Here is a 68,291-nt window from a genome sequence, read left to right on the forward strand (position 1 = left end):
TTAAATAATACATAAAATGTATGTGCAAGTACAGATGTATTTTACATACATACATATATTAAACAACAATAAAGTTGGGTTAGCCAGCAGCTAAGTTAAATTGTCCAATACTAACAATGCGCTAATTTAATGCGGCAGCTTTCGAATAAGTGGAAAATAATTGGAAGAGCGCCTCAGCCAAAGCCAAATCAAGCTATATTCTTTTTACCATTTTTATTTTTTCATTTGTGTATTTTTTGTTTTGAGGAGCGGCTAAGGGTCCAGCAGAAAAACACACTGAAATGGAAAATGAAAAACAAACGGCACTTGAGAAGCTGGAAAATCACACAATCGATTTAGGCAAATTGTGTGCATGCATGATGCCACACCGTCAACAAAAGACCAACTGCCAACAGTTTACAAGAAGAACAGCAACAACAATAGCGATGTAAATGAAATCAAGTAAAGCCATGTAAGCCCCACACCACGACTTGCTCTGGGGCGCGATGTCAGTTGGTTAGTGTTAGTGCTGGCTCTCCACACTGTAAAAACGGCCGAATGCAGCACAGCAAATCGAATTGTCAGACACGGCGAATTTCCTTGCGCCTGTGCACCCACCCACACCCTAGCACTTAAGGCATCAGCGCGCAAGTATTTCGGCTATTTGACTATCACGCTGGCGTCTCATAAGCGTTGTGTTTGGGTGTTTGTTACTGTTTTGTTTTCTTATTTTCTCTTTTTTGGAAGAGGTGATTTTTCCGTGAACCTACTTAAAGGGTTCCCAGCTGTTGCCGCGTTGTCTAATTTTGGTGTGTCATACCGCACCGCCAACGCTTGCCTAGCCCATTTGAGTTTTTTTTTTGCAAGTATTTCTCATGAGTTGCTTTTTATTGGTAGGACAGATTTGATTTGGCACCAATGACTTATTTTCGCAAATTTTCACATTTAATTGAGATATGGGTTTGTGCATTTCGAACCATTGTCATTGGATTGATTGTACCATACAGGTATTGTCTTCCCAAAGAACAAATATTCCAATCTGACTTATTTGAGTGATTGCATGTCAAGTGCCAAGTATTGACACTGTCGAGGAGGTTTACTTCTGGCTTGAGTATAATCTTCTATTCTAAAAAGGTGAATGTCTGTACGTTGTCCGCGCATCACTACGAAACGACAACACCAAATGACGTAAAAATTTTTATACATTCATATTTTCACCCAATGAAGGTTATAGGCATGTTTTTATGATGGAACTCCCTTCCCACAGCCCCCAGGCCGCGCCACCACTCTCATTCGTCACTAATAATCGAATATTTGCTTAAATGAAATCTAAAAAATCTTAGTTTTTCCTATTTCCCACTATTAATAGCACACTCTAGACTTCATAATCCGCATAAGCTGTCCAACTATGACCCAAATGCAAAGTTCAAAAACGGTTTGAAATAGAAAATTAATAAAAATAATTTTACTTGAAATTTCTCTGATTGATTGTTTTGATTTTATTCAACGAGGCATATCAACGGATGCCGGGTATTGTAATATTATGGTTATTAATAAAAAATTATTTTCTATGAAATTATTGTTTGTAATTCTTTTATATATATATATATGTATAATTGGTGCGTAACCCTTTTTGGGTGTTTGGCCGCGCTCCTCCTTCTATTTGTGGTGTGCGTCTTGATGTTGTTCCACAAATGGAGGGACCTACAGTTTCAAGCCGACTCCGAACGGCAGATATTTTTATGAGGAGCTTTTTCATGGCAGAAGCACAGTCGGAGGTTTGCCATTGCCTGCCGAGGGGCGACCCCTATTAGAAGAATGTTTTTTTTTATTAATTTTGATTTCACCGAGATTCGAACTAACGACCTCTCTGTGAATTCCGAATGGTAATCACGCACCAACCCATTCGGCTACGGCGGCCGTCTTTTATATACATATCCTAAATCCCTCAAAACTACTCCTACGCGAGCGGGGCCGCGGGTTAAAGCTAGTAAGAAATAAGTTGAAAAAATTTGTATTCAATTTTTGTATGGTTTTTAAAGTGAAATATTTTCGATTCGTATGTTAAAATTTTTATAATTTTTTTTTTTATTTTTTTGGGATTTGGGAAAATATTTCTGAGCATTTTTGGAATTTGTTTTTTAATTTTTAATTTGCTATAGATGAATATATTTATGAAAGTTATTTTTTTTTTTTTGGTTCTTTTTTTATTGTTTACACTATCAACTAATACTTTTCTATTAAATGGGAAAGTACATGGAATGCATATATAACTTTAAGACAGCTGACAGAAGTTTACATTTATTTGCCAGCCCTGAGAATTTCTGGAACAAGACCATTAGGTTTTTTCAATTAAGTCTCCGGCATTGCTCATCTGGATTGGCAAGTTGCCGAGCCTCTGGGTTGGTATGTTTTTCGAGCCTTTCGGCATGAATTTCAATTCCGCTAGTTTTATTTTAAACTGCTCTTTCCAACAGAGTTTGGGATCAAACCTCAGCGTAAAAGCTATGGGAATCCCATTGTGAAAACAATAAGAACTTAACCTTAAATAATGTGGTTTTATGTGATTTGAAAAGGCTCTTATGCGCCAATGGTTAATTTTAGATATAAAATGTAAAACTACGAGGTGGAACTGATCCTGCTACACGAGAAACACGAATGCAATAGTATTCAGGGGCAGCCAGCTTTCATTCGCACTAGACTTAATGTATTTTTGTTTTTTGTATATTATTTGTAGATATTTTAAGAGTAACGGCATCACAAAGGAATTGTAATGAAATTTCAAAGTGGTACCGAAATTGAACCTGAAGATTTACTACCTTCACGTTTTTGCTGATTTCTTTTAATGAATAAGAATAAGCCAACGCAGATTGCGGGAAACCAGTCATCGGCGACTAGAAGCTACTAGCCAAGCACACTTTCCAAGTATTAATCGCCGGATTTTAAGCCATGCTATTTTCTATCTGTTATCCAAGGAATCTACATTAAAGGGAATCAAGTTTGAATACGTAAAAGAAAAAGCGGCACGCATCAGACAGAAGAAGACTTCCAGCACTCCTTCAATGGGACATTCGCATGACCCCTTATAGGGGTAGAGGGGGACATTATTGTAACTTATAACAAGTACAAGGTGCGTAAAACTCATCATCCTATCTGAAGTAAACAGATGCAAAAAAAATAAGAAATAAATAAATGGTGCGTTCTTCCACAAGTGGAGGGACCTACAGCTTTAGGCCGATTGTGAACGACAAATGGTTTTTATGATGAGGTTTTACATGGCAGAAATACACTCGGAGGTTTGCCATTACCTGCCGAGGGGTGACCGCTATTAGACAATTTTGTTTCTATTATTTAATGTTCATGCGCGGGGATTCGAACCTACGCACTCCCGAATGGTAGTCACGCACCGACCCATTCGGCTACGGCGGCCACCAATAAGACATAGTCCACTATTCATCTCAAGAAAATGAAGTAATTGTTTCGATTTTTTTGCAGAATAAATTGTTGGTGGAGTTTGCGCTGCGCGAATTTCATTGCCCAAGGCAAACGCTAGAACGGTAGCCCACTACAGTTAACTACAGAGCCACGCTCAACGACTTTTTCCGTCCTTAACTAGATGAATTGGAGCTGCACTTCCGGGTTACGTAATCTCTCGTTTTTGCGATTCGCAAATGCCGGCAAGATCCCAAAATTTAACCGTTCCAGACTTATTTGTATGTCAACAAGCCTCACACTCTTGAAGCCTTCAAACAAAATATCCGTCACGAATACCAGAACTTGTCGCCAGAAATTCGTAAATTCTAACGCGGACCACTTGACCAAAATGATATTCTCGTCTTAATGAAACAAACATCTGATAAAGACAAAAGCCTAACCAAACTGTTTCATTAAAAACAAATAACAGCCAAAGAACATCAGGTAACAACTTTTGCACCACCTTGTGTATGAGAAAACAAAATAAAGTATTGCAGATTACCAACTTCGTTACTGAAAAGCCACATTTCGCATACTTATAACTCATTTCTCATTCATAATGCATTCCTAAAGTGGCAATATTGCGCCCTAATATATGCAACATCAGCATTTCGACTCGAATAAGCTGTTAATATAGGGTGGGCCATGTAAAGTTTGCTTTTTGAATCGGCTATAAAAAAAAAACTAATCAATATTTTTTCAAACTTTTGTTTATTATTTATTTTTCAAATTATCGTTCAAATGACTGCCACGACTGGCTTTACCGTAGGCCATTCGATCAACTCAATTTTTAAGTACATTTTCGATTGTTTGGGCTCCAATTTCATGAATGGCAACTTCGATTTCGTGTTTTAAAGCATCAATCGTCTCTGGATGGTTCGCATAGCATTTGTCCTTAACGGCTCCCCACAAAAAATAGTCCAACGGGCTTAAATCACAGCTCCGAGACGGCCCATTGATATCGGAATTCAAAAACGGTAGCCAAAAGTTCGAGTGTAACTTTGGCAGTCTGACAAGTTGCACCGTCCTGTTGAAACCAAATGTCGTCCATGTCATCCTCTTCAATTTTTGGAAACAAAAACTCGTTGAGCATGTCACGGTAACGCTCGCCACTTACTGTAACCGCGGAAGAAGAAGAAGACTCACCACTTTGGAAATATTGGAGGTTGAATTAGTTTTAAAGGTGACACACAGATGGCTCTATTTATCACTTTATCGCGTTGGCAATACTGAATATATATTCATGACAAAGACTCATCCCTAGGCTTTGTTTATCAGTATCTGTAATTTCGCTGAAGTATAAACAACGCAGTGTTTTCGTGCTCCGAGTATGTCAACTTTCGTGCCGTCGAAACGCAATTTGCGGGAAGCTTTGCTTTTCTGCTTCAATTTGAAAAAAAATACAGCCCAAGCCCGTGAATTGCTGCAGGAGGCCTACCCAGACCATACTCCGTCGATTTCAACATGTGAATACTGGTTTCGACGATTCAAAAGTGGTGATTTTCACACCGAAGACAAGGAGCGTCTTGGCCAGCCCAAAAAGTTCCAGGACGCGGAATTGGGGGAATTGGTAAACGAGGACTCGTGCCAAACCCAAGAAGAGCTTGCTGAATCATTGGGCGTTGATAAATCAACCCGTTTGCAAGCGTCTAAAAGCGATGGGAATGATCCAAAAGCAAGGACATTGGGTCCCGTACGAGTTGAAGCTGCGTGACGTCGAACGGCGACTTTTTACGTGCGAATTGCTGATCGACCGACAAAATCGGAAGGGTTTTCTGCATCGGGTAGTGACTGGCGACGAAAAATGGATCCACTACGATAACCCAAAACGCAAAAAATCATGGGGTTTGCCCGGCCACGCATCAACGTCGACGGCCAAGCAGAATATTCACGGCAAGAAAATCATGCTCTGCATTTGGTGGGATCAGGTCGGCGTCGTATATTTTGAGCTGCTCCAACCGGGCGAAACAATCACGGGGGATCGTTACCGATTGCAATTGATGCGTTTAAGCCGGGCATTGAAAGAAAAACGGCCGGAAACGGTAAAAAGGCACGACAAGGTTATTTTGCAACATAACAACGCTCGGCCGCATGTTGCTCAACCTGTCAAAAAATACCTTGGAACGCTTGGCTGGGAAGTGTTACCCCACCCGCCGTATAGTCCAGACATAGCTCCCTCCGATTATCATTTGTTCCGGCATATGAGTCTCGATTTGGCGGACCAGCGGTTCTCCTCGTACGAGGCTACCAAAATATGGGTTGAGTCATGATGAGATGGGCGAAAGTTGTAGCTAGCGATGGCCAATACTTCAAATAAAATATTTTGTACCGTTTTTTCACAATAAAGCCCCAAATCTTCGAAAAAAACCTTTAAAACTAATTCAACCTCCCTAGGTTTTCAATATTTCCCATTTTTGTTCAAGCGTATAGCGTGCCATTTCGTAAATGTCAAACCTTTAAGTAAATTATGAACACATTTGACATGTCATTTGTGTTACCATTCTCAAAACAATAGGTGGTTCAAAAAGCAAACGCTATATGGCCCACCCTGTACATAAAGAAACATTGCCACTACGCACCGTTGTGATAACAATTTTAGGTAATAAACAAAAACATAATATATAATTTACCAATTACAAAGTTGTTGGTAATGTGCAGCGTCATTTTGCATGCAAAAATGATTCAACTTTGGAAATAATACAATAAATAAAAAGTGCAGTACTAAAATGGTCATATTTTTAGTTTACAGTCACCAGGGAGTGCTATGTCCATTTATTCTTAGGTACGAGTTGTTATGCAACCGTTAAAATCATTCATAAATTTTAAACTTCAAATCAAACGCTCGTTCTCTGTGTTCTACACTTCTGCTCACGTGTGCACGTCCCTGCAGGAAAAATTGAAGCTAGTGAAAAAATTCTGGTTAAAATCAGTTTATTTTGTTAATTACAAGTAATTTTGCTCAGATTATTGTAGATTTAGATATAAAAAGTCAGGGCATTATTCATAAAAATAAAACAGAGAAAATTTGCTTTGCCGTAAAATTGAACCTTGATTCAAATTTACACCTTCCATAATTTGTCTCAATCTCAAAAAACTCAACGATTCATTTGCTTGGCGGCGTTTTGAAAATGAAATGAAACACTTGCTGTCTTCACATAAAACTGTCAAAGTTAAGACAAATTACATATATTAAGAAGAAATGAAAAATCAGTTTCTTTTTATTTTTCGAAGAAGTTTTCATTTTTAGGATTTTTACAGTTAATTTACTATAAACATTTAAAGATTTTACTTTGTTTTGTACTTAAGGGACGAAAATAATTGACTTTAATAAAAGGTTCACATTATAATAATTTTATCTATTTTTTTGAGCTTAACTCCCAATCCGTAATTAAAAAGTGAGATTACCCATACAAAATTTCTCTCCTGAAATACGAGATTATAAAATAATCTGTGTTTTCTGTGCTATCGATAATTATTAAAACGAATGTAAGGAAAAACGTCAAAGTAAAAACTAAATTTAATGGGCATCGGCAAAGAAAACAGGTTTGTAAACATAATTCTTATAAAACTTTTGTAAGATATTATAAATTATCCTTTCATATTAAAGAAAAAAAGGTGTGTCCATGGACGCTTTGACCTGTCAGTGCTTATTGAAATGTAATATCGAATTGCCCATGCGCATTGTTGCCATAATTTTTTACAACCTCAGCAAACGAGGTTTATGGAATTCCTCCAACTGTCAATTACTAGCGGAATGTGCTATTAAAGTAACTATTGCTTTATACAGAAATTTTGTTATTAAAGTAACTAACCCCTTCTTTATATCGTTAATAATAATTAAACCAACCAAAAATACTAAAATATTCCACCAAACTAATTTCTATGAAGAAAAACAATCCTGGCAGGTGATTGTCAATTTTGCAGCTAATCTGCCATCTGTGAACGGGTAGATTAATTTTTGTGGATTTATTGCTAATCACTGCATATGTAAAAGTACTTTAGGGAGGTTGAACAATTAGAATTAATCCATTTTGAAATCAATAATTTTCTTGATTTGGTTTTGAAAGAGGGACAAATTTCACTTTTTTTCAAACTTCGATTAATTGTCGAAATTTGAATATTTGAAGGAAATGAAAGTATATGAAACAATATGTACGTAAATTTTTTCAAATTCATATTACAAATATTTAATATTTATATTTAAACTTGTTATTCCATTTTATGAAAAAACGCCACCTATAATTTAATAATTAAAGGTTGTATAAAGTTTGACAACTGATTTCGGATGCTACTTTATCCATTGATGCAATTTGGAAGTAAGGGGAAAAGGGGCAAAAATGGTGGTAAAAATTGAAAAGTCGATGTAAAGCATAAAACAGTTTTGTGTTATTTTATGAATCGAATTTAATTATTTATATTTTTAACATAACCGTTCCTATGGATTTATCACATTATATAACAGTCCTATGCAAAAAAATCGGACAGCTAATTTACCCTATTTAAATTTCTATAGCTTGAGTATAAAGCTTCTTGGCGGTAAGTAGCTTTTTTTGTGTATAAAAAGAACAGTTTTGAATTAATTTGTATCATAATTTAACCAATAAGTGAAATAGTTGATACGTGGCAAGTGTTATTGTAATATCAAAAATATGCCAAGATCGAAGCAAATGGGAGCTGTCGTTAAGGGACTTATTGCACTATCACAGCAAAAATTGTCCGTACGTCAAATTGCTGCTAAAGTAGGCTTCAGCAAATCATCTGTTGCCGATTTTTTAAAGAAATTTGCAGAAACGGCTTCAACGGAGCGAAAGAAAGGATCTGGACGACGAAAAGAGACGTCGCCTGCTGAAGACCGGATGATTAAGCGGATGTGTATCCAGGACCGTTTCAAATCTTCGGCAGACATCAGGAAGGAGTTCTTGGATGCAACTGGCGTCGAAATAGATTCATCTACTGTACGTAGGAGATTGATAAATGCCGGTTTTGTAGGAAGACATCCCCCAAAAAAGCCCTTTTTGAACGAAAAAATGCGTCAAAAACGATACCGATGGGCCAAAACTCATGAAAACTGGACTGTCGAGCACTGGAAGAATGTGATTTTTTCGGATGAATCCAGATTTAACCTCTTTTGATCGGATGGTATCCACCATGTGAGGCGCAGATCTGGCGAAAGATATAAAGCTGGTTGCATACAGCCTACTGTAAGACAGTCAGTTGGTAGAATGGTATGGGGCTGCTTCAGCTATGACGGAACGAAAGCACTGACTCTTATTGATGGTCGGGTGAACGGAGATGCTTACATTTCAATTTTAAATAGGCATTTAATATCTGTCATTGAGGAGCAGTACTCTCTAAGAACGGACGTTATATTTCAGGATGATTCTGCGCCATGCCACCGATCTCACAAAGTAAGTTATGATTTTTGTTAAATTTCCCCGAGTGCTTTGTTTAAATGTCGAATCAAAAAACCAATGCTTTATTCCTTATTTGTTGCAGGTAAAAGAATTTATGGGAAAAAATGGAATTGTCCAATTTTAATGGCCGGCTAACAGTCCCGACCTAAACCCAATTGAGAACCTCTGGGCCATTGTAACGAAGCAGGCAGCTGAAAAAAAGCCGAAGAACAAAACTGACCTGGATAACATTATAATGGACACTTGGCACAACGATATTTCGGAGGAATTGTTGCAAACCCTGGTTACATCAATGCCGAGACGTATTAAAGCGGTAATTAAGGCGAAAGGTATTAAAACTTCAAATTATAACATTTATAATGAAATAATTAATTTTGTTTTGAATTAATTAGCTGTAAGATTATATAATAAGGATAAACTAATAATAAAACATTCGTTATTGACTATGCTAAAACAAATAAGGTATGAAAATATTAAAAACACGTATGAAATTTATTGATTTTATTTCATACTTTTGTATTAAAAACACAATGGAATATAACCACATTCAAACATATTTGATAAAATCCGTACTACTTCAAAAAATGGAGTTTTCAGACTGTCCGGTTTTTTTTGTACAGGACTGTATCTTGACAATGTATGTGATGGGCGCCTATTTTAACCATTTCTGCAACTTAAGGTATATTTCACAAAAACTTTGACAACCTACACCTTAAAAACTATAAGTTTCCCACAAAATGATATTTTTCCCATTCTCAGAAGACCTATTTGAATCCATGTAAAAGTTTTGGATATTGACTGACATTGGATTGGAATTTACCTAGTTTCATAATTCGTTCCTTAAGATGGAACCTTCTTTACCTATGTGAAACACACGACAATCAGTATATGATCTAAATCAAAATTCGTTTAAATAAAACTACACACTTTAATAAAAAAAAAAAGATTTATTATAATTGCGTAATAACGTCAAGCAAAGGATGTGCTGTCTCGGGCTGACTCTACCAACGCGAAATTTCGATAGGCATCGGAAGAGCATCACTAGACAACTTCGCCATCTTCCGATTTGGCCCGATCTGGAAATCCGTTGCCGAAAAGTGATACACGCCTGGTTAACAAACTTAACGGCCTTCTTTTGCCCACGTTTTGCGGCACAACAAAAACAATATTTCCTGATAACTTTTTTAGCAAACGTTTTCATTTATATGATTTCCAGTGCTTTCTCTTTACAATTTGCTGTTAAATAAAATCCAAATGGCAAAGTGTTTTTATGAGACGCTTTTTCTCGGCGGGAATACTCTCGGAGGCTTGGCATTGTTTGCGAAGGAGCGATCGCTATTAGGAAAAACTTGTCGTGTGCATTCGGCTACGGCAGCCTTTCAATTGGGCGGGACTGGTTCAAAAACCAAACATTTTATGTTTAGAAAAAATTTCAATTTAGAGAATGGGAAAATTATGCACAATCTTCAAAATTTTGGTGAATATCTATTAGCGAAAAGCCAAATTTTCAGATTAAATCAAAATAAAAGTGGTGTTTAAGTGTAGAATTCATTTCGTATTAATCCTTCGAACAATGGACTTAAATCCCAGCAGATACGTAAAACATGTTTACTAAATAAAGAAATGTAAATTGTTGCTAAAATGCTTTTTTAAGTTTTTATTGGATCTTATTGCTGCAATAGAAATTTCTATGTTAGGGTAATGTAAACCAGCCTTCGAAAAATTAGCTTTGACTTAATAAGTCTGCCGTGAGTACTAAACACACATTGATTCAGCCGCTATGGAGGGAACTTTGTGCCAAACGAAAACCATGGGTAAGAACAAGGTAAACATTTGTGATTTTTCTTTTGTTTCAATGAGTTTTATGAGCTGAATCGGGTCATCCATTTGACATCAATTCAAGGTGAATCACGCACAAAATTACTTTTAAAATAGTGAGAATAAACACATGGGAATCAAAAAACCGCTTCTCAGCAGTGATGCGTTTATTTATTTAATTCAAAATATCAGTATTGCAAAACGATATACAGGGTGGAAAGTATTCTACGTAATGCGTGAGCGAATGGTATGAGGTAAATGAGGAACATTAGCATGTTCTACTCTAATGGTTTTTGAGGAAGTGGCAACAAATGTTTTTTTCAGTTCCAACCATAATATATATACGACTGATTTCAAACTGTCAAAAATTTCTCCTGTCATATCCTCGAACCAATACGATACTTCCTAGAATATTTTGAGTGAATTTAAGCAGTTGCTTATAAAGAAAGGGTAAGAGGAATGCGATCTGCTCATGACTCAAACTCCACATAAAGCACTAATCGAATTTTTCCTTACGGGGCTAGCTTACACATAAGTGCCGCCACGGTAATTCGTCGTGTTGTATGTGCCAAATAAATTTTTAACAAAATTTATTGCGTTTTATAGCCAACAAAGTGATTTCACAATGATGAGATGCCAGGCTGTAGCGGGCAAGCGATAGCATTTAAGTCAAAGAATAATTGAATGTTGCATCGAAAGAAAGAAATAAAGGGAATCGAAAATGTAAAACATAAGAAGCGGCAATAACAACAATAATAGCAAGAGCAAATGAATGTTGTCGCCAACTATTTATAACAATCAAAGAGGATGCATATGTGCATTGCTGAGGTAGATATAAAAATAATAAGATAAAGTAAGCAGCAACAAAGATATACCTAGATGCTTACGTAGTAGCTGATTAACATGCAAATAAATTGACTCTAATGCAAGATGGCAATAATAAAAAATAAAATAACACAAAATACCACATTTAACAAATAAACAGTTATTTTCGACAAAAAAAGTACCGTGAAGCCACTAAAACTACTGTTAAGTCAGAAAAATTAACCCTATGCTGAACTCTGTACAATATTTCGTTAAAAAACATATTTATACTTTTTTTTCGAAAAGAAGTTATGCGTTTTTCTAAACTATTAACCAAACCGAATATCTGTAAGAAAAATAAATCTTCGCAACTCCAATTGAATAATTTTCATTTTCTCTGAAGAGAAAAATTTATTTTAATAAATTTTTACAGTAAACCCCGAACACAGTTTCAAGCAATTTTATTAAATTAATATGCATCATTCAGAGAGGGGATACACACATATATGCATCACATATTTTTTAAATGAAGAAATGACCCTGACCAGTTAATACATAATAACTCGCAGATAGAAGAAGATATATTATCTGAGCAAACTTTTGGATTGACCCCAAAACCGGACATTAAATGGATGTGAATGAAATCTAATGCAACTTATTTTCACTTTACAACCAATACAAACTTATTGGCTGCCCAAAATAAAGTATCGCAAAACGGAGTGTCTGTTCGCGACAGCAAAACAGGTTATACGATATTTAAGAACTCAGGATAACCCAAGTCTAATATTTATTCACAACTGTTTCCTAAATTATCACAAATATGTTAACTAATATCCCTATTATACATATTTTTTATATGTATGCTCAACAAACTTTCACAAAATTTTCCTAAAATTAACTGAAAATATTATATTAGACCGCCATTTGATGGGGTCTCTTAAATTTTTCCAAGGCCTTTGACAAGGTTGGTCACAAAATACATATATCTATAGGCCGGGTCGAACTTTTTAGTTTCTTTTCTCATTTAAAGGCCAAAAATGGTGATATTTTGAAATGATTGTATGGGGAACCCCCCGGGGAGTTCCAGGGGGTGTGCCACTGGCATGGGTGGATCGGCCGTCCAAAGTTAGGGGGGCTCGGTAATACATTTGGGCTCGATTGCAGCATTCTAAATGGGTCAAAGTGGGATTTTTCGTTCGACCCAAATTGGAGGACACCAGAATTCGTTTTAGAGGTATGGTTCCTTCGGCAAAGTTTCTTATTTTGATACCTAGAATACGATTTTCACAGAGCAATGAGCGATTTTTAAATCGACCCGCCCTAATGTATATATTATATATATATACAGTAGATTCTGTTTTTATGCGGTAGATACGTTCCGCAAGAAACAGCATAAAAAAAACAGCATAAAAAAAGTATAAAAAGTATAAAAAGCTACCAGTTCTATAGTAAAACTATAGATACGTTTCAAAAGTGCTGAGAACCGCATGAATCTCAAATAATTAAATAAAATCGCATACAAAAAATATTGTAGTTTTGAAAATTATATCTTTATTTAAGAAACGTCAGAATCGAAAAATAAATTTATGTCAGAAATAGAATCAGACAATACCCACATGTTGCGCATTCGTTTAGGATTTGGCATAAAATCACTTTCGTCACTTGAGGAAATGTACACGTCTGATCTAGATGGTTATGCAGGCGGTTCCATACTTGTAGGGTTAGCATTTCTGATGTAATCTGTGATGAGTTTTTGCTTAGCTGGTTTAGAATCTTGTTTATACAATTCCCGATAGGTCGACATGCATTTTTTAATTAAAAAAAAAACCGCACTATTTGAAAACCGCATAAAAAAAAGCCGCATAAAAACAGAACCTATTGTAATTGGCGCGTACACTCTTTTTGGGTGTTTGGCCGAGCTCCACCTCCTATTTGTGGTGTGCGTCTTGATGTTGTTCCACAAATAGAGGGACCTACAGTGTCAAGCTTACTCCGAACGGCAGATATTTTTATGAGAAGCTTTTTCATGGCAGAAATACACTCGGAGGTTTGCCATTGCCTGCCGAGGGGCGACCGCTATTTGAAAAATGTTTTTCTTAATTTGGTGTTTCACCGAGATTCGAACCTACTCTCTCTGTGAATTCCGAATGGTGGTCACGCACCAACCCATTCGGCTAGGGCGAATTAAATTTATTATTCAAACTTATTTAAAAAATTAATCAAAAATTGAACTGATCCGATGAATTGATACTCGTAGCCGCAGCGGGCATACATATGCCAGAATTCATATTAAAAAAATGACATTAAATTTTCTAGCAGATTATAAAAAAAAAAAAAATGCACTCGAACGATATTTGTGTGTCGTATTATCAAGTTTTTCAATACTTTGCTAACTCTTAGTTTTTTTTTTTTTTGTTTCAAACTGTTCCCCAAACTGTGCAACTAATAACTTGAATTAAAAATAAATAATAAATTAAAAAACGAGTTAATTTTTTTTCTTCCACCTATGTGTGTATATGGAAAATGAAAACAAAGGGTTAATGCAATATTTTTTGTTATGGTTATTGCTGTTGATTGTTGTTGTCTTGTTGTACCACTAAAATCCATCTCGAAGGCGCTACAAGAACCGGCAAGATACGAATAGCTGCGGATATGAAGAAGGTATAAATGCTCATTTAGGTTTATACACACACATTTACACATGTAGAATAGATAAGTATGTATATGTATATGTACATATAATTATGGTACATACATACGTTCCTATATTTTACAACAATTGCCACAATAATCAATGCAATGAGCTTCATTTATTTAAAAGCAATTGGCCAAAATGGCAGCACAGTGCAAAAAGGTCAAAATGAATTTGAAATCAGAATTTGCGATACGACCGGTTAAAAAGCTAAGCCAAGTACCAGTGAACCAGGTAAACTGAGCTATGTTGCATTCAGCCGATCTATGTTGCAGCATTGGAGCAAGTGTAGCTGTAGTTTAGAGCAGTACTTGCACCTTCTTAAGCTCCATTGCGGATCAGTAACACTCCTCAAAACTTGACAGGCGCAAGTGCCGGGTTGAGAAGAAGCCAAACGAAGACGGAGGAAAAGCAAAAACATGAACTCAAAACAAATATAATCAAAAATGAAAACAACCAACAAAACAGAAACCTGTTGCAGCCGGCACTGGCATTGTCGGGTACCAACGTTGAGTTTGCAAACAATTATTGCCTCTTCTTCGCCAGCAGTGGGAGCTTCTTTTAAGGCCAATATTGGTTGGCTGACTGCGTTTAGTTACACATTTACAGCGTATCACTTACCATATACCAGCATTCGCACATTCATACTTTCGTGTACGTATGTACATATTTATATACAAATATGTAAGTACACACAGCTCAAGCCTTCACGTCCATGCACGTGAGTTTTGATCGGCAGTCAGTCTTCGGCCCATTAGTGCCTTCATTTGCTGTGAGTGAATTACTTAATGTCTCATATATGCGCTTTGTATGAATTTTCCATGCAAATTTTCGTTGATTCTTATTTGTGTTTCTTTTGTCTTTAGGTTTTTTTGTTTGCATTGCTTCACTGTATGGAACCTTAATTTATTAGCAGTGATTTCTTTGGGAAAATTACAGGGTCCGGCACTCGAAGTGTAACCAACTTCAGATCGCTCGCGCAGCTGATGCACGGGCAGCAGCACGATACGTCATGGAGGTGAACATCAAAAGACTGCAACGTCACGGGAAATAGTTCAAAAACTAAAGAAGCCTTACAATATCCAAAAGGCGCATGATCTCACACCAAAGTAGCAACAAGTCAGACTTGAGAAAGCGAAGGAGCTACTTCGCTTGGCCGAAAGCGGTCAATTTCCAAACAATGTGTTTTCTGACGAGACAATTTTTCAAATTGAGCCCATTATTACGAGAATTTGATTCATGGATTGGCCACCAGGAGACAGCACCCGTCACAGGTAATGGTTTGGGCCGCTGTAACCGCAGATGGGTGCTCTCCAATCGTTTTCATTGAGCCTGGCATCAAGATAAATGCGAAATATTATCGGGAAAGTATTATGGAGGTTGCTTTGAAGCCGTGGGCAGACAAACATTTCGGTGGCAGACCATGGACGTTTGAACAGGATTCGGCACCGTGTCTCAAAGGTCGAGTAAACTAAGAATGGCTTAGAAACAAGGTTCCAAACTTCATAACGGCCGCACAATGTCTCTCAAATTCACCAGACGCGCATTCGATGGCCATTTTGGAGAGCAAGGTCCGAACTAAAAGATTCACCAGTATCCAGGCGCTGAAAAAAGCAATTGTCTTCGAGTGGGCCAAAATACCTGAATGTCACATTTGGGAAGCTTGCGATTCGTTTCTGGATCGTCTTAACGGGTAACACCACTGTAGAAATTTCAAAAAATTGATTTTTTTTATAAGCTTAAAAAATTCTTTGAACCTTTTAAAATACAGAACAAAAAGTTGTATACGTTACCGAAGTTTATTTCATAAATATTTTAAGCTATTAACCAAGCGTTAGTGACTGCTACCTAACGACTTCTCCAAATTTCCAAACTTTAAACGCGTTTTTCTCAAAACACGTTTTCTGAAATTGGCACGCAGCATAACTCAAACAATTTTTAATATTTTTAATCGGATTTTTCACTACGTCTGTATAATAACCTTCTTAAGAGAATAGCGTAGGGGTTTTTCGATAGATTAATTTAAACTATTGTTATAATTATTTAAATGCCGTTTTTTTAGTCAAAAATAGAGTTTTTTCCTTCAAATGCTTACTAATTCCACAAAAATAAATATTTTTTAAATCCCCTACGTGTTTCTCTAGCTATTCTTATCTAGATTAAGAAAAAAATGTTTCTTTTTGTTCCAGATTAAAATTTGCACCCTCTGTGCTGCGTGCCGCGGAGCTCCTTCAAGAGAAACCACATTACAAAAAAATCTCCAATGCCGCCATTTTGTAAAATTTTTCGATCAAACTTTGTAGTTTTGTATTTTAGTATATAAGTAATAACTTCCCAAATCAGAGTGACTGCTTTCCCTTTCCTTCTATACAAAAAAATTCTTTAAAAATCGTGTTTATTTTACGCGTGTACAGTGGTGTTACCCCTTAAGGCCATAGTCAAGGCAAAAGGTGGTGATATCGAGCAAAAGTAAATTGATTCTTAATATTGTATTATTTTCACACATTTTTTACTTTGAATTGAATAAAAGTAATTTCCCAAACTATAATTTATGGCCTTTTATTATTAATTAAATTGTAAATTGGCTTTATATGCGAAGGTGGCTCAATGAGTTACTGATTACACGTGTGACAGCCAATGTTACACACGAAAATCGATATACTTGCGAAACTAAGCAACCTATGTTTTTCTGAAGCATATATAATGATTTTTTCGCGTAAGGAAGCATCAATTCACAAAAATAATTATTTCCTTTTCATTGTACTCTTACCGTTTCCATTTAATTTGTGTCACTTAATTTACAGCCTATGAAAAATATGATATTTCGAGTCTCTCAAAGTTGGTGTCTTTTCATCGAAGAATACTTCATTCAATCCGAATCTCTTACCGCTGAGACATTTTTTCATAATTGTTAACAGGAGATAGTCGCAGGAAGCTAAATCAGGAGAAATCGCTGCAATAATTCATATAAATCAATAACTTTGATTCCTGCATCAGCTGGATCTTTTTGAGGTGCAGGCAAAAATCTTTCCTGAAAATCTTCTACGTGGGATGCAGTAGGCGGACAGAGTCCAGCTTGTTAAGATTATCCCTAAAATGACAAAAGTGGATCCTCGATCATTTTCTACAGCGGCGATGCCTTCTTCAGTAATATAATGCAATTGAAGTTCAATTTATAAAACTTATTTTGAACAAGCCTATCAGGTAGACAATTAAACGAAGAACTCGGTTAGTTTGAAGCAGAGAATATGAATTTTGGAAATAAATTTCGGAAATTTGGAAGTTTTCCCGAGGGATCATTGTAAAGGCTAATTCCGTTAATATCTACTGAATTTTTTTTCAGTATATCTAAGTTGCACTACACATTATCGGTTTTGACTTATTTCTATCTTTTAAGTTGCACTTTGAACTTTGGTGCATTTAGAGACTTATAGTAGAATTTTACTCCGCTATATCCCTCGGTTTTTGCCGGCATCAGAGGCAAGAAGAGGTTTTAATGTTCCACAAACATTTCTTTCGTAAACTGCTGAACTGCTGCATATATCCAGAATATATTGATTATATTGCTTTATTGACTTACGTAGCCATATTTGGAAGCATTTTTATAGAAATTGCTGGAATCAGAATCTATGCAATCTTTCCTCTGTCACTATCCGGCAGTTGAGGAATTCAGATTTCAAAATATTAGGACTCCTTAGAAACCTTAAGGAGAAAGGAGTCAGTAATAGCAAACTGCCTGCTGCATCACAAATGGTCACGAGCTTATGTGTGTCTCAAAAGAAGCTACCACCCAATTTAAGGCAACACAAATATCAATAAAATGTTTTTATTTGAACTGACATTCATATTGAAATTTCAAACATCTAAAAACACCCCCAGCAGTTTTTAAGAATTTTGGTTGTCTGAAAATTCAGAAAACTAGAATTTGTTTGAAAGGCAACTCCATGATAAAATGTACTTTTCGCGAAAAACCAGAAGTTGCAGGTCGTAACCGAAGACATTGCTGCAAACTATGTGTGTAAGTATATTGAATGGCCAACACGGCGACAAATATAAGCGAATACTCGTAGATTATGTATATTCGCATATGCATGTGGCATGCAACAGAATCATGTGGTGAACATACATATGTGTATGTTGCAATATTGAGTAAAAAAGCAACATATGTAAACACATATGTCAATATATTCATATATACATATATACTTACTATGCAAAAAAAGGAACAAATGCCATTTAAAATATTTCAGATGTTAAAAATAAATTTCAAGAGCCCTGGCAGCTCTGGGTGTAGCTGGTCAAAGTGTGAGAAGTTTTCTGAGCACGTTCATATGTGTTCAAGTGATTTACGTAGCTATGTAATAAAAAAACATTTAAATATCTTCGAATTAAGTTCTTATAATCTCAATAGAGGCTTGGGCTATAAAAGTTGTTCTCATGGAGAATAATAAAATATTTCAGCGTGACTGACAGATTTACACTTAGCACTTCATATTATGCCTACACATTTCAAAACATTTCCTTCAGCCAATGTAATATAAATGTAAGCGAAGTCTATGGACGCTTTTTATGGAAAAAACATAGACATTAATGGTTCAAATGTGATTCCAAATAATTAAATCGATGAGGTTAAAGTTGTATAGAAATTAAGATATATAAAAATTAAGGAAATAACTAAATTTATTTTTCCAGTGAATAAATTTTACTAATCAAGGAATATTTATTGCCTTAAGATAATGCTGCATATACCATAAATTATCAGTAAAACCCCACACAAATTCCTGCTGTGTGTAAACAGAAAGTTGCTTTTTGCACAAGTTTACCCTCTGTTACGTGCATTCTATTAGGTTGAGGAATAGGTTCGCAGCTTAGGCAGCAAAATTTTTATTTAAGCAAACAACAATAGTTATATCAATAAGTTAATCAATTATATGTATATTCTCCATTGCTGTTCACAAACTCTTCCCACCCTTCGACCAATTTGTTGATGCCGTTCCGCCAAAAAATGCCTGGTTTGGTGTCAAAGACCTTGTTGAGCCAGTTTTTGGGGCATCTTTGTTATAGAAGGTGACACCCTTTACATGGTTTGATAGGGAGCGGCATCCGCCGTATTCTCCAGACCTTGCACGATTCGGTACAAAAAGCACTGTTTATGACTGCGTGTTGCACAATGGCGGGCGAGATGCTGAGAAGCAATTTGAATGCGACTTTCTTTGTTTTCTTCACTGAGCTCGTGAGGCACCCAGGCTCCCAATTTTTCGATAAATCTCTTTGAATGAAGGTCATTGAGAATCGCTTTATAATCCCAGTTAGTTTTTTCCGCCGATTCCCGACTGGTTTGGCTACCGTTCTCTTTCAAAAGTAATTTGAGACCTTCTTCATCAAATTCAGAAGGCCTTCCGCTACAGGACGTGTCATCGACGACAAAGTCGCCATTTTTGAACTTTGCAAACCATTTCCGTGCTGTAGACTTACCTATGACAGCTTCTCCATACACGTCACAACTGTCCAGGCAGCTTCGGCAGCTTTTTGACCTTGTGATTTTTGCCTCCTGGGTATTCCATTTCTAAGCCTCAAAACAAGTAAAAAATTTAATAACTCAAAAGTACAATTAACATAGTTTTGTAGAGCAGAAAGAGTTCCATCGAACGAATACTTTTCCTTTACCAAGCAGCAAACAAATCGTTTTAAAATAAAAGAAGATATAAAAATGCTACGAACTAGTCCCCCAACCCAAATAATTTCCAAGGCACTAAAGAGTATACTTTCATTAGAACTGGAAACTTTTAGTAACCACAATGCATTATTTATGCATTATTTGTACTTTAGCTTAAAAGTCAAGAACGGATATACCCTCAACATTTCTTTTTTCAAAATGTATTAAATTGAGGCTTGAATAAAATCGGCATAATCAGCTCTTCAAACCTGCTTTTACCTCATCTACCCTTGTGAAACCCGAAGGTAATATATGCTTGAAATCTCAATAAAAATTATCGCAACACCACCTATGAACTGATCATTTTGCTGAATATCTCTGTTCTTCCAAAAAATACAACAAAATTTGGAGTACAGATTACAAAACTAGCGTTCATTGGAAATGTGGTATGTCTGGGTAAATGAAGGAGAACTTACCTGCATTTGCAAAAATTTTTCTTATTTACTAAACTCAGATATCGAATCAGATACCTTTGGCTTTATTTAAGAAAATTTGCATTACTTTTATAGGGACTCCGCAAACATACCCAACTTTACATAATAATAAAATTAAAATTAAAAAATGAATAATATTTATCTCGTTTGCTTTGAAAAGAGAAATTAAAGGAGGAAATCGAATAATATGGGCTTAGGAACATTTTATACCAAATTTACAAAAAAGTACATTTTTCCATGGAATTCATTGGTAAATTGACGGCACGAAAAAATTTTAAATGAAAAAATTCAAATAAAAAAAGGTACCTAATTTTTTTGGCCATCCATCATATCATATACAGGCAATATTTATTATTAATGCCGCCTTGGACCCTGGTCAGGAAGTGTTCATTGGGCAAAAGAGTAGTAGCTTTCGTTGCTGCGGGCGAGCGTCAGTCCGTCCGTGTTTTGCGGGATCGGTAAAGCGTAGGTCAGTCCTCAGAGAACTGGTGTAGGAGCATTGCCTCCGAGGGTGCACCCGCTCTTGACTATTTCGCCCCGCCCCCTGCACACGATGCGCTGGTTAAATAAAAAAGAATGGAAAAATTATGGAAAAAAGAAAAAAAGAAGACAAACAGCAGAAGGCCATTACTGATGGAGATCTAGAGCAGAGCCTTTTCGTAAGGAAACCTCGATTGCTTCGCTCGCCACCAGAAAAAACGAATTTGACTCTTACGAGTGGATCATTGCCAACTATAGGTAAATCAAAGACGGTCAATGAAGGAGCTGAAATGACGCCTCGAGAATTAGTCGTAAGAGTAATGTCAAAGAAGCTAAAAATACTACAAAGGACGCAAACACAGATCTGGGAAAAACTACATCTCCGCGACAAGAGTTTATTCTCAAAATGCGAGCTGAAGAAGAGGGAACCGTTGATAAATAAGAGCAGAGCTTGACGAACTATTCGACGTCATGAAAAACTGCAGAAGAGGTTGAATTCGAGCTGAGAAAACCGGTAAAGGTCGCCTCTTGCCGGACACCTCAACGAAAGAAATCGGAGGTGACACCCCGCAACAGCTCGAAAAACAGGTGCTGTCCAGCAGAGTACTCCTTTAACCGCAAAACGGAATGCACCAAGTCCTGCCGCACCCGACTCTTCGGAGAAACTAAGAGTTCGAGAGCCTGACAAATGGCAAGTGGTAGGCCGACAAAAATCTAGGTCCAATACCGTGCCAAAAGGAAGTGATGGAGCGCAGAACTATGGAGCAAGGAAGGCTAAAGCGAACCAGAAGAAGAATGAACGAATATCAAAACCAAAATCGGAGGCTGTGTTGGTAATGCCGGTAGAGGGACACAGTTATGCTGAAATCCTCAAAAAAACCCGAGTAAAGACCATGCCAGACGAAAGCACAATGGTGAAAGACATAAGAAGAACCAAGCCTGGCGCTCTTTTACTTGAATTAGAAAAGGGGAAAACAGTTAACGCTGATTTTTTGAAACAATTAGAGGAAACCTTAAAAGCGGTCGGTTCCATTACAACCCTCAGCTAAAGACTGGAGAGTCGTGGAAGATTAGAATGGGAGTGACCATCAATACATCACGTTTTGCATTGAAATGGAAAACCAACCAGTGCGGGAAAATCGAAATAAAAGTACACGCAAATGGAACATAACCAAGCTAAACCCAGCGACGCTCCTTGCAACTATTGACGAAAATAAAACGACGATCTGTACGAATATTACAGCAAAAACATTAGTAAAGACAACAATGCAATGCATTACGATAGGTTGCAACGCATCTATGCCTAAAATAGATAAGAACAAAAAAAGAAACGCTGTATACTGGTGGACACATGAGAAAGTATACTAGAAAGAAGAAAGAAAAGAATTGAGGAAACCTATAAGCCAAAGCAAAAAAGACAAATCGGAAGAGCAACGAAAAAGCCAGGAGCCAAATCCCCTGCTGCTGATATGGAAACCGAAGTGGTAAGCAAAATAGTCGACACACTCTTCCCAACACACTGTGCTGAGAGGGAAGAACTCGAGTATGAAGCAACGGAACCTGTCCCATTCACAGAAGAAGAACTTATGGATTCTGCAAAAGCAATGAAATGCAATAAAGCGCCAGGACCTGATGGCATAGTTGCGGAAATGTTGAAACTATTGGCAATTGAACGCCCTTTTTTGCTGCTAAACATGTACAACGCATGCCTAAAAGAAGAATTTTTTTCTAGAAATATGGAAAAAATAAAAACTAATATAGTACTAATCAGTAAGGGAAAGGGAGACCCAACATTAGCGTCAGCTTATAGACCGCTATCTATTATTAGATAGTAGTAGCTATCTAGATTATTAGTAGCTATCTAAGCAATCGTGTGCTCTTAAACGAAACGCGAGAAGGGTGTAAGACTAAACAAATAACAGCAGGTGCGGCCCAAGGATCAATACTCGGACCTGAACTTTGGAATATAAGCTACGATGAAATCCTTCGAATAGAGATGCCTGAGGATTTGCATTTAGTCTGATACGCAGATGGCATTGCAGCTGTAATAATCGCCCGAAACACTGACGAAGCCAAAGGAAGTTAAATCAGGTGATGATCCGAGTTCAGACATGGATTAAAGCTGGCCACAGAGAAAACAGAGCTTCTAACGAACTGACGTATCCCATTAGAAGTAGACATATAATATGAGTACTACTTGCCACTTTATCGACAAAAAGAGTGGTCAAATACCTAGGAATGCAATTATACACAAGGCTAACTTACTGGACGCACATAAACCATGCTGCCACAAGAGCTGCCAAAGTAAGCGGCATATCAAGTAAGCTCATGACAAACCTTGGAGATCCAACGCAGAACAAGCGAAAACTTTTAATGGACACGACTAGCTCGATTCTCTTATACGGATGCGAAATATGGGCAGATTCGCTAAGGGTGCAATGCCGGCGGAAAACTTTGCAATCTGTGCATCGCACCTGCGCTCCCAGAGTGGCTTCGTCATACAGAACAGTATCTCAAGCAGCGGTGTTAGTTATCAGCGGAACCATCCCTATAGATATTCTAGCACAAGAGCGCAAACGGAGATGGGAGGCAAAAAACACAGGAATCCCAGTACCACGCTTGTCCGATATTAGAGTTCAAATGCTCACACTTTGGCAGGCAAGATGGAACTCTGAACGGTGTGGTAGATGGACAGCGAGACTAATACCCGATCTAAAAAAGTGGGTAGAACGAAAGCACGATGAGATTAACTATTACCTCACACAGTTTTTGTCCGGACATGGGTCCTTTCCTATTTGTGGCGAATGGGAAAAGTGAGCCAACCAAACTGCATATATGGAGATACTGAGTATGATGATGCGGAGCACACCTTCTTTAAATCCGAGAGGTGGAACGTAGAGAGAACAGGTCTGCAACAAGCCATTGGTGTATTTACACCTGAAGAAATTATCGAAAAAATGTTGATAGACGAAGGAAAATGGAACGCCGTCGCAAATTTTGTGGAGAATATTATTCGAAAAAAGAAGCGTGAAATGGAAAGTTATGCTGAAGAGCATAGGTTTCTCAAAACAGGCGACCCTGGCCGCAGGGTGAGTAAGTGAATGTGCCCTTCTTAGGACGCCGTCTTGGCTCTCTACCTCGATGCAATGCGGAAGTAGTCCCGGGGTGGAGGGAAAAATCCAAGACAAGAGGAGGGATATTTTTAGTGGAATCACCACACACGTAGTAGCGACGGTTACTATATGGTGCGAGGGCATTTTTAACCCAACCTCACCGCCAAAAAAAAAGGTGCATGGGTAGTTTGGCACATACCATGTGGCAAGCTATATTTACGGAGGTTTCTCTTTAAATGCGTAAATAAATTATTAAAACGCGCCAAGTGGTATGGATTTCAGTGGCAGAAATTCATCTTAATAACTGCTCGTGATACTTAATAATTACTTCTATGCCGCAACTACGTTAATCTTTCGCAATTCTGTTGTGGACTGTGCGGTTTTTTACATTTGCTCGAATTGTGATTTTTAAAATTAAGATTTTGGCAAATTTACAATTGGAAGTCTGTGATAGTGACTTGTTACTAAAATATAAAAAGTAAAGTAGTCAAAGATTTCTACGGCAAAAGAAGTGGCTAAAGACGGAAATTTTTAAAAAGAGAGCAGTGACAAAACAATTTAGTTGTGTCAGGATATTTCAAAAGGCGTGCCGAGGTGTTGTTTTAAAATAAAACAGGTACAAATTTAGGTTCTTTCAACTTTCACTATTTTCATTCAAAATACGGCCCTTCACAGTTATACAGTTAGTAACAGAAGTAAGCATACACCGGATACGTTGTCAATTTTCTCCCAATCGTTTCTTCCAAACAACCTAAATTATAACAAAATTTTGTTTTATTTACATGAATGAAATACAAAAATTATATTTAGTCCACATAATGACAAAATTTTAAAAAGGAACAAAATTATGGCTTTTTATATTAAACTTTATAAAAATTCATGTCTCAAAAGTAAGTACACAGTTCATCATATTATTAATTTGTGAAATCAGAAATTAAAATCGAATCCTAGTATTTGGTAGGATAACCATTAGACTTTGCAATCGCTTTAAATCGTGCTGGCATTGATTTCACCAAGTTTTCAGTTACAGCTGGTGATATTTTATTCCAATCCTCTTGAAGGACGTTTTTCAGTTGCTCCTTATTTCTAATCGGATGTTTGAGTATTTGCCGCTTTAAATGTCATTATCCTGCTGGAAGATAAACGTTCCTCCAAGGCCCAATTTCGTAGCGCTTTCTTTTAAATTATTTTTCAAAATATTTAAATAACCATATCGGTCCATAATGTTTTCGATAAATACCAAGTTTCCAACCCCGTTCGTAGCCATACATCCCCAAACCATCATAGAGCCCCCTCCATGCTTCACAGTGCCCGTCATATTGTTTGGATCCAATTCCGCATTAACTTTTCTCCAAACTTTTTCACGGCCATCAGATCCACAGATACTGAACTTACGCTCATCAGAAAATATGACTTGATTCCATTATCTTTTGCGAATGAAATCCGTTTACTCCGATTGACACTACTCTCGAAGGGCTTTTTCCTCTCATTGCGCCCATGATAACTAGCACTATGCAAAACCCGGCGAATAGTTTGGGTGCTAAATTGTTTTCCAGTCTCATTTTAAACTTCAGATTTCAATTTGGGGGCACTTATTTTGGGGTTTGTCCTGATTTTCCGTACGACTAAGCTTTTTTCTCTGGGACTTAAGAGCGGTGGACGCCCACAACGCTCTTTATTAGTGGTGCTTCCCGCACTTTTATATTTATTCACAATCTTTTGAACTGTAGCAAAACCCCTATCTATCAAACGTTCGATTTCTCGCAATGATTTATGTTCCTTGTGATATTTTATAATCAGTTTTTTTAAATCATCAGAAAGCTCTTTTCCTCTTGGTGCCATTACTAAAAATGTCGCAAAATTGAATACAAAACTTAGTTCCCTAAATTTTTATACTCACTTTAATTATTTCCTTTTAATAGTTTTAACTTTTTTAATCAATGCGTAAAAATAAATGTTATGCTAACTGAACAATCGTTTGCTGTATACTAACTTTTGTGACTTAAATTTCGCTGGCATCAAAGACAAAGCAAAGCGTGAATAACGGTACCGAAAATTTACAGCTAAATTAAGGCTCATATGAAAGCTTATCCCAGTACACAATTACCATGTGTAAAATATTTTGATTACATATTAAGGAAAGCGTTGGCGTGAAACAATTCCATAAATCAGGCTCCTGTATACTTATTTATGTTACTAACTGTATGTAAAAAATTAGATCGCTTAAATGTCCATCATGAGCACGTGAACAGACTGTCAAACCAGGATTGGGATCATTGTTGACTTATTCGCATATACTTTACTTTTCAAAAAAGGCCAGTCTATCCTCGACAGAACCAATTTCTTGAAATTTGTTTACCAACCTCTAAGTTGTCAAGTCATTCAGACGATTATTTCTGCAAAAAAATCAAGAATTTTGCAATATGTTGTATTTAAAGATCGAACATTTTCATAATAAGTTTCAATAATTTTAACGCGCTGTATCATGTATGTAGGTATCCATGGTTAAAATTGTACATATGTCTACTTGGCCGCCTGAGAATTATTTACTGCTGACATTGGGGCTCACCTTTGAAAGGCCCTTTATGTTTCACACATTTTCGAATGCTGCAAAAAATTCAATGAAATCATTGCATTATGTATTAGTATCTGTATTTGAGCCCAAAAAAATATAGTAATTTGACATAAAATAAAATAAATAGCGATTTCGCTTACCCTTCTTCTTCCATCCCCATAAAAATCCGCCCAGTGGGAGCTTAATTAAATTACGAATGAACCCACAAATTACAGACTTTTATATTCTTCTATTCACCTTCTTGGTGCAAAAAACTCAATCGTCAATGTCAATGTCAATTTACTAATGAATTTCACTAACACTTATTGTTTATTTAACACTTAAAAAACTAATTAAAAAATATTTATCTATCCTAAAAATAACCTGCCGTATTATCGCGTATAGTTTGTGAACCGGTATTCGTGGCCAGAACATCAACCGATTGTGTGCGTTTCTCCAGGAAACTGAAATTGTACCAACGTTCGTTTTTTCCAAAATTTTCGCCATCTTCCAGCGAAGTGGGTAGAGTTCTAGAGCGAGAGAGAAAAAGAGAAGAGTAAATCAGAATACTAACTTATGAAGCAATGAACGAGCTGATGCTCTACGAAATTAAGGATTATTGGAATTTTATAGAGTAGTCATTTTTACTTTTTCACAAAGAACTTTACATACTCGCAATAAATATCAGGTCAGTCCATAAGCTCATGCGTATTTTACCCATAATTTCACTTTTGTACGATTTTTGCATACAAAAAATTATTCACGGAATATAACGAAACTATTTATATTTAAAAGTGATTTTAATCGCGGAAAGAAGCACGTGTTGTTAAAAAATAAAATGGAGTCTTCCAACGCATACAAGAGGCATATTTTGTATTTTTTTATAAAAGTGGTAAAAATGCAACAACTGCTGCTGCAGAAATAAACACTGTTTACGGAGAGGATACCGTGAGTGTGCGCAAAAGTGGTTTTCAAAATTCCGAAGTGGTAACTGCGACGTGGAGGATGCCCGTGCGCTGGTCGTCCTGAAGTCTTTAACTCCGACGCCTTGCTTGAAATCGTGGAAGCTGAACCAAATTTGACAGTCGATATGATAGCTCAGAGGGTAAATTCATCGCATGAAATAGTTCACAGGCAGCTGGTTTAGTTGGGAAAGGTTTCAAAGCTGGGGAAATGGGTTCCGCATAGACTTTCCGTCGCCAACCTTCAGCAGAGAGTGAATGTATGTTCTCAGCTGCTGCAACGGCTTGAAAATGAAAGTTTTCTGAACCGTATCGTTACTGGTGATGAAAAATGGGTCCTTTGCAATAATCCTGTTCGGAAAGTAAATGATTAGATAAAAATTAAACACCAGAACCGACCCCTAGAGATGCTCTTCATCCCAAGCAGATTCTCATGTCTATTTGGTGGGATATGGCCGGTATTGTGTATTAGGAAGTTCTGGAACCAGACCAGACGATAACTGTTGATTATTATTCGCATAGCTGAATGAGGCACTTAACAAAAATCGACCGTCTTTAGTGAATAGACGCAAAGTTTTGTTTCACCACGACAACGCAAGACCTCATACCGCAAGGCAAACATTAGGCAAGCTGAACGAGCTCGGATGGGAGCTAATGCCGCATCCACCATACTCTCCGTATATTGCACCTTGTGATCAACACCTTTTCCGTGGACTTCAATCCCATATGAGTAACAAAAACTACTCCTCAAAAGAAGCTATAAAAACGGATATCGAAGCGTATTTTGGCTCCAAGGACAAAAAAATGTTTGAACAGGGAATTAAAAATTTGCCTAACCGTTTGGAAGACATTGTAAATAATAATGGAAAATATATTATTGATTAATAAATACTTTAAATATCTTTTTTATTAATTTTAAAACCATCTTTAAAAAACGCACGAACTTATGGACTGGCCTGATATTTTCTCAGCTACTTTACTCACCTATTCAGTGTCTCAGGCAACAGCAGACACAATCCGGCGCCCAAAAGTGAAAGTATACCCAATATAATTTCCGGCATGGGTTGAAAGAAGGAGCGCGTGTACAATATGTACGAGCTGAAGAATGTAAAAGCATAGCCCATGACATGCACCACTGACACGCCTTGGCCGCGCACACAAGTCGGTATCAGCTCTGTGGCATATTGAGCACCAGAATTGTAGGCGACTGTGACGCCGAAGCGTCCTATAACCGACAGAATCACAACCAGTATTACATCTGCAATGAAAACAAAAATAGGAAACGGAATTTAGTTTTTACAGCTATTTCTTTTATTCACGTCACTTCACTAACGCTCACCTTTATCGCCCCTACTACGCTCCGTACAGAAGAGTATCGCTCCAGTGACCGATATAAAAATGCCACTTAACAGTAATGACATGGAAGCCATCGCTTTACGACCGATACGATCTTGCAACACGATCAACAGTATACAGGCCGGCAATATGGCCGTAGCGCTCAATGTGAACATGACAAATGGCGATATACCGAGACCTTGGACATTGCGCGACACCGCATCGTAACACAAAGTGATGACCATGCTGCGATAAACACACACACACACATATGTAAACGTATTGCTTGTTAATTAATATGTGTTTCAATGGTATAAAAATCCATGTGTATAAATCAATAAATTGACTTACGATTTAAAGAACAAAATGAGCGTGTTGCGTCGTAAGCGTGGCGTTGCAAATAGCCCAAAGAGATTTGGACTAGATTTCGTATGTACTTGACTGTGTTTGCATTCATCTATGAATTCCGTGTAGACAGATTCTTCAACCACGCGTCCATTGATCTTTGCTACACGTTTTAAGCATTTTACAGCTTTGTCGTATTTTTGCTTGGAGATCAGCCATTGTACGCTCTCGGGCACAATGAAGTAGAAGAGCGGCACAATAGCGAAGGGTGCCGAGGTGGCAAGTAGGAAGCCTCGCCAGGTCTGCAACAGTACAGCAATCCATGGCGCAGCCATTGAGCCGAGACAGTAAAATAAACCGATGCAGATGCTGAGACCGACGGTGCGCAGCGAGGGACGCAAGTACTCCATTACTGAGGAGAATTACGGACACATTATTACAATTAAAATGTTAGTTAGTGATTGAAAGCACGAGTATATGTACATTAGGGCGAACTAATTTTTTTTCGGCATCGTTTCCAACAGATTCGGATTCTACTTCAAATTCTAAAGAAATAAGTCCATTGATATAAAGATTAATATTGACCTATTACAATTACCGTACATTTGCAGTTATTTTAATTCTTTTCAACAAAAGATGTATTATTTCTATTTTCTATCTTAATTGCTGCACTTTTTTATAGAATTGCATGTGGAATCCAAGTCTGCTAGGGAATAATGCCGAGAAAAACCGTTCCATATAAATTGACCCACTTTAATGTACATATCTATAGTAAATCTGAATATATTTTCTTAAATTTTTTTAACTAAACGGAGTAACGAGATTAATTTTAATTTAAGGTGAAGCTTAATATTATACAATAAAGGGTGCCTTTTAGGTGTATAGGAATTTAAAATGAAATAAAATAACAAACATTGGATTTATTGAAAAGTATATTTTATCCATCGCCGCAAGTTCGTTAACCATTTTGAATGAAAGGGTGGTACATATATCGGCAAACCCGATAAATATTATAAAAATAAATGTTCTAATCAAAGAGCAAGTGTGCTCTTTATAGCCCCAATAAGGATAGCTACAATTTTGCCGCTTTCCGTTTTAAGCCATTTTACGAATTTCTGGACTAATCATGCGGCCCTATGGTGGTTAGTTCAGTTTAACAATCCAGAAAGAAAGATAGCGCCTTGGATAGAGCGACTGCAAAGTTATTATTTCGAGATTGAGCATCGTAAAGAAATGTCGATGCTCTGTCAACACATCCATGCAGACTGGAATGCAGCACTGCTCTCGAGTGGAAAGCAAAGACCATGTAATAGATTTGAGATTGATAGATGATCAGATCAAGAAGACCAGCGTAACGACGTGAGCACTGTGAAGGTCATAGAAAACAAAGAGGGTGGAACGCGCCTGGACTGGCAAAAGATGGATAATAAGAGCCCTCTGTCCCAGGCGTATTGGGTGCGGTCATTATTGTGTGTGGGAGAGTGAAGATAGTAAACCTAAAGATGAGCTGCTTTTGGTCCTAGAAATAGCTGAGATAGTTGGAACATTACGCAATGATTCTACTAGTGGACATTTGGGAATAACCAAAACTGTCGAAAATATTAGAAAATTAGAAAATTGTATTTCAAAGTGAACGGACGTATTTATAAATCGCTCTGCGAAATAGCTACCAAATTCCGGTAAAATATCCGCATATTTGATAAATTAACGAGATAGTGACTCTAAATATCAAAAGTGCCAAACTAATTCGCTAAGTTGCGCTTTGTGACATTCAACTACCAAAAAAAAAAAAAAAAAAAAAAACATAAATAACTAAACACAGTGTAAACAATTTGTTAAATAATCAACCGCTTGAGGTCCGACCAAATGCCGTACTCTCGCACGCAAATAAGCTTAACAAAGAAAGTGATCAAATCCACACTCCTCCTATAACTGAAAATGTTCTAGCTGCTCTACTAACATCTTCAACAAAGACCACCACTACAGCAACATCCTCCGCAACAACAGCTACTCTTGCTCTCGCAACACTCACAACAAACACCAGCACGACAACGACAGCCTCAGCAATAACAACCACGGTATCATCATCAGCGACTAACGCAAAGTCTATTATGTGCACGACACTAAAAACATCTATTGCTGAGCAACCCAACAACTCAAAGAAAAGGCAAACACCCAAGCGTTTACGCAGTTCTCCAGAAAAAGCAGAAATAAATGCAAACAAGAAAACAAGGAAATTGTCCTCAAAACAACAACAGCTCACATATTGGCTGAGTAAACCACCGTCAGAGAATATATTTGATATACTGGACCAAGAGAACGAATTAGAAGAGAATGAAAAAGAAGAGACGCAAACTCTTAATTCAATAACAACAAAGCCCAAATATGTACCAAAGCCACCACCGATCTATGTACAAAAAGTCCAAGTATTAGCCACTCTTATCAAAGCTCTTAATGAATGTATACAAAATAACTATGAACTAAAAGTACTTAAGAATAATGAAATAAAGATACAAACGAAGGAATCAACGCATTATTCAGCAACAATAAAACTACTTAAAGAACGAAATACTCAATACTATACATTCCGACCAAAGGAAGAAAAAGGGTTTAAAGTAATTCTGCGCAATATGCATCATTCTACAGACATAAATGACATTAAATCTGAACTCGCTGATTACGGTCATGAAGTAACAAATATTTTCAACATCCTCAAAAGCGACTCAAAACAACCTCTACCTTTATTCTCACTGGAAATCAAAACAAATAGCAACAACAAAGATATATACAATATTACAAATCTATTGCATTGTAAGGTAAAATTCGAGCCCCCACGTCAAATAAGGTCTCTTCCACAATGTCTCAACTGCCAAAAATATGGGCATACTAGAAACTATTGCACAAAAAATCCAATCTGTGTTAAGTGTGCAGGCCCGCATAAAACTGCGAACTGTTCAATCGATAAAAGTAGTAACAATATTAAATGCGCACTCTGTGGCGAAAAACACACAGCCAATTATAAAGGATGTATGGTATACAAATCACTGAGGGTGCAACGTTTTCCAGCTTTACGCAAAAAGGAACTCCAGACTCCGATACTGAACCCGCCGCAACAAGAAAACACAGTCGAACCCGCTAGAATCGGGTTATCAACCTATGCACAAGTAGCAGCACAAGCTACAAATAATAACACAGGTATGCCTAACCCTCAAAATGATGATATTCAAGAACTTAAAAAAATGATGAGCCAGCTCATTAATCAAATGACTAACATGATGAATATAATCACACTACTGGTCACCAAATTCGATGGACAAGCAAAGTAAAATGACAATAGCCTTATGGAATGCAAATGGACTAAATCAACATATTCTTGAAACTAAAACTTTTATAGACCAATACAACATTGACATACTATTGGTGTCAGAAACTCATTTTAATGACAAAAGCTACGTTAGTATTCCCGGCTACAAAATAATATGCACCAACCACCCTGACAACAGAGCACACGGCGGAACAGCTATTATACTGAGACAAAATATTATGTTTAACAAAATGGAAGAATATCAAATGGACCATCTGCAAGCAACGACGATACAAATAAATGACACTCTAGGCCAGCTTACCATATCAGTTGCTTACTGCCCTCCGAAACACAACAACAAAACAACACAATACGCTAACTACCTTGAAACACTTGGAAGTAGATTCATTGCCGGAGGAGATTATAACGCAAAAAATATGATGTGGGGCTCAAGATTAACAAACACGAAAGGAAAAGCATTACTTGACGCCATCAGAGCGCGTAATTGTAATTATATAAGTACCGGAGAACCCACTTATTGGCCCTCTGACATTAAGAAAGTACCTGACTTACTTGACTTTTTTATCATGAAATCAATTAATCCAAACGTACTGACAATTGAATCTTGTCTTGAGCTCTCTTCTGATCACTCGCGAATTATACTAAGAACCCAACAACCACCGCAACAAAACTTAAATCCACCACTTTACAATCATCGTACAGACTGGAATGCGTTTACTGAGCTTTTGGAATCATATTTAGACACAAAAGTATCTTTGAAAACAGGCGATGAAATTGAGACAGCTATAGCTCTTTTTAACGACAAAACTATTAAGGCAGTTAGTAAATCTACATACATACAATGACTACATACCTGATACGATAAAAAAGAAACTAAAACAAAAGAGAAAGCTAAGGAAGAAATGGCAGACAACAAGATTTCCAGACGACAAGAAAAAGCTAAACAAATTGGGAAAAGATATAAGAGACCTACTTCAAAAGGAAAAAGACAAACAACTTAGCAATTATCTCAAAAATATTGACGCAACAAAATCCTCAAACTACACACTTTGGAAGGCGACGAAAAAAGTGGTGGGCGCCACAATACATTTACCACCAATAAAAACAACTAAAGAGAAATGGGCCCGAACCTCTTCAGAAAAAGCAACGGTCTTAGCTCAACATTTTAAAGGTACTTTTGAAAATAATAATAACGACATAAATCTTACTTATGCAGCAAACGAGAATAAGCAGCAAATTAAAAAAATCACACTTACGGAGATAAAACAGTTAATAAAAACTCTAAAGAACAATAAATCGCCTGGATACGATCAAATTTCGGGAACAATTATAAAGCATATGCCTGACAAGGCAATAATTTATCTAAGAAATATTTTCAACGCTGCTATAAGTCTCAAATATTTCCCTAGTACCTGGAAAGTAGCTGAAATTATAGCGATCCCGAAACCTAACAAAAACGCTACACTAGCGACATCATATCGACCAATCAGCCTACTACCGACAATATCAAAAATTTTCGAGAAAATATTATTTGACCAGATAAATCCTATTATAACAAGCATGAATCTGATACCCCAACACCAATTTGGATTTAGGAAAAACCATTCAACAATCCAACAGATTCATAGAGTAGTTCACAAAATTAATGACGACCTGAATAAAAAAAGAGTGTGCATGTCCATATACCTCGACGTAGCTAAAGCTTTTGACAAAGTGTGGCACCCTGGGTTACTCCATAAATTAAAAACACAACTACCTAATGACTTTTACCTTATGCTTAAGAGTTACATCCAAGGCAGGAAATTCTATGTTAAATATAACGACGCATGTTCAGACATTCAACCTATGAACGCAGGCATTCCCCAAGGCAGTGTCTTAGGACCAACATTGTATCTATTGTACACGGCTGATCTACCGGAACCGAATTCAGAAAACAGCATGATTGCAACATTTGCAGATGACACAGTCCTCATGGTATCTCATAAAGATACAAAAGTCGCAAAACAAAATTTACAAAACGAATTAAATGTGACATTAAACTGGTTCAAAAAATGGAACATCGAAATTAACGCTGACAAAACAATACAAGTAAACTACACAAACCGAAGGACAACCATTGAACCAGTTAGCGTTGGTAATTCTGACGTGAATATTGACACCAAAGCGAAATACCTGGGTATTACGATCGACTCGAAATTAAACTGGCAGGAGCATATAAAGAAAAAGCGAAATGAAGTTAAAAATCGTTTTAAGAAATTGTACTGGCTACTTGGACCTCAGTCCAATCTATCATTGCAAAATAAAGTACTTATTTATCGAACGATAATTGCTCCAATCTGGAAATATGGAATTGAGATTTGGGGCACTGCTGCAAAAAGTAATCTAAGTATACTTCAACGAGTCCAGTCTAAAATACTTAGGACCTTAACTAATGCACCTTGGTACATACCTAACGCAGATATTCATCGCGACCTTGACATCGATACTATTTATGAAACAATACAAAGCGCTAGCAGAAGACACATAAATAGATTATTAACGCACACAAATCCTATGATGAGAAGACTACCAAATAAAGAAAAATCTACCCAAAGTCGGCTTAACCGTCAAACACCAACAGATCTTGCAAAATCCATGTAATCAATTGTCAACTAATCGTATATGTCATTGTTAACCACTTGCTTTTAAATAATATGTATATATTTCTTCTAAATGAGCTTGGGGGCATTGACCCTTCAATATCACTCTCATTCCATCTTTTTGTAAATCAAATTACTTATTGTCTAACGACAGGTGTAATATTTTATGGAAGAAATAATAAAAAAAAAAAAAAAAAAAAAATATTACGAGGTGCTACTATTGCACAGTGGTCCGACCAGAAGGCGTTGGCGGACAAAATTCAAAAACTCATTTAATAAAGCTGAAAATATATATTTAGGGGTTTTAAGGATCAGTGATGACGAATCTGACCTTAGTTTTAGCAAATTTTAAATTCATTGAATACTATAAATACATTTTTACTTCCGTAATTAGCCGGTGAATTCATTTTTACATTTTTTACGACCGCAGACAGTACCACGTGGAGGTTTACGGTAAGGTTATTCTCTCCTCATTTTTTTTGTTTTTAGATTTTTTTATTTTTTATTTTTTTTTTTAATTCTTTTTTTAATTTTAAAATTTTTTTTTATTTTTAATTTTTTTTTTTTATTTTTTTTTTTTAATTTTTTTTGTTTTAGTTTTTAAATTTTTTTTCGGATATTTAGTTGTTTTTTTGTTTTTCATTTTTAATTTTTTTTTATGATTCAGAATCCTCGGTTTCTGATGAGCTGTTTTCTGAGGCTGGATCATTTTTCAAATTTAAAAGCGCGAGAACCTTTTTCGAAAATGGTTTTGGCTTGTTTTTCGGAACCTTAGTTTTTGATATTATAACTACATCTGATGAACAAAGCAAAGCATTTATTAAATCTGTCAGTGACAGATAAAAATGTTATATTATTATATATAATTTTATTGTATATAGTGTTATATGTATATACATATGTACAATATATCATATTAATACTGTAATAATATTAAAAAAAAATTTTGTTTTTATAATAAAATTTTTTTTTTTTTAGTTGTCTCTTAATGCTGATGGGGTCTGTGATGTCTTTTTCTGTCTTTTACACAAAATTGCATAAGCCGTATGTAACGTTTTGCCTGTGGGTAAATGCACAAAAGCTACATTATTTTTAATTTGCGCAACTTTGCGCAACAGGTTTCAGCTTGAGATCATAGCTGAAATATGTGGCTACATCACTCATGTTGATTTCAAGTGGACCGGTGTGGACCACTCGAAAAAATGATCTTTAAAAAAAAAAATTTCGAAAAATTTTGAAATTTCAAAAAAAAAAATTGGATTTTGTACCACAACTTAAGAGAATTATTACTGTTTCCGTTAATATATTCAATTATCTTTTTTTTTTCAATATTTGGTTAACAATTAAATGGTAATATTTATTTGCAGACATGAAAATGAAACTCTTGTATGAAGTACGATTTGCATACAATTTCATGTTTAAAGTCAAAAACCTACAATGAAAAATTTTTAAAATTAAGTAATATTTTCAGGAAATCTGCCTTGAATATTGAAGAAAACATCTGCATTATCAAATTTTTATTTCAAAAATGTTGAAAAATTGAATTTTGCCCGGCCGCCGGACCACTGTGTATTGGGTTGGCTGTCAATAATCCGTGGCTAATTGGGTAAAGAAATGTGATCAACATGCAACAAGGTCGTATGCAACAGTACAAGTTAGGGAACCTATTCGAACGGATTGTTATGGATGTACGGGATGTAGGGGACTCTTTCCCACTAGCAATCAAGGAGACAAATGTGTGTTGATGGTAGTTGACTACTTTAGTGAATGGCCAGAAATGTATGCCATTTTAAATCAAGAAGCTACTACAATCGTGGAGATGTTTGCTTCCTTTAAAGTTGCATTCGAATCGTAGTAGGAATTTTCAGTCAATAGTAAATTATTTTAAGAGACATACATAATACGTTCACATATAAATACATATATATATATAATTGGCGCATACACCCTTTTTGGGTATTTGGTCGAGCTCCTCCTCCTATTTGTTGTTGTTGTTCCACTAATGGAGGGACCTACAGTTTCAAGCCGACTCCGAACGGCAGAAATTTTTATGAGGAGCTTTTTCATGGCAGAAATACACTCGGAGGTTTGCCATTGCCTGCCGAGGGGCGACCGCTATTAGAAAAATGTTTTCCTTAATTTTGGTGTTTCACCGAGATTCGAACCAACGTTCTCCCTGTGAATTCTGAATGGTAGTCACGCACCAACCCATTCGGCTACGGCGGCCGCCAATTGTTATAAGTAGATTATTTATTTCTTCGTGCTTAATTCCCAATTCGTAATTAAAAAGCGAGATTACCCATACAAAATTTCTCTCCCGAAATCTAAGAATATAAAATAATGCTAGATTATTGTCATACTTTTTTACATACAACCTGTGTGTTATAAATAATTATTTTTACGAATTTAAAGAAAAACGTCAAAGTAAACGCTAAATAAAATGGATACCGGCAAAGAAAACAGGTTTGTAGACATAATTCTAATAAAATATGTATTAGGTATTATTAATTATGAATTCATGTAACAGAAAAAAGCGTATCTTCTAATTACTTACTACAAAATGCAAACGTCATTTACAGATTTCCGCCAACTGTTTATTCTAGTAGCCAATTGCGCAATTAAATTTGCTATTCGTTCTCCTTGTCTTTTCTTCACATCGTTAATAATAATTAAACAAACCAAAAACTCCAAAATATTCCACCAAGACAAGCTATATGTCGAAAAGCCTTTAAAAACAGTATTGACAGCTGATTGTCAATTTTGCAGGTAATCTGCAATATTTGAAGGGGTAAATAGATTGCGAATTATTCGAACCTAATATTAAAGAAACTCAGAACTCAGAATGAGACAGTTGTACGTTTTGTTAAAGCGCACCGCAAAATATAGCTAGGTCATGTGATCCGTATGCCTGCTGCCTGTACCGTGAAGAAAGCCTTGACAGGAAAGCTAATGGGCGTGAAGGCCAAAGGCAGACCGAGGAACCGTTGGATAGACGCAGTGGAACACGATTTTAAGAAGTTGGAAATAAGTAACTACGTAGCAACAGCTCAAGATATACCGCTTTGGAGGAGCATTTTGAAGGAAGCTTTGGCGCACCCCGCGTTGTAATTCTATGAAAGAAGAAGAACAAGAATATTTAAGAAAAAATATACTTTGCTACGAAATGTCCGATTTCTTTCAACCAGAAAGGTTTTGTAACAGGTAAGTCCATTGTTTGCAACCTGGCTGACTGAACTGATTTCTACAAGGCCTTTGACACTATGTCACATAGATAGCAGACGACATAAAAATTTTGGCCTCAATAAGAAACTCAGAGGATATGCTTAAGCTCCAAGCTGCCCTTGATGAACTTGTGTCTTGGTGTGCATATTCATGTGCCTCTTTAAATTAAAAAAAAATGTGTTCAAATGACTTACTCTAAATCTCTATTATACAATCGCCTTATTACATCTCTATAATGTTTTCCAATTTGTGGATGACATCAAAATCTTGGAGTACTTTTTGACACTAATTTTTCATTCTCAAGTCATATCAATTACATTATTTCAAAATCATATTTGATCTTGGGCTTTGTTAGATGTAACAGTTCAAACTTCTCAGGCATTTACACAATGGAATATATTTATATATATATATATACAGGGTGGACCAAATAAGACCTACTACGACTATGCAGCAGGTCCATAGTTTGCCTGGCAGTATGCTCCATCTTGTTGAAACCACATTGACCGCAAAAAGTTTTCAATCAATGTTCTGTAAAAAGCTTCTGAAATCGATTCCGGCGTTTCATCCTCATTTTCGAAGAAATATGGATCGATAACTCTAGTGGCCATAACAACGCACCAAACAGTACATTTAGATGGGTGCAACTGATGTTGGTGTGTTGCCCTTGGATTTTCAGAGCCCCACAATCTACAGTTTTGTTTATTGACATAACCATTTAAATGGAAATGCGCTTCATCCGACATATGCCGATATTTACGCTGCGTTAAAACAATTGATCGTTGACAAGAATAGAAAAACTCGATAATTTTAACGCGTTGTGTTGTACTGTAGGGTTCTATAATAAATTTCCAACAATTCAATTCAATTCATGTTTAACATTAGTAGGATTTATTTGGCCCACCCTGTATACATATATATAAAGGGTTTCCCAAAAACAGGTGTTACAGGTGAATGGATTGCGCTATCGAGAGATGATTAACGATTTTTTATGGCCGGAACCTTTATTTTCAACAAGACGGCGGTACGTGACACACAAGCAACGAAACGATTGATAATTTACGGGAAAAGTTTCCGGACCGTGTTATCTCTCGAAGAGGTGATCACAATTGGCCACCCAAATCTTGTGATTTGACACCTTGTAACTTTTTTCTTTGGGGCCACGTGAAAGAGAAGGTCTACGCCAACAGCTCAGGGTCGATTCAAAACCTCAAAGATGGAATTCGTGAGGCTATGGAGGACATAGGGCAGCCACTTTGTAATTCGGTTATTCATGAAAAGGATATTGTCCTGTATACGCGGTCGTGGTGGTCATTTGCCTGATGTTATTTTCCTCTATTTACGGCATACGTTCCTCTTTATCATGAAATAAACATCTTATCATGTATTATATATTAAAAAATAGCATATTTCTTTGAATATCAAAATAGCACCTCTAATTAAAACCCCCATTATTTGTGGACTGGGTCTGGATGTTTTTCCACAAATGGTGGATGTTTCTTAAATATGCCCTAGGATCTCTGAAACAGTCTGTCCCATATCCCTCTTATAGCTCCCGCTTGATATTAATTGGATTCATTTAATTCAAGGTGACACTGATTGTACGTTTCGTTTGCAACGCACTAACTTTCTTATTTCGACGAGAACTTTACGAAGCTCTTACCCTTATTTCAAGGTATTCAAAACGAATTTCAAGTCCAAGGCACCTTTTGCTCGAACTCTACACGAATATAATGAGATCTCGAATTCCATATTGTTAGATTTTACAATAACTAAAAATCATTTATTTTCTATGTTGCACCATCTAGTTCGCTAATATTATATAATCGTATTCTTTTTAATCACTAAGTCCATAGTCAATAAGAACCTTTGCGCTTTTTGACAAAATTTAAATAAATAAATAAGGTGTTAGTGACTGTATATTCCTATGTGATACCTTTTCTATAAAACTTTCCTTTATGGTACCAAATAGGTATCAGGGGAGGTTGTTGAAAATTTTGAAAAAAGGGTATTGGTAATTGATAAAAGATAAAATTAAATGAAGCGCCCAAAATTTTAAAATCTTGTTAGGAATAGTTTTAACATTTTTAATGTCTTTTGTGACAATATTTCCTTTAAAACTTGAAATTGAGAAACCCGCCCACATATCTACGTTTGTTTGTCAGACAATTCATGCATCTATCACAAAAACTCAAAACAAACGGATTATTACTTACACGTATTATTGCTGCGACCTCGATTTAAGCTATTAGTTAGTGTACCAACAACCAACGTTAACAACGAAATAATCACTCACCTAAAATATACATCATGACGAAGTTGCTGTCCGTCGCCATGCCGGAAACGAAGCGAAATAGTGAAAATGTAGGTAACGTCGTGCCAAAAATTGTCAGAGTATTACCAATCATAGCCACCACATTTGCAGCAATCAAAATAGGAAGACGTCCTGTTGGGGCAAAGAAATGCATACAGTTAGATTATTATATCACCTTTATAAAGTAAACTTCATGCCATCTAAAACTTGCCCAAACTGTCCGCTAGAAAACCAAAAAGCAAGCTACCCACCACCGAGCCTACGAAAAACATCGATTGTCCCAGCGTTGCCTGCCAAGCGCGATCACAAATCCAATTCAGCTCACTTGTAAAGCTCTGATAACCCATATATAACTCAAAATCAAATTGCTGACATGCTTCTAAAAAATCTGTTGAGACGTTGGCATGTGCTGCATCATCAGCAGCTGCAAATCGATGGGGAAGACATGAAGAACCCGCCTGTTTACTGGCTTCCGCATAAGCATCCATAGGATTCGCATAACCATCGGTACACCTTGTAAAAGAGATTGAAAATACTTAGTAATAGAGAATAAAAAAATGTTGACGAGCAGTAATATTTTGAAATAATCCCACAAAAATATTTTCAAAGTGGGCTATCCCAAAATGAGAAATAAAGAAGGCCTCTACTCGATATGGTTTCGGAGCAATAAATGAGATTTGTTGCTTTTTTTGCTGCCTTGTTACTTGTTAAGAAACACAAAAGACTATTCGCAGTAGAACATACAAGAGACATCACTTCGAAAGAACCAACAGCTCGGCGGATATTCAAACAATTGTGTGAATCCATCTAGTAAGAGCAGGAATAATCCATTAAAAGGATTTTAATTTGGAGGCAAAAATAAGATTGAATACTAAGAACTTGAGCCGCTGCAGGAGGCAATGTTGGCGCACAAAGCATTTGCAGTTATTGTCATTGAAAAGATGATGGATACTGCTTTTTGAGATCTGTTATTAGTCAATGATAAAGAAACAGGTGTGAATAATACGGGATAAAATTGTGTCATACTATTAAGAGGTCTAATGATGCCATGGAGGAAAGAAATAGAGGGAGATGTACTCATGATGTGCTTCATAGCAAGAGTCATGTTTCCTTTGAAGGTTTTCCATCTTTAGTTTAACTTCTCAAGAGCGAATGACATGATGTGCGAGAAACAATTTTGAAAATTAGCAGAATCGGAACATAATCACGAATTATCTCGACTGCAGGCCCACCTGGCGAATCCGTTGCGCTGCTCTGCCGTTTAGGCAAAGTAAATATATGAGTAGTGAGCAACACAATAACAAATCAACAGATGTAGAAATCAGAGAGTGTACATTTATAATATACCCGCTTTCTTGTGCCCAAGCGTATTCTAATTTTTTTTGTTGTAATATATGTACCATCATAAAGGAATCGGAATAAGTACAGACAAATATATACCAACGTGACTAAAATAGATGTCAAAGAAGAGTCGAATTATATAATAATTCAGGAGCAGACGCTGACCAAGTAGCCGCAAACTCTCATCGTTCCTGGATATGGTATAGTTCACCAAATATGGTGAGGGGAACACATATTTAATAAGACAGTGTCGATTCGCCTATGACACAGAAACGTCTTCGGAATTGCTGGCTTTTATACCGCGTCCTACGTTCCTAACACTCATTGTCGGGGGTTGTTTATTTGTTTAAAACTTATTCACAACTAACCTGCTACTACAGGCTATCAGGCTATCACAACCTGCCGACCCCCACGGTACCTTAGAGCCCAGCTAAGTCACCCGATCCCGAAGGAACCATCGTATACATATATTGTATGTACGTATGTATGTATGTATTTGTGACTTACCAATATTTCGGCACGAAACTTATGATCGTTTGTGAGTAGTAATGAAGCGCCGATAGCAAATTGATGATGCAGAAGAGCAACAACATGAGCGCCTGCAAACGATGACAATCACCACATTTCTCCAAGATTTTATCCAGTTCCAACATTTTTGGTGAGACCGGTACAGCGTTTTGCATTCACTCCAACGGGAAGCGAGGTTGAGAAAATCTATCCCGTTCCAACTCTTTTGTTCGCTTCACTTCGGACTCAATTTGCACTGTGCACTTGTAAACGTATTTTAAGCTGGGAAAATTGCCTGCCTACAGATGCGTTTTCAATTTTGTTATCGCAATACAAAAGTTGTTGTGCTGCGCCACGAAATACTCGACAGTTGCTGCGCGGTGGCTTTTGCTCGTATCAATTAACGAAAAAAAAGGTTCGCGAGCGCTACACGGAGAACTTTTTTTGTTTATTTTGATATTTTACTTCATTATTTCCAATCGATGCTGACAGAATTTAATAAAATGTACACTTCAATTTTTGAGGTTGTTTGATTTTTTTATGAGTTCAAGGAACTCTTAATCATATGAAACCTTTGCTGTTGTTTTTTTAATGTCATCTTTATCTGCGGGAATACATACTCGTGCTTTTTTAACACACTTTTATTTAAAATGTAAATATTATGTTCATATTATTTTTTTATTTTTTGTTTTGTCTTTGGGAACTTTTTAAAACATATTCGTAAACTTTGCACTATCGATTTTCAACGCATTAAATATCTACTAAGTAGTTTTTGCACAACGTTTAACTTAATTTTTATTAACTCTTCGAGCGATATATGCGACCTGGTCTATGAAAAGGTACCTTACGTGTCAAAAAATCATTTTTCACTTTTTTGTTGATTCGAATAGTGTGTGAAAGGCTCTTTAAAATGGTGAAAACCAGAAAGTCATAATTTGTTTAAAAGTTTGTTAAAAATAAAAAAAAAATAAAAGTACAAATACGAAAAAGACTGATTTTTTTGTCATGATACAAATTAGAATAACGAAGACAATAATTTGTGCAAATTAAAAACTGAACCATTCCTGGACAGTCTGAGGTGTAATGAATACGATATTGAAGTCTGTTTTCAAAAAATTTGTTACAAAAAATGCATTCATAACTTTATAAATGATAGTTTTTAAGGATTTGTCAAAATTTTTGTCACGAATTGTGGCATTGTTTCAACATCAATAGTTAATTAAAATATTCAAAAACTGTTATTCGGGGGTTCGCGAGGTCGGCGGATCCAATATGTCGGACATGATTTTTTAAATTTAACGGATCCTCTTAAGATTCAATACACGGGGATTTTGGGCGTTGCTGATTACGAATCCGATATCAGATTTCAGAAATTCAATATGGCGGATCCAATATGTCGACCATATTTTTTCAAAATTCATCAGTTCCGCTTGAAACTTTTCACTCGGGGGTTTTGGACTCGTAATGTTGCACCGTGTATTCGAAAATGATTCACTAAGTTTTTGTAACGTCTTCTCCCACATGCATGCACAAAAACGAAAAACGAACGACAAACAGGTACGTTGTAAAAGGTAAATTCGATCTTATGTCTCCTTACTTCTACATCCTTTCTTTGACCATATTTCTTCCGTTGGGCAAGATTGGAATAAACACTTTCTAATTATTCATTACACATCATTCCGGCTTCGATATGACTTAGTATTAATAAATCGAGCTCATTTTTTGATAATTCTAAACAGTTGCTTCGCGTACTCTCGATCATTTTTCGTGGTACAATTGTTTGGCATTTGTTAGTACAACAATTGTTAGACAACTGTTCCTCTTCATCCACAGTAGATAAATCTATCTTAATGAAAGCTCTTTCCATATCATCTTCTGAATGAGTCAAATATATTATAGTTCACCATCATCATCGCTATTCGAACTAACATCATCGTCTTCATCGCTTTTAGGAAAATATTTACTGTAAACGGCACTAAACTCCTCGTCAACACTCATTTTTCACTATTTTGTGAATAAAAAACAGAAATGATTACATAAACGTAGTAACAGAAGATCCACGAAGTAGAATAAGGAGACGTAACGCAGCTGTCAACTGTAAAATTGTCAATTTGACATCATATTCGTAGTCAGTGGCTTTAAAAACCTTTACAAACATGTGTCACTTATTTATAGTTATTGTTACTATTTGGAAAACTTAAATTATTTTTTCTATGTTTGGAGCACCATCTTAGATATGCCATTTAAAATTTTTCAAATATGACACCAGAATCGTATTCAGTACTTCGAAAAATTTTTGTCACCGGGTCTTACAAGTTTTTTTTGGCATGGATGTCGGTACAAAAGCTAACTTATTTTTTAAAACGATTTCTGCGATTTGCATTAACTTTTTCTTATTTATTTAAGTATAAAAAAAATGTTTTTCACTGCTTATGTGATTTTATTGGTACTGTGATCTAAGCTGAAGAAAATAAGCCAAACCGGATTGAAAAATATTAATATTTAAAAAAGTTACAAGGGTTTTTAGAAGTTTAAACTTTAACTGCTGTTTTTTCGAAAACTTGTTTTCGCACGTAAGGTACCTTTTCGTAGACCAGGTCACATATATGTATATATGTATATAATTGGCGCGTACACCCTTTTTGGGTGTTTGGCCGAGCTCCTCCTCCTATTTGTGGTGTGCGTCTTGATGTTGTTCCACAAATGGAGGGACCTACAGTTTCAAGCCGACTCCGAACGACAAATATTTTTATGAGGAGCTTTTTCATGGCAGAAATACACTCGGAGGTTTGCCATTGTCTGCCGAGGGGCGACCGCTATTAGAAAAATGTTTTCCTTAATTTTGGTGCTTCACCGAGATTCGAACCGACGTTCTCTCTCTGAATTCCCATTCGGCTATGGCGGCCGCCGAGCGATATAGAGATCAAAAATTGCCTTCTATAACAATGTTCGTAATTATTAGATTTTGTCTAATTATTAGACTTATATATTTGACTTATCCACGAGTAAAACGAGAAATAAACTTTTAACTCCGGACGTGCTTCGCTCTTTTGCTTCCATCTGCGAGCTTTATTAGTCGAAACGAGTAACAACTTTGAATTTAAATAAGAAACAAACAACAGTTAAAAATTAAAATCTATTTTTCATGAATTCAGTTTTACGCATCCCTTCCCATATTGCATATATAACGGCTTCAAGGAGAGATACGAAGCGAAATACGATTGTTGTTGTTAATCAAATGCACGCCCAGGGTTACGAAAAACGAAAGAATATCCCGTTTTCTATGCGGCGCATGGAATAGAAATAAGATTTCCTGCTTAAGAAGTGTACCACAGTTCAAATTGTAACCATTGCTGGTGAGAGAGATAAGAGATTAGAACTACATATATACGAGTATATATTTTATTTTGTTTACTTAAGAGATGCTCTAATACCTTAAAAATTACATACTCAAAGGTTGAAAGTGGGATACATGTCTGAAAACTTCACTTCAGGCCGATGCGCACAGTACCAAACATTTAAAGGGATTTGTTTCCAAACTATAGCACATTTTTCAAACCTGCCAGACTTATAGCGTGACAAATCCCCACAGGTAGAAATTTTAATTGCATATTCAAAATTATATTCAGCATAGAAGAACACAATTTACGTAATTTGTTTATAAGTTTGGATTTTTGAAAGTTTTTAAGTACCCCATTTTTTTGATCAGCATAAATTAAAAATGTTAGTGTAGTTAGTCCGCACGGCCTTTAAAATTTAAAAAACAGACTTCGTCGAAGAAAAGTTATATAGCAGGAATTTTTTTTACTCAAAAAAAAAAACAGCATACCCTTAAGGGAGGAGCCTGGTTTATGAGGTCTAAAAATTGCATCTCTTTGCGATTTTTTTTTTTAAGGAAAAAATTAATTAGCACTGCAAAGTTTTTTCTATCTTCTAATGAACATCTAAAAAGTATAAAAAATTGTTGTACTGGTTAAAATAAGTAAAATGTTTAACATAGAAATTAGTAGAGCGCTGCAACGCTGGAGTTTCCAACTGGCGTACAAGATACAGCTGGTAATTATTATCTAAAGCAAAAAATTCAAATGGAATTTCTGAAAGAAATTCCAAAATTTCATCTTTTTGGAGGTTTTAAAGAAAAAAATGCCTTTCTATAAAAAAAAACTCACTTCAACTTGGTATAAAAATCTTGAAAATTTTTTTTTTTATCTATTTTGTTAGTTCAAATAGAAGAGAATTTAATACTGAAGGGAACAAGCTATGATTCATTTCAAAAGGTTCATTAGTTTTTTCTTTCATTCATGTACGCCAATTCAAAGAAATCATAAAAAGGAAAAGTCGAGAAAAGAAGATAAAGTTTGTACTATAGCTGTCCGGTCACAGCGTAACTACCTAACGCTCGCCTACCTTTGGCTTTGTATCTACGGAAATATTGAGAATTAGGCTCTGTAACTTTGTGTGAATATTCTGAAATACATTAGGAATCGCTTAAAACGAAAAAAAAAAATTGATTTTTTTGACCTTATAAACCAGGCTCCTCCCTTAATACTATGCATTTAATAACTATAGTCCAGGGACTTATAGACAAGTTTTGACAATATAGTTCCAAATATAGTTAATTCTCTAATAAAAACCATATTAATTCAAGTTTAGACTTTTGGCAAACTTAGAAACAAATTCAACAAGTTTCCATCAAAATCTTAGACTTTTTAATTAGAATTGTTAGAAATGTTCCATGTATACATGTTAATAGCTCATTAAGTGCAAGCCTGAAGTGGTCCAAAAATTGCGATCATATTCGAAAATTTTTTTATATATTTTTTGTCTTCTTCTACGTAAAAAACTTGTCGAGTATTCGTCCACTTTAAATAGCACAAATAGAATAAAGCTTCGTTAAAAGTTATTATTTTATCATCCTAATATCTTGATTAAGATTTAAAAAAAAAAAATTGACATTCTGAAATTTTTACAGGGGCCTACGTCAGAGTTAAAAAATGTACCACAGCCTCGCAGACATATGGACATATGTAAACAATATGTGGCTCGAGTTCCTAGTGGCGGAGAATATTATGAACTAGAACCTGAACCAGTTTGAAACCGGATTAATCGCTTTTTTTCTACTCATTAACCTTCCGTTACGCGCAGCTAATCTAACATAATTGTTACAAGCGACAATTTGTTTGCTGTAATGATGTGTCAGTCCTTAACCCTTGTTTGGCATTTAATTATTTTCTAAACATTTGTTTAAATATTTTTAAATGGAGTAGGGTTTTATTTTGTTTCTAAATAAATAATAATTTTAAAAATTATATATAGCCGAAGGCCTTTGTTGCTAGCGCTCCTAAGCAGTTATTTGTTAAAAAAATGTATTATTGTAAAAATATTTAAAAAATTAAAAAAAAAAAAAAATTATATTCTTTATTTATATCACTTTCATACGCCGGGTCTACTCTTGTTGCAAAGAATATTACGCCTTACAGAAGTTTAACTGAACGAAAACCGAGCCACTGTTTATAAGAGTTTTTAAAGGCTCTTTACTTAGTAATACCATGTTGTTTACCATCTTACGATATCATATGAAAAGTAATGTGGTAAGTAAATATCACAGACTAAATAGGGAGGGATGAGACAAAGTCCACTAAAATATCATAAATAAGTCTATCGGACCTAAATTGCTTGAATTTATCTTTCTCATCAGTCCCAACTGATTATTGGAATTAAATATTTTTCACAAAATTGGAATTTTTTACTATGGATAGCGTCTCACATAAATTAAAAATATTTCTAAATTTTTCACAAAACTACTTGTGTGGCTTTAAATGATTTTCCTTTGATCCAATACATTCTGATTTATCGCAGAAAACTTTAGCGCTATATTAAGCTTTTAAAAATTAAATATTTCGAGAAAATCAAGAGGAAAACGTCGACTTAAGTTGTGCTACAAAAGTACACGGATATATGTTTTTTTTCGCAAGAACAACTACTGTGAAAAGTAAGCAAGAACTTTTTTCAATAGCTTTTGTTTAATATACGATTACATATTAATGTCATGGAATGGGTATAAATAATGTATTTAAAAATATTTTTCGGAATTATATCTTTTGGCAACTTAAAGTCATTTAAAACGTTAAATTGATGAGAAAACGAAAAAGTGAGTATGCATATGCATTACATTCTATTTCATCACTTTTTGACGCATTCCACCGAGTGCGACATTTCAAATACGATACCCTTTTATTCTCGAAAAATGCTTAGGCTCCAAAGTAGGTTTTGTGGACTGTTTATACACTTTTTTACATCACTTTAGTTATTCATCAACCTTTTGTTATGATTTTATTGAAATATTAAAATTTATTGGAACCACTTTTTGATTTACTATTTAATAATCTTTCAAGCTTTAATTGTTTTCTATTTATTTTTGCGCTTAAATTTATTTTTCTCTTATTTTTACTTGCCCTCGTTTGTTTATTTTATTATATTTTTCCCACCTAATTTATTACCAACGAGTTCTGTCACACCATTTAACTCAATTTCAAATTTACACACTTTTCGTCACACATTCCTGATTTCAGTATTTTTCGTACGCTTTCACACACATATGTAAGCATTTCTTGATTTTCATTTGCATTTTTAAAATATCGTTGCATTTTAATCACCGTAATTAATATGAATTAGTGAAAATACCATCTTTTTTCCTTGTTATATTCTAATGAATTGTTTCAAGTTCAGGAGTACACAGCACAACAAAGCTTATAAACGCCTAGCGAACGACCGCGATCACACACCAGAACTTAGCGAATGCAGCGACTAACTGTGATTGCGGTAGATGCGCGTATCATGGGGTTGCAGGCTTTTTACAACACATTTTTTACACTCCCTCCCACCTGCAACTCTCGCATACGCACATCATAACAATCTGATGCTAGAACAAAAGCTAAAATGCTAAGCGACCGAAAAATCAGAAGAAGAAGAAAAGAATAATGAGCGAAAACCATATTTTCCCGTGCGTAACTACAGCTACTTCTGCTGCAATGATACGGGCAGGGGGAAGGAGGGCGCAGTCTGCAGTGGTCAGTGCCGCTGGCGAGTAAACAAAACATCTGCGGCGTGGAATTTTCACAATCAGTGTACAAATGTACTACTACTGGTAAGTAGTGATATACAAAGAAAATTGCAGTAACAAGTCCTCCCACTGACTGCAGCGCTCAGACATGAAAACCTTTGAAGTACTCCTAAGTATATTAATTAAAAGAAAATATTTTGAAACAAAAAATTTTATACTCGCGCGATTTCTTGAAAAACGTAATAATTTGTTATATTTAGATTATTCGCTCATTCGCCACATCCGCAAAGCGCCGACTGTAACTTCCGTTCGCTTACACTCTTAACTGTGATCTGGCTACTGCCCGCTTTGTTGTTGTACATTTTATTATACTGTCACCGCTGTCATGATCGGCGTATAATTAGCTTCAAATAAATGTGTATGTATATATATGCATATACATGTATTTATGCCTGTGTCTATGTGTGGAATCACTGAAACGCCTTTTTTAAATATCAATGCTAGTGGCTGCATTTTCTCGAAACGTCTCACCCACCATCTCTTTATGCAGCTCGAAAGTGAGCAAAACACGCTATCACTTTTGCATCTTTCATATTTTTATACCCAAACGTTCGTCCATGCACACGATAGAATAAGTGAAACTTGAGATATCTAAACGACACTTCACAAAATAGAACATTAAATATGCCCACCTTCCATATCACGGTAATCTTCAAATATGCAAAAATACAATATTCCTTTAAAGAATATTTACCAAAATTTAATATACATATTCCATGATTTCATTCGGTTGTCAATGCAAGAAATAACTTGAGTAAAATGTATATTAATTTTGGTATGGAAAAGTGTAATGGACAAATAAAATGGACAAAGTCGGTGAGTGACCACATCAACCTTTCATTAATGGATGATTTTCAAAACTGAGCGCGTTGCTTCTGAGCACATTTTAAGTAATAATCATTTTAGATCAGTTAAATCACAAAAAAAAAATCTTATTCCATTGGCGGAGTAAATTATATATTTATGAAACTTATTTATCAAACTTTTTCAAACTTGCTGCACATATTGCATGTGATCCTACCAAGCATTGCAAGATTTTGTTTCGCTATTTCTTTCTCCTCATGCGATATCATTGATAATATTGCGTATCAAACAACCTCAGCCTCTCGGATATCAAACCAACACTTCACAACAAGCCATTCACATCAACCATCTTACAAAGAAGCTTCCTTTCTCAAGCATCTAAGTTTTTGCAGTAGCTACGCAGTTCTTACACAACCCTATCAAACCTTATCAGAGTCATATTTAAGGCATGGAATCATGGCATTGGCAATAGTCAAAGTCCCATTTTTTTCTCACTCAAAAAGAACCAGGATTATTCGACGTTAAATCCATTTATAAATTGACTATTCCAAATGAATTTTACGACAACAGCAGCCTGAAGGTAATGGATGACCATCACTATAGTACTCGAATAGGTAAGAATAAAAAGTTAAAGGTGCCGAAATTGTTGAACTACTTATATTACAAAACAGCCTATTAGAAAACTTGCCTTAAGAAAACATCTTAATAGTTTTTTTATTGTATATTGTAGCCTCTGCAACATCTGTTACCTTATTTTAACATTCGATGCGGCGGCCCTTGGAGTGTTTGAGGGCAACATTAGACAAAAGAATTATAGACCTTTGCGTGTTGAAAACGTCCAGTTCGGCGGACAATAAATATATTTGATATACCATAGTACCTGCTGGCGGTTATAGACTAACAGGAAGGCAATAAATATTTATCTCATGGTCATATTTTTGGGCAGATGAGAAGTGATCCTGGTTTAGAAGTTTGTTCAAATCTACCCTTTAGGTATCGGAAAAATATGTACCTCAAATTGTATTGTATTTATATGCATAATTGGCTCTTATGCCCTTTATTGAAGTTACAAATGTTTAAAATATTTCAACTTTATGATTTCTTAAAATTTTTCTAGCTCACCTAGAAGATATATGTTTGAAATGGTTGTTTTCAAAGTGTTTCTTAGAATTTCTGATTCAGACTAAACTTATGATCTTCATATTGTACAGTTTTATTCACATTGGATTAGAGAAACGTTATGGCAAATTAGTTAAAAGTGCAATGTACCAGAATATTATTATATTAAATATAGTTAACAGATAGTTACAGTTATAGAAAACAGTTTTTTTGCACAAGTTTTTATAGGCAAGGATGTACATATTTTAAATGAAATGTAAAAAATAATGCGAAAATAACCCAAAAATGCAATTATGAAGGGTAATCAGTAAGTAGAAGTAATTGTTTCAGTACTCATTGAGATTTCATCATGGAAAGACGCCTCAAAAACATTTAAAAATGGTACAACTGGATTACGCTCTGTGAAAAGTGTTCATCGTACGTTCCGGTTAACTTATGGTGTACATAACCCTTCAGCGATGAGACCCATTTTTGGCTTAATGGCTACGTCAATATGTAAAATTGTCGTATTTGGGCTGAAGAGTAACCCGAAGCCATTCATTTGGTACGGCCTATGATCTGGAGGAATCATATTTCTTCAAAGATGAGCACGCGATCTCCACAACTTTTGTTTCCAACAAGGCGGCGCTACTTGCTATACAGCCCGTGAAGCAATGGATTTACTGCGTCGTCGTTTCGGTGTTTATCTCTCGGATCAGTGGATTGGCCAACAAGATGGGGTGATATCACGCCTTTGAACTTTTATTTGTGAGGATATGTAAAGTCTAAATGCTTTATGGATAAAAGAGCTTCAACTGAGGTATTATAAGACAACATTACTAAAGTTATTCACGAGATACCGACCGAATTCCTCCAGCGAGTCATTAAAAAGTGGTGTTTGCGTGATATTATCTTTAAAAAATAAATGCCACGAATGGTTCTATACAAAAATAATAAAGATTCCCAACCAATTTGAACTTGTGGTTTAATTCAATTTAAGATCCGATACCTCTAAACTGATCACCCTTTACAAAAATACAAAAATTAAAATTTCCTATTAAACATTTCCAGAGGAGATGTTGGGAATAATTTCCGCCCGGACACGTCCTCCCGTCAATATCGAAAAAAATTGGTACTCTATGTGGTTTGAACTGACACCTTCACTGGATCACCAGCTATTAGATTAAGATAAAACAATACTACAGTATCTATCAAGAGATCTCCAACTAAGTAGGGCATCCCACGTGACAATTTACTTTATTCGCCGCGTCTGATGCTAAGCCCCTTTTACTTGTTTTCTCATTGTGATTACTCCCGATCCGTTTTAAAAGACTCTACAAAACAAACATTCCCTTGAAGTTTTAAGTTAAGTATTTTATAGCGTCAGTCTCGTTATTTAAAGCCGCTTCTATAAGCACTTACATGCCTAGTACTGAGCTGTTTGCCCCACAATTTTATACCGCCTCCGAAAGGCAGATAGTTTTTAGAAGACAGAAATCTACACGGAGATTTGCCATTGCCCGCCGATTAGCGGTCACTATTAAAAATAACTTTCTTCACCCTTAATTTTTCGTACATACAGTGGACATTGAACCCGGGTCCCAGCGAACCAACACACCCACTCAGCTACAACTGCTGCTTAGAAAAGTGATAATAAAAGATATTCGGTATTTGTTAAAGTTATGAATCTCGGAAATTCAGTTATTTTGGCTTATCAAGTTACAGGCTATCAATTCGAATACTTTTGACACACATATTTATATGTACATACTCTTATATGTGGTACACACAATATATTGTTAATTTGTTTTTTGTCGTTGCCTATTATTACTTTTACAGTGATCAGTGTTCGAAAAGCGGCACGATCGCATGCCTGAGACAATTACGTATTGCCTCCCTTATTACTTCGCCAGCTCTTAGGTCACGATAGGCACGTTTATATGCAGCCCTTAAATTTTAATAAAAGTTGAGTTCAGTTGTTTTAATCGAACTCAACTAAATATGTAAATATAAAAATCCATAAGATAGCTAGAAGAAGAGATGCATCATCAAGCCTTCTGGTACCAGAAGTCAATGAAGGGTTAAATTAATAGTTGCACGGCGGCCGCCGTAGCCGAATGGGTTGGTGCGTGACCAACATTCGGAATTCACAGAGAAAACGCAGGTTTGAATCACGGTGAAACACCAAAATTCAGAAAAACATTTTTCTAATAGCGGTCGTCCCTCGGCAGGCAATGGCAAACCTCCGGGTGTATTTCTGCCATGAAAAAGTTGCTCATAAAAAGACGCACACCACAAATAGGAGGAGAAGCTCGGCCAAACACCTAAAAAGGGTGTACGCGCCAATTATATATATATATATATATATATATAAATTATTTAAACTTTCAGAGGTGTAAGTAGCTGGTGGAGCTGGTCAACTATCTCGCCATTATTCACGGTCGTATTAGTTTAAGTGGAAATGAAAGAACAGGCAAAGCCGCTGAGGTATAGAATCTGGCTAAGTAAATCTAATGCACTGGCATATGGATGACGAAATATGAGCCGGACGGTAGATTCATATACAGTTATAAGACTCCCTTACAGAAGAACATGCCGGAGCTGTCACCGGTAAAACTGCCTAGCATTTCCTATTTAGGCGTCCAGGCCCTGTGTCCATAACAATACGGTAAGAGGAAAAATTACAATATATAGTGCGACAACTAACGGCGAGATTTAAATTATATACAAAAACAAGTATAAAAGAGGCAGTGCGAAACTGAACTTTCAATGCTTATCGGATATTTCAACCTTTGCGCTTAATTTGAACCGAGGAAAAGTGGTCAACCACGTCAAATTCCGAAACAAAGTATTGCAATACATAAATATTTGATCTAATTGTTCCGAAGCCATCTAGTCACTGCTAATAAATATAATAATAATAATAAGGTAATATAAGCCATCTAGTCACTGCTAAAAATAACAGTTTATTATTTTCCTTTTTATTTTCAAATGTATTCCTGCATCCTACTGGACAACTTTAGGCGACACCTTCCCATAAATGGGGCTCAATTTGCGAGTTTTGTCAACTATCATAGATGTTCTAACACACCGTCCTGAACGATAACAATATTCTAAAATAAGTTTCCACTTCTCTGACGGCTAATTTCCTCAGATACTAGCTTATGGATTAAAGACGAGTTGTGAAATCCGCGCCCAATTTTTAGTCCACGTTTGGAACGTTTGGAGTATAGAGCACTAATTTTGGCAATTTCATCATGCTGTTGAATTGTGCATTATTCTGTAAGACTAAGTAAATATTCCCCCCAAACAGTTGTTGTTTTGCCCAGATGGCCGTTATACACTGTCAAAATTTGATCGCAAAATATATCAACTAAGTGAAACGGGAACCGTAGCTGAATAGATTTGTGCATAACTACAAGGTTTAATGGAGTAGCCGATGATGAAAACGCTTTTTTATTTGATAGGAAAAGCTATTCGTTTCATCCCTCGGAAGGCGATTACAAATTCCCATTTCTTCACTTTTTAATTATTACAATATTAAATGGATTTTTCGGCACCGATATTTAAAGACCACTTCTATTTGGCTCATTTTAGTTGAATCCCCCGCCACTAGCGAACATTTTAATTTTGGAGATTTGGATGAAGAGATTAAAATTCACTCTCAAACAAGTACGATTTTTGCCGCTTTAGTAAGCAAGCGCTTGGTAAAATTTTTCGCCAGCCAGCACGTGTTAAACCCCATGAGCTTTAGCGATCCTCCTACATCATTGCAATGTAGTAAATCTTCATACAGGGGTAAAAGGGTGGGAGTATTTATTGTCTTCATATTGTATAATATTCGTCAGCATGGAATGTGTGTGGAACGCCAGCCCCACCAACGCAACCGAAAAAGAAGTATGGAGAATTTGCATAAAAATCTAAAAACTTTAAGACTATGGCCCTTGGGGTTAGTCTTCTTTTAGCCCTATTTAAGTGTATGAAGTGTACCTACAGCTAAATTTGCTTACTTTAAAGGGCAAGTATGAGAATTTCCCACAAAGTCAGATCATATTTAAAAATTTATGTTTTTAAAATGTGTGTAATTGTAATATTCCAGACACCTTGTGTGCGCTTATGTAGATACACAAGTGTTCTTTAATTCCTAGTACGCAGCTGAAAAGAGGTGCACTTTTAAATTAATATTTCTGCTTCTGATAGAATCAGTGAACTTGGTTTTCGTAACAAATGCTAAATAAATTTTGTTACACAATTGAAATTGCAGTCATTTGCTGATTGTTGTTGTTGAAAATTATTGATTTAAGATATCGTTAATTAATAAATAACAAATAACAGGTTAAAAACAAAATAACAAATTATTGGGCTGCTGATGAGCTTTTGAATACTAGAAATGTTATCGAGCCTCGAATTACTATATTTAAAAATTATGAATGAATATTGCAACTTAAATGCATATGGAGAAATTACTAGTATTCCCATAGGTTATACCTCAACAGCACAATATTGATATGAAGATATGATATGATATGAAAAAAATGTGAATATAAGTGCATATAATACGAGGGTTTGCGTGCGGCTATAAATATCTACGTTCCCTAACTCTAAAATCAGAACTCAATTTGTCAAGCTAGCATTTTGTACAACTGTTTGTAGTTCACTTATACATGTATACAGTGGTTGGGCATAAAAATGTAGACGATAGTAAACCTACTTCTAAAGAGCACGGGGTACGAAAATCTCATTACTATATGTCATATTCTGTACTGTAAAATTCCACTTGTTGAAATTTTGCAGAAGTGAGCACTTTCTTCCTTATCCGTACGGCGCTCAGAATAATTATATATATCTATACATCATACATAAATGTATATATTAGGTGTGCAACTAAGTTTTCAATAGATGCCGCCAGCAGTGTGTGCTAGTCGATTCTAACTTAAGGGGTTATACGCAGTTATGAAGCAAATAAAAGACGGGTTGTCAAGGATTTATCCTGAAGAAACTTCAGAATATTTTAATTTGAAAATTTTTGGCGGTTATAAAAGCATCCTTCAAGAACGTAACAAAATTTTTTATTTATGAAAATGTTGATTATAGAGCGCGCTGCAGGCGATTTCTGGAACCTCCTTTAAAAAAAGACGATTTACGGTGTACATCGTAACTCAGGAGGGGTTATCTGAAATCAAAAAACCAAACAAATTTTGTTAATATATTAGATTATCTAGTAATTAATCGTTCGGCTAATCAAAATAGTGAATTTTCACAAAATGGCAGCTTTTAAAAGAAATGATTTCGATTTTTACGTTAAAATTTGGCCGTAAATTAATTATAAAATGGAAAATAAGTATCAGATTTACAAAAGGAACGATTAATTACTAGAAAATGTATCTTTAAAGATTGAGTTAAAACGGTTGACCGATCAAATAAGCCGTTTTCGAGATATCGTGTACACCGACTTGAAAAATGCCGTTTTGAAAAAAACACGTTTAAAGTTTCAATACCGGTTGAACGTGCCTTAAAACGTGCCGAGGCATCTCTACATATTTAGGTATAACTCCGAAAGTATTGCTTAGATCTACTTCAAATTTCGTGCGTATACTTTTGAATATATGTACATTACAAAAATGCAATAAAAAAAATCGATTTTTTTGGAAGTCATAACTGCGTATAACCCCTTAACCTAAACGACATAAACCAAGCTTAGACATATGGTAAACAAGCTGCTTCGACACATTAGGTATCATATATTTTTGGTTTTGTCAAAATGTGCCGAATAATCGTCTTTTGCGGGAAGTGTTGATTTTCCTCTTTCTCTCTCGGAAAAATTGGCGCCTAAAGCGCATCGAGAGCTACAAAAAGTTTATGGAGATGCTGGTTTAAGTGAAACAACGTGCCGTGATTGGTTCTGTCGCTTCAAATACGGTGATTTTAATGTTGACGACCGTCCGCGTGAAGTAAGGCCAAAAACGTCGAAGACGCTGAATTTGAGGCATTGCTCAATGAGAAGTGCTTGCTTCAGTATTAGGAGTTAACCGCCAATCCATTTCCAAGCGATTGCATGCTTTGTGAATGATTCAGAAACAGGAGAGTTGGGTTCCTTATGAGTTAAAACCAAGGGATGTTGAACGTTGTTTTTTTACCTGTGAACAACTGCTCCAGCGGCAAAAAAGGAAGGTTTTTCTTCATTGCATCGTGGCGAGTGATGAAAAATGGATTCATAACAGCAATCCAAAGAAAAGAAAGTCATGGCGACATGGGTCATGCTTCTACGTCGTCGCCTCGGTCGAATATTCACTCTGCGAAGGTTATGCTATGTATTTGGTGGGACCAAGTTGCTGTTATTTATTATGAACTGTAAAAACCAAGCGAAACCATCACTGGGAATTGGTATAAACTTTAATTGATGCGCTGGGCCTCACGTTGCCAAACTCGTTAAAACCTACCTAGAAACACTGAAATGGGAAATCCTACCCCACCCGCCATATTATCCAGATCCGATTATCACCTGTTCCCATCGATGGCACATGGTCTAGCTGACCAGCAGTTCCATTCATATGAAGGCATCAAAAAATGGCTTGATCCGTGGATAGCCTCAAAGGATGAAAAGATGAACATTTTTACCGCGACGGTACACGAGATCTACCAGAAAGATGGGAAAAAGTAGTAGCTGTATATAAATATACATATATGTATATTTGGCGCTTACACCCTTTTGTTGGGAGTTTGGCCGAGCTGCTCCTCATATTTGTGGTATGCGTCAAATGGAGGGACCTACAGTTTTACGCCGACTCCGAACGGCAGATGGTTTTTTATGAGGGTTTTTTCATTGTAGAAATACACCCTGAGGGTTTCCATTGTATGCCGAGGAGCGACCGAAGTTTTGGAATCAATTCGTTTCAAACCTGTACGCTTCCAAATGGAAGTCACACACCAACCCATTCGACTATGCGAAATACTTTCTGTCAAAAGTAAAAACTTAAATTGAAGACTACTGTATCTACGATAGCTCTCACTAAAATTTTCTGAAAAATGTTTTCGTATAACAGCTTAGTCCCCAAATATAATATGCAAAAGAATTTTTGTAGTTTTTCTCAAAAACAGTGTTCAAATTAAGAAGGACCAGAAAGTTAAAAAACCATCCTCTTAAAAAATAGTCCCCATGTAACTTTGCTATATTTTTGAAACGTTGACAATAATATTTTTATCAGAAACTGGCATAATTACACGTAAAAAGTATAAAGATTTCTTTGACCAAAATTTGAAAAAATGTACTGTACGAAAATTACAAAAAGTGACCAGAGCAAATGTTTAACCTCCGGAAAAGTACGATTTGGCAAATACACCATCGAATGATTCTTGAAGAATTATCAAAATACAAGGTATGGTAAGAGCACAGCCGGTTCAGGATTTATCGAGAAGCCTAGCCGAGGCAGAATGGCTATCTATGTACATAGGACGCATGCGTTTGCAAAGTGGACGGCGACACTGAAATTTCTCCTTTACCTTTCACAACAGTCCCACAAAGGCCTTAGAGTGCTGACTGAATTGTTAAATGTTTTCACAAAACGTCATCTTCTACTACTAAAATAGGCAAAAAACATCTATACCAAAAGTATACCACAATTGGTTGCAGATAAGTGATTTTCTAAGACCAAAGTTAATATTTCACTTGTTTGATGTTATGCCATATATAGGGTTTTCCAAACAGAGGTGTTATTTTGATATTCAAAGAAAAATGCTACTTTTTTAAATTAATGGTCCGATGTTTATTTCATTACAAAGAGGAAAATATGCCGTTAATAGTGGAAAAACATCAGGCAAATAACCACCACGACCACGCTTACAGGACAATATCCTTTTCATGAAATTTTCAATAACCGAATTGCAAAGTGGCTGCCCTATGTCTTCCATAGCCTCACGAATTCCATCTTTGAGGTCTTGAATCGACCCTGAGCTGTTGACGTAGACCTTCTCTTTCACGTGGCCCCAAAGAAAAAAGTTACAAGGTGTCAAATCACAATATTTCGGTGGCCAATTGTGATCACCTCTTCGAGAGATAACACGGTCCGGAAACTTTTCCCGTAAAATATCAATGGGTTCGTTGCTTGTGTGGCACGTACCGCCGTCTTGTTGAAAATAAACGTTGTCCAGATCAGTACCATTCAATTCCGGTCATAAAAAATCGTTAATCATCTCTCCCCATTCACCAATAACACCTGTTATTGGAAAACCCTATATAAGAGGATGGCCGGTGAGCTCAATAGTGAAGAGTGTGTTTAGAGTGCCGTATTAATGTTTTTCCTATTATGGTGTTAGATAGCTGATCCTGATAGATAAAAAATTAAACATCGTTGTGTGAACAATATGCCAGCAACTGTATATGAATACATACAGTCTGTGGAAGCATGACCGTATTAACTTGGAAACTACAATATTAGGCCATTTCGATTCAAACAAACTGTATTGCATGCGTTTACAATATTTATAATACGCAGTATACTCAATATAAAGCTATAATAGCCGCATGTCTTCGAGTCATACTTTTTATTAAGTTCTGCGCTCGTTGTGGAAGTAATCAGCTCCAAATTAGCTGCATTTGTCTTGTTTTCCTTTGAGTTTTTGCCTCACCCTTGCCCAAACATTTGGCATCAGGCGACTGTGAAGGCCAATCCGAAATATCAATCCCATTTTGTTATTTACACTATACACTGGGGAACTGCAACATTATTCAACGACTACAATCGGAAATACTCAGAACTATAACCAATACACCTTGGTACGTCCCAAATGAAGATATTAATCGCGACATCGATACAGTGGCAGAAATCATCCGCAAACGCAGGACAAATTATATTGTCCGTTTAATGAACCATACGAATACTGACATACGACAACTCCCATCAGCTGAAAGGGCAAACTCTAGGCGGCTCAAACGACCAACCCCAACTTAGCTGATAACTATAATAGAGTAATTTAAAGCTATGCACATACACTTGTAAACTCACACAAAAACTTAACCAAAATGTAAAATTGGTAATGATTAATGTTATGAAAGCTGTAGAAAGAATTACTTAGTGTCATACGATAGGTGTAATTAATGAAGGAGGCGAAAAAAAAACAAAACTATACACACCTTCGTCTTCGATACTCGGGATCGTTGTTCGCTGGCTAGTCCTTTATTGGCTAGTTCTTCCAAATATTTTCATAGCGAATGGCAATGATGGTCTTTGGTAAATTTTGTTCGTCAAAACTGCATTCAAATTGGCAGTAAGCAGTCCCAAATAGGAACCTCAACTGGATGTTTAACAGTTCATTGAAGTTGTCAAATATCGGACGAACACCAGGGCCGACGTATTCCACTATTAGCCCAAAAGCAAGATTTACCAGTGAATATTAAGTTTGTCCAATTCCGTTCTAAATTTGCCTTAGCCCATGAAAGTAAGGACTTGCAGTGAAAAAAGCTTGAAAAAGGTTTCAATGCAGTTTTTTCAATGTGCTCCGGAATCCGAGATCTTCTGCACGTAAACGTCCTTGCATCGTGCTTTTTGATACATTAACACCACTTTTCCATAAAATTGCTTCAGCTTCACTTCAGTCTTCGACTCCTTCAAATATTTTTCTGAAGATACACACCATTTTTGGATCTATAGGGTGTGTACATAGCAACACCACACGGAACTCTCAGTTTGAATTTTGCCGGTAACTTTTCCATTAGACAGACTGTATATTTATAGATCTCATCTACTTTTCTGGTCTATAATTTAATTAATTTAAATACGTACTCTTATTTGCACGGAATTTTCAAATGCACGTTCACCGTGTCACAATCATAGGCAGCACGCTCCGTCAAGCACTCTTGAGTAGGCAGAGAAGAGGCAGAAATGTGATGACATTTAAATTATTGATGTGCTGTTATTAGGCAGCGCTTTGGTTCATTAAGTGAGGAGTATATAAAAGATTAGATTTACATATATATGTATATATTAGGCCGGGTCGATTTGTGGAGAGGCAAAAAAATCGCCTATTGCTCTGTGAAAATCATATTCCAGGGATCAAAATAAGAAACTTTGCCGAAGGAACCATACCTCTAAAACGAATTCTGATGTCCCCCAATTTGGGTCGAACGAAAAATCCTACTTTGACTCATTTAGAGTGCTCCAATCGAGTCCAAATGTATGACCGACCCCCACTAACTTTGGACGGCCGATCCACCCATGCCAGTGGCACATCCCCTGGAACTCCCCTGGGGGGTTCCCCATACAATCATTTCAAAATATCACCATTTTTGGCCTTTACATGAGAAAAGAAACTAAAAAGTTCGAGCTATTTTAATATAAAATTTAAATCGGCCCGCCCTAGTATATATGTATTGTATAAAAGTACATATTATGAAGGGTGGTTAAGTTTCAAGGGCCCATGTTGATTTTGAATAAAATACATTTTTTTAGGAAATTATTGTCATTTCTCTTTATTATGATAATATTGGTATGGCTCAATTACGTATGGAACAAAATATCGGCCAAATGGCCGCCTCGGCGGCACACCTCCATCCGATGGTCCAAATTTTCGATGACGCTGAGGCATAATTGAGGTTATATGCCTTTAATGTGCCGAATTATCTCATCCTTTAGCTCTTGAATTGTTGCTAGCTTATCGACGTACACCTTTTCTTTCAAATAACCCCAAAGAAAGAAGTCCAACGGTGTCAAATCTCATAATCTTGGCGGCCAATTGACATCGCCACGACGAGAGATTATTCGGCCATCAAATTTTTCGCGCAAAAGAGCCATTGTTTCGTTAGCTGTGTGACAAGTGGCACCGTCCTGTTGAAACCACATATCTTCCACATCCATATCTTCCAATTCAGACCATAAAATGTTCGTTATCATCTCACGATAGCGAACACTATTCACAGTAACTGTCTGACCGGCCTCATTTTGAAAAAAATACGGCCCAATGATGCCGCCGGCTCATAAACCGCACCGAAAAGTCATTCTTTGTGGGTGCAATGGTTTTTCGGCAATCACTCTTGGATTATCATTCGCCTAAATGCGGCAATTCTGCTTATTGACGAATCCACTGAGGTGAAAATGTGCCTCATCACGGATGATTTTCTTCGAAAATTGGTCATTCACTGTTGCCATTTCCTGCCACCATTCTGACCATTGACGACGCTTGAAATGGTCAAGAGGCTTTACTTCTTGAGTCAATTGCACCTTGTAAGCTTGTAAATGCAAGTCTTTATGCATAATGTTCATCAACGACGATCATGAGAGGTGCAATTGTTGAGCACGACGGCGAGTTGAGGTGGACGGCTCTTCAACCACACTATCGCGAACAGCAGCAATATTTTCTGCAGTACGAGCTGTACGAGCATGCATTGGTGTTTTCACATCTCCTACAGACCCGGTTCGCTCAAACTTTTGCACAATTTTTCCGGTTGTACGCACATTTGGACGATTAAATTGACCGAAAAAATCACGAAGTGCGCGATATGCATTTTGATTTGAACGCCCGTTTTCATAATAAGCCTGAATAACTTTAACGCACTACCCGATTGTGTATCTTTCCATGGTTCAAATTGAATTAGTCTAAAATTGAAAAACGTCAAATCAAATGCAGAAAAAGACTTGACGTTTAGGTGTCGTTCACATTCAACATCGGCCCTTGAAATTTAACCACCCTTTATAATGTTTTCGAAATTGGAAATAAATTATTCATAAGGAATTCAGCTTAATAAAATTATTGTAGAAAATAAATAAATGTATTTAAGTCTGCCTGTATCTACTTGAATGCCGAATGAATTTCAAAATGCGAAACATATTATTAAAATTAATTTCTCTCAGAATTAAATTTTTCTAAATGTGTGGATGCCGACTGCATTGTAATAGGGCATTAATCACACTCATTCGTAGTAAGAACGATGACAACAGCTTCATAGTAATTAACACCACTTTACTGCCTAAAAGTATACTAAAGCTTGAAGTATTTTTAATGCGACGCTAAAAGTATTGCCTCCAGTGTGTCGGATTACCTTTTCGAGCCTTTATTTGACATTTATATTTGCACTCCAATCTCTAGCCTCGGAATTTTAGTAAATCATTATATATATATAATTGGCGCGTACATCCATTTTGGGTGTTTGGCTGTTGTTCCACAAATGGAGGGACCTACAGATTCAAGCCGTCTCCGAACGGCAGATATTTTTAATGAGGAGCTTTTTTTTGGCAGAAATACACATGTAGGCTTGCCATTGTCTGCCGAGGGGCGACCGCTATTAGAAAAAACGTTTTCTTAATTTTGGTGCTTCACCCAAATTGGAACCTACGTTCTCTCTAAATTCCGAAAGGTAGTCACGCACCAACACATTCGGCCACGGCGGCCGCTATTAATTAAACTATTAATTTTATTTAGTTCTGCTGAAAATATTTATTTTACAATTAATAATTAAAGAAATTGGTTAGTAAAACAAACATTATTCATTCAGTTTTGCTGTACGCTTGGATATGTGAAATAATAAACTATGGAATAATCCAATCAGCAAAACATGTTCAAAGATGTTTTTGGATTCAACTTCAGTTCTCGCTGCGAATTATGTACATACATACAGTATGTCAATTAATTGTTTGCAAAATGAAAAAAATTCTATAAGCTCATATTTAGGCTTACGCCTTATCATCTAAAATGTCTTTCTAAATGTCTTTTTTTACAATATTATTAAAGGCAATATTCGTTACCCGTTTTAGGTACAACATATACAAAAACCAAAATATAACAGTAAAATAAACAAGCAGCATTACAATTCGGCAAATATTGCGTTGTCAATTAATTCTTTGCAAAATGCAAACACAACTTGAAATTAAACTGAAGCTAGCTAACGGTACTTTTATTTTTAACGCAAATAAACGCGTGTCGTAGTCGTTCATTGTTAGCACACATTTAGTTTGACATATGCTTTTAAAAAGTGAACATTTTAATCAGTTAAGCAATGCCGGGCAAACGAATTAATGAAAATGTTATTCAGTTAGTTTATTTTAACTATTATAAGGGAAAGTCGGCTAAAGAGTTGGCGGAAATGTTTTCAATTAAGCTCAGAACTATTTATAATATTATTGAACGTGCAGAAAAAGAAAACAGGCTTGAATTAAAGCACTCAGGAGGCAGACCACCAAAGCTTTCTAGACGAGATCACTCAAAAATTTTAAAAAAGATCAGCGAATCCCCTCAAACGAGTCTGAGGCAGTTGGCATCTGATATAAAAAATGACTGTGGAAAAACTGTAAGGCATGAGGCTGTCCGGAAAGTTTTAAGACTACACAAATATTCTTCGCAAATAGCCAGAAAAAAACCATTACTGTCCGCAGTTAATATAGAAAAGCGGCTTAGTTTTTCTGTTGCCCATATAGACAAGCCATTGGAATATTGGGATGGCGTAATTTTTTGTGACGAGACAAAAATTATGCTGTATAGTCATGATGGACCCAGTAAAGTTTGGAGAAAGCCAACCACAGCTCTGCAACAAAAAAATATAATACCCGCAGTAAAATTTGGCAAACTTTCAGTGATGGTATGGGGTTGCATCTCGTCGAATGGTGTGGGTGAGCTGCGAATTTTAATGATATAATGACAAAGGAGTATTACCTTGACATTCTCGAAAATGAGTTGACAAGAAGCGCGATGAAGTTTGGATTTGTTGACCCAGAAAACCCTAATAAACTAAAATACAAGTTATACCAGGATAACGACCCTAAACAGAAGTCGTTGCTTTGCAGGACCTGGCTACTTTATAATTGCAGTAAAGTCATTGATACTCCAGCCCAGAGTCCCGACTTGAACCCAATAGAGAATTTGTGGGCGTACTTAAAGAAGAAGGTGAGCAAACACGGCCCATCTAATAAAACCGCTCTCATCAACGCAATTCAGGTTGAATGGCAGAAAATACCAGAGACTTACGACCTGAAGAACCTTATACATTCCATACCCCGTCGTCTGCATTCTGTAATGGAAGCTAAAGGCCAACACACTAAATATTAAAATCACACACCTTTATTTTCCCTACAAAAGTCACATAATATTTGAAAATGTAAACAATTAATTGACAGCACAGAATGAACTTTTTTACAGATTTTTATGTTTTTTTTTACTTATTGTCCTGAAGTTTTGAGTTTTGCTGCCATAAATATGTTAAAAATAAAAGTGACAGAAATAATGTGTATTTAAAATTTCGAAAATGTTATTTAAGTTGGTAAAATAAAGTTATTAAAATATATTTAAGAAGCTTTTATCATGTTGCAAACAATTAATTGACATACTGTATATATTACTTATGCTTTCCGTCGCATGAGCACAACTCCAATAGAAAGACTTCTCGACTGGAATCCAATCAAATTAGTAGCAAGAAACTCAGCCGAAAGATCTGCATTAAGACTGAGAATGACTGGACAATTCTCACAAAGGTTTTTTGGTCACAGGAACATACAGGACTTAAACTAAAGGTCCGTTCGACCCCGCACAAACATCTTCTTCGATAGTTAAGCTGCTATTAAAGCAATAACGGCTGTAATGACTAGCTCAGAATGCGTGCAACGCTGTGGATCTAAAATGGACGAGCCCTGAAATAGACAGGTCATCATTTGCACGGTACCAGGGCACAAGAGTATAGAGGGAAATGAGAGAGTTGACGAGCTCGCTAAGGCAGGCACCCGCTTGCCTAGGACGAGTACGTCGAACATATATATATCCCTAACTCTCAATTTTGAAGACGGAATTAGGCGAGGAACTAACTCTGGAAGCACAGCCTATACGAGGTGTGTTCAAAAAGTATCGCGAATTTTGCATTTTCGCAGGTTACGTACATATATGGATCAAACAACCTGTATGAAAAACGAAATTAAGTGCGCGAATGCATTCGGAATGTTGACTGTGTCATTCGGAGAAGCTACTTTGGACCAAAGCAACGTTTATCGGTGGTACAAAATGTTCTCAGAAGGCCCGAGAAGATGTGAACGATGAAAAGCGTGCCAGACGCCCGACCACTTCAACAACGGACGAAAAAATTGATGAAGTGAAGAAAATGGAAGTGAGTTTATGGTTATGACGTGAAAACCAAAGCTCAGCAGTAAATCAAAAATAAGCAAAAATAAGATACATGGGAATGAGCTCAGAACATAGGCCTTCTCTTCCCAAATGCAAACCAAATAAGGACACTTTTCTCGTTGCAAGCATAGGGAATAAACATATTTTACTTCCAGAAATAACTGAGAACGTCAACTTTTGCGAAATTCTACACATGGTATACTACAGCGTTTATACCATAATTCAGAACAAGAAGCACACCAGTAAGAAAAAAATAAGCACCTACACAAACAAACCCAACAATAATAACAAGAAATTTCAAAATAAGGAACAACTAGCTTGGCAAAGGCGACTTCAAAACGAAGTAGATAAACACTCGTAAACACTGGATAAAAAAAGAAGCCGAACTAAAATCAATATCATCAATCGAAGACACTGAATACACACTCATTTTGATCCCCAGAACCCAAAGAGTACTGGAAGTCCATCGATAAGTCCCATAACCGAAATAGTATCATACATGGATCCGTTTCTCAGGCTCCCTCCACGAAATAAGTTCTTCATCCCGATTACTTCTTTATCACGGCCGATAACTGCATAGCTTTAGACTCACAGTCGAAAAGAAAGGAATTAAATATAACACGAATATATCGAATCATTAATTCACTGACTGCAATAATAACAATAATTTTCATTCATAATAAAAAATAGTTAAAAAAAAAAGCTAAAAAAAACGCTTTTTTGCTAATCGAACTAAAAAGTAGAAAATAAAAAATAGTTTAAAAAAACTAAAAAACACGCTTTTAAAATTGATTAATTTTTTTTTTTTTAAATTTTAATCGAACTAAAAAGTAGAAAATTAATTTTAATGACAAAGAGACCTATAATGAAGTAATAGCAAATCGAACGATCAGTCATAGCCAACTACCTCAGAACAGAATTATAACAAAAATTAAGATACAAATAGAATAATTCAAATTAGAGTTAAAAGCGTGGGATGCTTGATATAGTAAATACCACGAAATTTTGTCAGAAGGTCAGTCAGTTAATAAGGATTATTATTGGCCGTTATGAGTCGTTTACGTGAAGCACTTCACCAGAAACAGAAGGACTTGTGGGGAAAAAACTCGTGGATTTTGCACCATGATGACGCCCATTCGCACAGTGCCCTTATTATTCGTGAATTTTTTACCCACAACGAAACGAATACCATCCGACACCCATCAAATTCATCTGACATGGTTCCCTGTGTTAATCCCCTTTTTTTGTTAATCGAGTCAAAAAACCACTCCGGGGAAATCGTCGTAACAGCTGAAAGGAAGCAATGGACAGATGGTAAACAAATCCAAATCGAAATGCAATTACGTTCATAGCAACTGGCATTAGAGCCAACCTGGGCATTGCTGGAGCAGCTTAAGAAAATACTTATCAATGCCTAAATATCATAAAAGCAATGCTAGAGAAATTTATTGGAGAAGAAGCCACTTACCCGCAAAGATCTTTCATCCCCAAAGATGCAATAAATGAATAATTTGAAATTTCAAACTAAGATTTATTTATCTAGACATAAAACATATGTTTATGAGGCAGTGTAGTGTTCTTGAACTGGGCACAACGGCCAGTAGTTCGAGGGCTGTTGATGCGACTTCAAGAAAAAGTTTTTTCCAAAGCCATATGCCATTAGAAGGTGGCATAGAACTATAAATCCTTCGCAGTTGCCCGCCAG

The 68,291-nt window shown here is 36.2% G+C and overlaps 1 protein-coding gene across 3 annotated transcripts; it reads right to left on the reverse strand.

The window, feature by feature from the left end:
- Positions 1-26,651: 26,651 nt before the first annotated feature.
- Positions 26,652-49,620, reverse strand: LOC128871817 (organic cation transporter protein). 3 transcript variants are annotated; one of them, XM_054113904.1, is made up of 8 exons: positions 49,153-49,620; positions 42,469-43,072; positions 40,832-41,133; positions 40,603-40,752; positions 29,127-29,532; positions 28,780-29,021; positions 28,425-28,698; positions 26,652-27,008 (listed from the first exon to the last, which is right to left on the reverse strand). In XM_054113904.1, exons 2-8 carry the CDS (start codon positions 42,642-42,644, stop codon positions 26,852-26,854), a joined length of 1,707 nt encoding a protein of 568 aa, XP_053969879.1. In that variant the 5' UTR covers positions 42,645-43,072; positions 49,153-49,620; the 3' UTR covers positions 26,652-26,851. The 3 variants fall into 3 exon arrangements, with proteins under 3 accessions (XP_053969879.1, XP_053969878.1, XP_053969880.1); XM_054113903.1 differs by having other exon boundaries at positions 48,957-49,620; XM_054113905.1 differs by lacking the exon at positions 49,153-49,620 and having other exon boundaries at positions 42,469-43,181.
- Between the last annotated feature and the right edge of the window lie 18,671 nt (positions 49,621-68,291).

This window comes from Anastrepha ludens, chromosome 2 (genome assembly GCF_028408465.1).
Source record: "Anastrepha ludens isolate Willacy chromosome 2, idAnaLude1.1, whole genome shotgun sequence".
Lineage (NCBI taxonomy): Eukaryota > Metazoa > Arthropoda > Insecta > Diptera > Tephritidae > Anastrepha > Anastrepha ludens.

Excerpts from the sequence above, each read along its gene's own strand:
- LOC128871817 (XM_054113904.1), bottom strand. The coding sequence starts at position 42,644 with ATGCAAAACGCTGTACCGGTCTCACCAAAAATGTTGGAACTGGATAAA. Across the intron at positions 40,753-40,831 it reads TTTTCTAGCGGACAGTTTGG|GACGTCTTCCTATTTTGATT; the intron begins GCAAGTTTTAGA and ends TTGCCCCAACAG. Across the intron at positions 29,022-29,126 it reads CTCATTTTGTTCTTTAAATC|CATGGTCATCACTTTGTGTT; the intron begins GTAAGTCAATTT and ends TGTTTATCGCAG.